A 72,089-nucleotide genomic window follows, 5' to 3' on the forward strand; every position below is an offset into this window, starting at 1 on the left:
GAGAGGATTGTAGCTGTGAGTGCAGGGTGATGCTTTGCTTACGTGAGTGCAATGGTGTGTCTGTATGAGTGCTGGATGAGGTGTCTACCCATATGAGAGCACCGGGAGAGGTGTGTCTGTGAGGGCATGGTGAGAGGATTGTAGCTGTGAGTGCAGGGTGATGCTTTGCTTACGTGAGTGCAAGGGTGTGTTGGTAAGAGTGTTGGAGGAGGGATCTGCCTATGTGTGAGCATGGTGAGAGGTGTGTCTGTGAGGGCAGGGTGAGAGGATTGTAGCTGTGAGTGCAGGGTGATGCTTTGCTTACGTGAGTGCAATGGTGTGTCTGTATGAGTGCTGGATGAGGTGTCTACCCATATGAGAGCACGGGGAGAGGTGTGTCTATGTGAGTGCACGGGGAGAGATGTGTCTGTGAGGGCAGGGTGAGAGGATTGTAGCTGTGAGTGCAGGGTGATGCTTTGCTTACCTGAGAGCAAGGGTGTGTTAGTAAGAGTGTTGGAGGAGGGGTCTGCCTATGTGTGAGCACGGTGAGAGGTGTGTCTGTAAGGGCAGGGTGAGAGGATTGTAGCTGTGAGTGCAAGGGTGTGTTGGTAAGAGTGTTGGAGGAGGGGTCTGCCTATGTGTGAGCACGGTGAGAGGTGTGTCTGTGAGGGCAGGGTGAGAGGATTGTAGCTGTGAGTGCAGGGTGATGCTTTGCTTACGTGAGTGCAAGGGTGTGTTGGTAAGAGTGTTGGAGGAGGGGTCTGCCTATGTGTGAGCACGGTGAGAGGTGTGTCTGTGAGGGCAGGGTGAGAGGATTGTAGCTGTGAGTGCAGGGTGATGCTTTGCTTACGTGAGTGCAAGGGTGTGTTGGTAAGAGTGTTGGAGGAGGGGTCTGCCTATCTGTGAGCACGGTGAGAGGTGTGTCTGTGAGGGCAGGGTGAGAGGATTGTAGCTGTGAGTGCAGGATGATGCTTTGCTTACGTGAGTGCAAGGGTGTGTTGGTATGAGTGTTGGAGGAGGGGTCTGCCTATGTGTGAGCACGGTGAGAGGTGTGTCTGTGAGGGCAGGGTGAGAGGATTGTAGCTGTGAGTGCAGGGTGATGCTTTGCTTACGTGAGTGCAAGGGTGTGTTGGTAAGAGTGTTGGAGGAGGGGTCTGCCTATCTGTGAGCACGGTGAGAGGTGTGTCTGTGAGGGCAGGGTGAGAGGATTGTAGCTGTGAGTGCAGGATGATGCTTTGCTTACGTGAGTGCAAGGGTGTGTTGGTATGAGTGTTGGAGGAGGAGTCTGCCTATGTGTGAGCACGGTGAGAGGTGTGTGTGTGAGGGCAGGCTGAGAGGCTTGCTTACGTGAGTGCAAGGGTGTGTGTCCATGAGTGCTGGATGAGGAGCCTGCTTGTTTGAGCACAGGGCGCTACGTCTAGTGCAGTGGTTGTGGCCAGTATTTAAATTATGTTTAATATGTGCACATTAACCCCACACAATAAATTAAAGGTGCAACTCATTGGAGACCGGATGCTCAGTGCGGTGGTGTCTTTGCAATTGAGGTATGTATGGGGGGCTAGGTAGCATGGATGCCATGGGCCCTGGTGCAAGCAAGGAAAAAGGCCCCATACACAACTGTTGGGGGTAGGATAATACAGCATTGTCAAGCTTCAATGGGCCCTCAGGGCTCCAGGCCCTGGTGCAACTGCACCTGCTTCACCAGTAGCAGGTGCGCCCCGGTGTGAAAGAGGAAGTATATGTGACAGGCCTGCATAGTATGTTATGCAAATTTGTAGAACGCACCATCACCCGGAGGTTAGCCTGGTGCTGAGCAGGGGTGAGTGTAGCTAAACCTGGGGCCTCGTGGGACTCGTCTTCAGCTTCTTGATGAACTCAAGAAGTGAGACTGAGGTTCTTGTGTGTAGAGGTAGGTCATTCCCCGCCTTAGAATTGGTGTAGAAGGCTCGACCACCAGATCTGGTTTTCGATATGCGTGGGACGTGTACAAGTATGAGTCTGGCTGAGTGTGGGTGCCTAGAAGGCTTGTACTTTCTGTTTCATAGCTGGGGTGTGCTGGGGGGGCGGGGGTGTCGAGCTGAAAATATACTGAGGCTTCAACCGAGACCACTTCGGGAGGGGTGGGGGCTCCTGCGAACAACACCTCGTGTGTAAGTGTAATTAAGAGTTGCTTATGGCTGCACCCTGCGGTCTTATTTCTCAGCGCATTTTTGTGTTATTTTTAAATTTTGAGGTCCGAGGCGGCCCTTTTAGGGCGCTGTTCCTTCTTGCTGAAGCCCGCAGAGTGCGTTTATTTTCTAAATACACACCGTTGTCCACTGTAAATATACCATGTCCTTCCCAGGCTATGCTCTGTGTTTTTAGCACAAAACAGCGAGCGTCATGGAAAATGTTCTATTATAAGCTTGCTTAGTGCGCCGCCCCTGATATTATCAAAGCACTTTAAAGGTCTGGACTTGGGCGGATATGACGTGCTCGAACACGGAATTTAGATTACCTGCAGTACAAGGAGAGAGGTTGGAAGAAGGCGGCTCGCGCTGATGCCAGTTAGGCAAACACCATTACAGTGTGCAGAATTAGTGGCCAGTATTAGATGCAATAGTTATGTCACCCAGCAATTTCTGACGCCCCCTGGTGTAGACTTTACCTGGTAACGTGAATCCACTCATTAGAAGTTTTCCTCTTAAAACTATGGGGAAGAGTTACAAGCCCCTTGCGCCTTCCTGCGTCGCCATTGCGTCACTTTTTTTGACGCAACGGCGGTGCAAAAAATGCGGCCTATTTACAACGCGACGCATCTAGGGAGATGCGTCACGTTGTAAAGCCCTGCGTCACATTATACCTGCGTCAGGTATAATGTATGCAGTGTGGGCGTTCCCACGCAGGAAGGCCTCGTAAAAGTGCTTCAAGCTGCCGTAAGTAGTGCCGCAGTGTAGTGGGAATAGGCCTCAACACGCATTGCTGGAGTTGTGTCGTGCTTGCGACACGACTCCAGCAATGCGTGACTTTTCTGCCAACAGATGCGTCAGAATTTCTGACGCATCTGTCAAACCTTGCGCCATAGTGCGCCGTATTGTAAATACGGCGCATCTATGGTGGCGCAAGGGTTTCTAAGGGTGGCGCAGGGAAAGTGACACATCTGTACAGATGCGTCATTTTCTTGTAAATCTGACCCTATGTTTTCACAGCCATAATCCACATCCTGAATTTACTGGGCATTTTTCCTCTTGTACATTTCTTCAGGTTTAACCTGACAGAGTTTCCTGCGTAAAAATGTGGGGTCGCAGTAATTACAACAAACATTGCAATTCCAAACTCCACGTTTGCACAGGGATCGGTGTTTTCCGGGCCCTTCATTATCATGGCCTTGGTTCGCTAGCCCATTGGAGGGCTGGGGTTAGAGGGATTCGGCCTACAGCTGGAAGAGGGTTCCAGATCCAGGGATGTTTTACACATTTGTCCTGATTCATTGACCCAACAATGGGATACACAGCAACAACCTCACACGTTCAGGGCAGGCTCACGAAGATCTGATACAACGCAGCTCATCTGATACAACGCAGCGCAGAGACTATGGCTACTCAGTGCATCAAAGGGAGAGCGCAGAGCAGCGCCATATCTACTAAGATATGTTTCTGTGCATTGTACGCTGCCATGCGCTGCTGCACACAACCTTGCCTGATACTGCAAGGGTATGTGCGTGATGTCTAACATAGGTTTTACCGAGGAAGGCTACATTTCCAGTCACAATCCTGTGCTTAGACAAAGTTTAAATAAATAAATACTTGGATCTGTGGAGCGCAGCTTATCACCCGTGAGGGCATCCAGGTGCTGTCCATAACCATGGGGAGATTAAGTGATTTGCCCAGAATCACAGGATGTTGAGCTGAGACTCGAACCTGGATCACTAGCTCCAAAGTCGGCAGCTCTGGCCGTTACACCACATTCTCTCTCCAATACAATCTCTCTAATACCGTTCCAAGTTTATATCTGTGCTGTAAACACATGGTGCCCATACAAAGTTGAAAAAGTTTGTGGAAAATAAAATCTTTGTCCAACGTTACTCTTGCCTCGAGGAGGCATAATTTTTTTGGAGGGTTACATTTTTGTCGCAAATACTGGTCTACCAATGTTAGAAGTGATTTATGTCAAAACACCTGGGTGGTTGCATGAGAACGCCCCTGTACCATCCATCAAATGCCACTTTGATGTAAATTTGTGCATAGATGTCACTTTGCGTGACTTTAGGGCTACTGTTCATAGCAAAACTTGAGCAAGAATGTAAATTCCAAAACAAAATCTTTGCTCAGTCGAGTGCTGGGGTCACCCGAAAAGCCAGGTCTTGAGGTCCTTCCTGAACTGAGGCAATGTGGGAGATGCTGGAGGGGGAGGGTGTTTCAAGCTTTGACTGCGATGTAGGAGAGGGATTTTCCTCCTGTTCTTGTCTTGCTGATATGTGGGACGGTGGCTGGTGAGATCTGGTCTGATCGGAGGTGTCTTTTGGGTGTGTGGAAGGAGAGGCCGCAGTTCAGGTATGCATGTCCGGTGTTGTGGAGGGCCTTGTATGCATTGGTGAGGAGTTTGAAGGTTATTCTTCTTTTGACTGGAAGCCAGTGGAGATCACAGAGGTGTTGGGTGATGTGACTGTGATGGGGGATGTCGAGAATCAGTCTGGCTTCGGAGTTCTGGACAGTCTGGAGATTGCAAAGGAGTTTCTTGTTGATTACGGTGTAAAGATTATTGCCGTAGTCCAGTCTGTTGCTGATGAGTGCGTGCGTGACAGTTTTTCTGGATTTGGTTGGGATCCATCAGAAGGTCTTTCAAACCATGCAGAGGGTGTTGAAGCAGGTCGAGAAGACGGCATTGATCTGTTGGTTCATTGTGAGAGATGAGACTAGTATGATGCTGACGTTTTGTGCCTTGACCATCGGGGAGGGTGGCTTTCCGAGGGCCACCAGGATTTGTTTCATGTGGATGGGGTGGAGCCAAGGATGAGGACTTTTGTCTTTTCTAAGTTGAGTTTCAGGCAGTTGTTCTTCATCCAGGGGGGCTATGTAGACATTTGTATTTTTTAATTGTTTTTATTGAGTTTTATATAGCGCGAACTTGACCCTAATTGGGTATCAGAGCACTTTACATAGCACCAGTTGCATTACATGAGGACACATTCATTTTTGTTAGGCACTGGGAGATTAGGTGATTTGCCCAGAATCACAGGATGTTCAGCGTCATTGCTGAGACTCAAACCCAGTTCCCCAGATTCGAGGTCGGATGCCCTAGCCATTAGGTTAACTCCTCTCCTTACCCTCTCCACGTTGAAGAGGGTGGGGCTGAGGGAGGAGGCCTGGGGCACTCCACAGTTGGTCTCTGTCAGATCTGAGAGGTAGGGAGGGAGTCTGACCTTTTGAGTTCTGCCAGTGAGGAAGGAGCGGATCCGGTCGAGGGCCTTGCCATGGATGCCGGTGTCGTGGAGTCTGGTGGCCAGGTGCGATGGGAGACAGTGTCGAATGCAGCAGAGAGTTTCAGGAGGATAAGGGTTGCCGTTTCACCCTGGTCAAGGAGGGAGCGGATGTCATCGGTTGCAGCGAATAGGGCGGTCTCGGTGCTGTGATTGCTCTGAAATCCGGATTGGAAGATGTCCAGGATGATGTTAGCTTCGATGAAGTTTGCTAGCTGGATGTTGATGGCCTTTCCGATGACCTTGGCTGCGAAGGGAAGCAGAGAGATGGTCCTGAACTTCTTGAGGTCTGTCGGGTCTGTGGAGGATTTTTTCAGGAGGGGGTTGACTTTGGCGTGTTTCCAGTCATCGGGGAAGGTGGCGGTTTTGTAGGAGCAGTTGATCGTCAGACGTAGTTCGGATGGGAAGGTCGTAGCGGCTCTGTGGAAGACGTGGTGTGGGAAGGGTTCTGAGGGTACTCTGGAGTGGATGGTGTTCATGGTCTTCAAGGTGTTTTCTGTTGTGAGTGGGGTCCATTTGAGCAGGGTCTGTTGGGGGGCGGAGGGAGAGTAGTCACACTGACCAGGTCAGTGGCCTTGCTCTTCTTGCCATGCAGCGGGCGTGATTAAGTAGGGATAGGGGGAAGGGCGGGTCAGCTGGGAGGCAGGAGTGGGAGGACACACTGGAGGGGGAAGGGGCTGCGGGGCTGCAGTGGTGGGGGGAAATGAAGGAAAGAGTGAGAAGAGTGAGAAGTGAAAAAGTGTAAAGTGACTGAAGGGGAAAACGAAGGAAAGAGAAAAAGAGGGCACAAAAGGAAAGAGAGGCAGAAGCAGAACAGCAAAGGGCTCTCCCACTGGACCACCAGGGATGAGGCGCAGGCAGTAGCCTGCGGGCGGTGGAGAGCCTTGAACACCCTGCAAACCGAGAGCTTAGGGCTCAGCACTTAGTGGTGGAGCTGCGCGGGTGGGAGAGTAGTCACGCTGATCAGGCCAGTAGTCCTGCTTCATGCAACACTTCTACTGTTTCTACTCACTATATGAAAACATGTGCAGCTATAACCCGTGTCATTGGTGCCAGAGGAACAATGATAAACAGCTGAAATTACTACACGACATGGGGCACACCTTGAAAAAGATAGCAGAGGAAAAGAACTGTCTAATTATGCAAAATATCACACAGTGCAAACTGAATCAATTTGTGGCATTTAACAATAGGTATTAATTACTGCCCAACTCAGTGATAAGCATTTTATCAACCTTAGAAGAAGAAAGAAATGTAATTAAATGCTGCAGGGATTCAAACGTATGCAGGTAATGTGCAGATGTTTTCAATGGATGAATAACCAACAGAACGCTTTTGCCAGGATTAGAACTTGTGACCACCAAACTACACTAGGATCTCTGCAACATATACATTAACCCATCAAGCTATCTTATTATGGTACAGCCCAGGAACCTGCAGGTTACCAGCTTTGTTCTAAGGCATGTGCATTATATCTCGCAGATACCTTATGATGATTCAAACCTGTGACCACCTGTTTTAATGCTGATCCATGTGAAAAGTGCTTTATCCATCTGCACTATCCTACCAGTGTTTATGGTCAGAGTTATTCACTGAGACTTGCAGGAGACACATAGATCCCTGCAGCGGAACAACAAATACAGTCTGTGGCTGACTAATAAATGGGCCAGCACTGCTTTAACCCCTTGAGTGCCCATGACGAGATGGTCTCGTCATGGGCCGCGGTTGCGCTGTGCCCATGACGAGACTATCTCGTCATGAGCCCTGCCCGCTAATGAAACGCCCGGCACAGGGCGTGGAAAGGGCGGGGCACTCAAGGGGTTAATGTCACATTTCTCCTTGTTGTCAATTTGTTTTGCAGCGCTTAAAAAAGCACTGGTACTGGCAAACCACAGGGCTCCTTGCTAACTTATGACTCTGCCCTTACCTGCGGGCCTCTAATGACTCCATCGCTCAGGGCTTTGGCTCTCACTACCCTATCTCCTTTCTCCCAACCGCTCTATTCCCTTGTTTTGAGGGCCACAGAGTTTTTGACCATTTTCATCATTAATCTATCCCAGCCCAAACTTTGTTACATTTATATAGAGCTTGCTACCCCTGACGAGGCTTTGAAGTGCTTTATGGTAAGTTGTACGCTACCCAGGAGCCCAGAGTTAATGGTCAGTCGATTAGTTATTTGGGTAGTTTTGCACGCTCCTACTACGCAATAACTCCAGTTTATTTGTGGTACATTATTGACATAGATGTTATCATAAGAGGCGCCTATATGAGAAGTAATTGCTTGCTGGAATTAATATATATTGTTATGGTTTCCAAAAAGAGCTTAATACAGATAGGTATGAGATTGAGACTAATTTATATACAGAAGAGGCAGACAGAATGTAGCAGGGAAGAAGAGGAGGATTTAAAAAAATAAGGGATGGAAGTAAGTAAAAGTTTCATTGAAGGTCAATTTTTCATGTAGAATTTTAAGAAACATAGCAGGCGGAGAATTGTTCTTTTTCTTCAAGCAGTGCGAACCATAAGCGCATTCTGTTACCCGTAATTACAATATGAGAATACCCCAGAGAGACCGCTTTTATATACCTACTGCAGCAGTATATTCAATACTATAAAATATTGTTACTGTTTATGCAAATCAGATGCACCATACATAATCTATACAAATAAAATATTTACCTACCTAACAACGTAAAAATATAACAAGACAATTGATAAACAAATTGCAGCAATCATTAGTATATTCAGTGCAGGATTGGGACCCATTCAATGCCTGGTTTCGGAAGGTTCTGTGCCCTGCGTCCACCTAAAGAGCCCCAACCCCCACCCGTCCCCCCCAGAACAGACACCAGGTCCAGCAGAATTGATGTTTCTTGGGTCCCCACCTTCCAGCACCCACTTTGCCCCCTAGTGGCTTTAGCTGGTCATGCTTCTCAGACCCCAGGCTTAAACGATTTCAGCAGACAGGGATCCAGAGATCCGACAGGGGCAAATTCTGCAGACCCACAAATCTAAAGAGAGGCCCACGGTGCATTATATTCCCCTCAGCTCTCACCAGGGCTCTGGCATGTACTCTCTGAAAGGGGGTACATCAGACCTCTAGATGGTTCAGTGATTGCCTCATAAACTCGGCTTTGGACATGGAAATCTCTCTTTCTAGTTGGTGTAGTTTTCTAACCGTATAATTGTTTAATTTGGGACACTTCCTATCAGTCACACCCACTGTTTAGTTAGCAAGGGGCTTAGTGTAACCTGTGTATATGTGCCTTTATAATAACTGGAATTCCTTGCATGCAGCTCCTGGATCAGGAGTGATCTGAACGATATGCTCGTTCGGCCAGTGTTGGTCCTAGAATCAGACCAAGAGAGTTGGGACAAACTGGGCTAGTTAATGGCTCACCAGCTCTGTGTCTATACTGTGGAGTGGACATGCCTGTCAATCATTTGGGTGGGACTCCAAGAGAGGGCAGAACTTGCAAGTAGCCGCTATCACACTTCCTCCAGACACAGCAGGACACACACATTAATAAAAACAATAACCATTGGCAAAGTCAATAGGTCTCACCTATGAGAGCTATTGATTATGGTAATGTTTTGTAGCCCTGCTGTACAGTAGCATGAGTGCTTTGCAATGTGGCTAAAACTAATTTAAGAAAGCACTATTTGCAATAAGGATTGATGTGCTTTATTTTTAAAGTGTATTACTGCTGAATGCATCATGGTAGTTCTTTATAACTATTTTTAGTGATATTGCACACCAGCCATGCTGCTATATGGCATGACTACAAATCATTGCCAAGGTCATCAATGCCCATGCTGTATAGCATGAACAACAGGCAAATGCAAGGCCAATAGTCTCAAAGGCGAGACCTATTGGCTTTGCCAATGCTTGTTAGGTCTCTGCACAACACCCCTGTCACTCTGAGCTAATCAGCGAATCTCCCCATGCGTAAACAGAAAGATATATGACATTTGGCCAAAAATCCTATCACAAAGAAGGCAATTGCACTCATCTCCATGTCTTAGTGAAAATATTTTTAGAAGCAGAGAGCATCTGTTGTCACAATAAAATCAGATAGCATCTGTTTTTAGAGTAAAATAATTTTCAAATTAGAAAAGGGCTTCTCTGAAGTGAGTGTGGCAGTAAAACAGCTATAACTAGTAAGAAGTTGAACAAGGACTTCAGGGAAGAAGAAAAAAGAAAAGTAGTACCTCAATCACAGAGTGATCAGCGGAAGGACAGCAATCAAGCTGATCAATCAGTACTTGGTCCTTGCTCCAGTGGAAGGAAGAGAAAGCGAAACCAGCAGGTGCTGACCAATTAGAAGTCAGCAAATAAGAGGGACAATGAAGCTAAATACTGTTAAGCAAAAGGACGGCTGCAAGCTCTTTGTTGCTTACAATATCCCTTGCAAGTGAGAGTGCATGCAGCACATGCGCTGTAGCAGGCGAGACCTAAAAACTTGTGCTTCCACCAGTCACTACAAGGTACTAAAAAGACAGAGACGTTCTTTATCAAGCTCTCCAACAAAACAAAACAAAAAGTGAATAATGTAAGAGTTGCTTTCCTCTGGTATAGCAGTACTTATAAATGCAATAACTTGTCAGAAAGAAAAAAAAAAGGAAGCAGTGTTCACCACGTATCATGGATGTGCATTTACACAGCTATTTGTGCTGAATAAGCAGCCTAGGATATTAATATCGCTCACCTCCAAGTTATAGAGTAGAAATTCCACCAATGCTGGGTACGAGATGAGTGGAGAAGGGGATCTTGATTTACAAAAGTTGGGGTCGGTGCTGGGAATCCTCCACAGCAGGTGCTGAACCCAATGGCCAGTGTCTGCCACTCTACTCCTGCCTCCTCCCCTGCCTCTGAACATCATAATCATCATCACCATCATATCTCTCTCTCTCTCTTTCCTTCTTATCCTACTCTCACAACCTTCTGCAGTACGGAGACGCCAAATTTAGCATATATGCATGAATTAACCTTGCCAGGTTGAAATGATTGATGTAGCTCTTTATCGCTGGTTTTGGAAAAAACATATCTGGGTGCCAATAACGAGCCAAAATACACACATCATCCTGAGCTGTGATATTCTTCCTCCTGGGGTTCCATTCTGCCTGCCCTGCTCCCTGTCCTCCTAAGTAGACTCTGATCTGCATACCTTTCCAGTAACCACTCACACCCTGGGCCGGGAGAAAAGGTAAAAAAAAAAACATGCAATAAACTTTGGGGCAGATTTACAAGAAACGAACGTATCTCTGCATTATAGCAGAAATGTATCTGTTTACTTGTGTTACGCAAACAAAAACCATGCGCCAATATGGATGCGCCGCATTTACAATGTGGTGCACCATGGCACAAGGATTGACAGATGTGTCACGCATCTGTTGGTGCAAAGGTCACACATGGCGCAACTCCAGTAATGCTCATGAAGGCCTATACCTATTGAGCGGCATCACTCCTTATGCCTGCTTCAAGTAGGTGTAAGGTTTTGACGCAGTGGCATCGTAGAAGTGGCGCAGCGAAATCTTGTAGATTTCAATGTGTCACTTTTACGCAGCTTTCTTGTGTCGAAACACCCACCCTGCATACAATTACACCTGACGCAGTTATAATGTGGTGCAGGGCTTTACAACATGACGCATCTCCCTAGATGTGTCACGATGTAAATGTGTTGCAACTTGGAGCATGGTTTACGCCACCGCTGCGACACAAAAGTGATGCAACGGCGGTGTAAAAGTGTCGCAAGGGGCTTGTAAATCTGCCCCTTTGAGTGTCCTCTGCTAGCAACAGGGAGCCAGAACACTGGAAGGAGTTACATGTTCTTGCACCGGTCTGAAATGATCTGGGTCGCTAATCGGGTCACACCTGTTTCCGCTCTGGGTCAACCTTCCTCTGTAAACTCACATGTGAAAGGAGGCTGTGAACCAGGGCAGCCAAGAACACAAAACCCTATTATGAAGAAGTGAAAATGAGACCAAATATGAATCACCACCCTTGAATGAAAAATTAACTTTATAAAAATGTCAAACTTAAATTGGTTTTGCTTTTAGTCGCCTCTAAGTGCCAGTTCTGACACGGATCTGGTACTTATGTAACTTATCTTCACATGGCTTCACTGCACCCAAGCACTCTTCAATTGCGTGGCCCATTCATTGTAGGTTTTCAGAGCCGGAGTCCAGTTTCTGCACTCCTAAGAGCAGCTAACCATTTACTAGGGATTGCCAGGTGTATTAAAAACCACATGGCCCAGGTAAGTATACACACCAAGGCCATAAACTAAGATGAAATATAAGTATAAAGAGGAGAACTGTCCTGGGGTTCATTAGAGGCAGAGGTTCCCCTGCACCACCACAATAATGTTCCATGCGGCAGTAATAGGGCCAGGCTGGGTCTGCATGTAACATGCTCCCTGTATCACTTCAGGGACTGTAGATTAAGGCAGTATTTCCCTTTTTCCTCATGGTCATAGATGGTGGGCCATTCTCCGCGGTACATGTAAAATGCAATACATCAGCCATTTGGCCTCCAGAATACTTGCACTTCGCAGGACAGCAACACTCTTATCACTGGTTCTGATCACCACTTTCTTTGGAGAAGATGTCCTCCCAACATTGGAAAGGACTGAGTATTACTGCTCAGAATCGTCAATGGTGTGCGCAGTCCCATTACCTCTGCTTCTGTTGTATTGCACATCTCATGATTTCATAGATTTTTTGCATTTCCCACTGTTGGGTAGATTCTGAAATAGACCCCTGTTCTATTATTCTAATGTCAGCCTATTTGCCTTACACCACCTTCTGTGCCAGCTAGTTCATCTGAGTGCCTGAGACATATTCGTTTTGACAATGTTTCTTAGCAATGGCGTACAGCATCACCAATGTTTTGCAGCATGGTTGAAGAAGAAAAGAAAGCAAAAAGGTGTGAGGACACAGCCGCTACATTATTACATATGGGAGCGCATGTGTGTGCGTACAAAATAACATGGGCTATTCTTTTTATTTGCCAATCTGAGATTGATTGGTAAATTAAAAAAAAATAGAACAAAAGCATTAAAAACAAGCATTTACAATGCAATGGTCTCGGCATTGGTAAAGTTAGAGCTATTGGCATTGCTCATGACATTATTTTTGTTTATGTTTTTGTTTTTAAAACATTTAAAGAAACGGCATTGTTATTTACAATGCCGTTGTATACCTCTGCTCTGCTGTAATAATGGAGGCAACAATAGGAAAAATTTAAAATAAAGATATTATTGAACAAAAAAGCTTATTTTGTGTATTTTGGGGAGGGAGGAGAGTGATTGGTTGGAAGCCCTACCTCCTCAAATGCCTCCTCTCTCACACGGTCAAAAAATGATCGAGGTTGGCAGGTCAGACATGCAAACATTTTTGAACCGCCAAGTGGAAAATCAGCGAACGAAAATTGTCTCAATGTAATATCCTCGTTAGCTTGCTCTGCATGTGGGGTGCTTTTAAGCTGAACAAAACAACAAAAACGTTAGTGGGATTAAATCACCGGGAGTGTCCTGATCAAATCGGGAGTGTTGACGGGTGAATTATGGATGTTGCAGTCTTGACGTGCAGACACTTACAGGTGGAAAGTTCAGAGCTGGGGACAGGGTCCATGGTGACATGGAGTGAGCAAACATCCATTCTGAACTTCAGTGACCCCTGGGGGTCTGACGCAGCAGGACGCGTCCCTGATGTCTGTGCACGCGCAGACACCTCGGTACAAAGACAAAACACAGCAGAGAAGACATACTCCGCAAGACGTGCATTGGTCTGCAATGCAAAAGAATGCGTCACGGCTGGATTTGATGTGTGATTCTGTCTCAGAACCCAAGTTAATACCTCTTTCGTTGGCTTTGAAGATGTGCAACTGGGCTTCCAAAAATGGAGCTAAACAAGCTATACGTTTAACAAATCATGAAATCAAACCAGATGCCCTCAGCCTTGAAAGCATGGTGGTGTTTACAACTATGAAAAATACACAAATATATCCTCCATACAAAGCGCTGATGTTGAATTAAACAAACAGTACTAACTCTGAAACGCTGCTAAGAGATGCAGCTACATACACACAGCAGTTTTGTGTGAAACCTATTCCCCGAGTTCGTTGCATGTAAGAGGTTCCGGCTCACAGAGAACGCTTGTTTTCTGACCGAAAATGTTAAAGAAAAGAAAATGGCCAAGTCTGGCTCTGGCCCAGAATCTTAGAGGGTGGGGGCGGGGTATGCTCCTTCCAGGGCTGGAGTGGATGGCGAGGAGGGGCGTCTAGGCGCTCCCTGCACCTCCGTGGTCTGGGGTAGAGGAGGATGGGGGACATGTAGGCGGGCCCTACACCTCCCAGAGCTGGTGCAGAATGGAGCCAGTCACAGCTGAGTGCACACCTCACCGGGCCAGTAGAGAGGGAGGGGACAGCCACCCGAGGAAGGGCAGAAGAGACAGCCAGTGCTAGGCACCCACCTCAGAAGGCCGGCGGAGAGGTAGAGCTGACATGGTTCCAAGTTGGCTCCATGCCATGTGTGGCAATTTCAGTCGGTCTTGGATTTGTTCGAGCAGCACTCTGCGTTCTGTTTTTGACGCCTTTTTTACTATAGTTAAAGCAAATCTCCCCATCCCAAGTTGCAAAAATAATTAGCGTTCTGTTTTTGACGCCTTATTTACTATATTTAAAGCAAATCTCCCCCTCACAAGATGCAATATTAAGTTGCATAAAAAGCCAAGGCTGATTGAAGGTGGCATCGAGGCACTTGCCAGCTATTCGGGGCAGTGGAGGCTGGGTCTGCACTTCAAAGGACTGGTGGAGAGAGAGGGGGAGGGGTGAGATAGAATATGCACCTCTAGGGTTGTTGGCGAGGGGGACGGACGGCACCTAGGACAGGCCCTGCAGATCACATGTCTTGAGGTGGGCCAAGTCCCGGAGTGTCGTGCAGACATGGCGGGCGGCACCTCGGGGGCTGGGCGTGATGTGTAGGGGGATGGAGGGAGGTTGGGGCGGAGGCATGCCACGGAGCCAGGATCTTAGTCAGGGTGGGGTCTCCTCTCCCACTTAGACTGCGGTGAGAGACATTCTTTTCCAATGAGAAAAAAAATAAACATTGAGCGGTTGAGTGAAAAGGAGGGAGTGACCCTATTTAGAAGGGAAGGGAGTGTTCGCCGTGTGCTCAGTCCGGTGCATGGCGATCATTCCTCAACTTGGAGACTCCGAATTCAAGCGAAGAATAGATTACAATTACCTACAAACCACGAGTTTGCACTACAAAGCACAAACACCGACACACACAACCACGGGGTGGATCGATGCCGCCGCTGAGGAGGGGCAGAGGGGTGGGGCAGGCAGGGAGGGCGCCAGAGCGGGACTGAGCTGAGGTTGCCAGGGAGAGGGGGAGGGAATCTGAAGAGCGGATGCAGTGTCGAAGTAGGAAGGAAGGAAGTAGGAAGGCACTACTGTGGTGTAGACTCCTGCTAGGACTACAAACCGCATGCTCCTCCCTGCCCCCGATACCGCAGGAAGCCCTGTGCTCCACTAATATCGCACTGATGCTAGTCCCACAGCCTGCAAGTGTCAAGTAGCATTTTGTCCTCAGGTACAATCCTATAGTGGCAGAGGTCACGTGATCTACCACAGCACAAAGGGAAAGCAAAGATCACTGGCAGTGGCCAGCGACAGAATATCCATCCACTCCCTCACCTCACCAAGACTTTCCAGGCAAAACATCTGCCAACAGCAGCACCGGGCATAAGGACTTTGACCAAGCAAGATGCCGTGCAGAAGAAAGAAACAGCCCGGAACTGACCGCCAAGCCGAGGGCACCGGAAGACACCACCGCCTTTCTCCGAGGCACAGCAGAAAATGCCTCGGAGAAAGGGAGTGTCCTTTTCGGATTGGGGGGCGTGTTTTGCTGTTGTCTCCTCCCTGAGACTTCTCGCAAAAAACACGCCCCCCGATCCGAAAAAGACGGGGCAGGATCAGAGTGACGGGACCTCTTCTCCAATGGCTGGCCAGCATTTACTAGGCCAGCCAATGGAGAACAGGGAAGAAGAGGGGCGGGTTCAAGTCCCTCTTCACCCAAGTCATTATGTCTCGTGAGCGAGACTGCGCAAGCGCAGCCATCGCTAGCCGAGACCTAAAAAACTTTTCAGCAGAGGAGTTGTTCGGGGAGTGGGTGTGGTGAAGCAACACGGGGGTGTGGGGGGGGGGGAGAAGCATATGGAATGCATGTAAAATGCAATACATCTGCCACTTGGCCTGCAGAGCACTCGCCATTCGCTGGACAGCAACACTTATCAGTGTTTCTGAGTTTTAACATGTTTTAGAAAACGTGATTTTGTGTGCAATAGCACGTAACCCGCGGATCACTGGGTACTGAATTCTGTAGTGTTAAAGCACTTTCCCTTCTTGGGGTCAGTGTCATCCTTTTATTTGTGTGCTGTATTACCGTTTGGTTTGTCATATGTTGACTAGGCCTGGGAGGTGAACTCGGCTCCGTTCGCAGAGTTTGCAGAATTTCCACACTCCGCGGAGCACACAGAGTTCCGAAAAACTCTGCCCTGCGTAGCAGAGCAGAGTTTTTTCCTCCATTAGTGACCGTGAGCAAGGAAAATCCACCTCCCGGTGAGATTTCTCAATGCGGGCGGTCAGATTTCTCAACGTGGGCTATCGCAGTTAGTCGTAACCGCTCGCATTAGGAAACCATCCACTTGTGTTGAGAAAGCTGCCGCTCAGGTAGAAAATCTACTTGAGCTGTACGAAAAAAAGCAGCGCCATCTTGCACTGCGCATGGTGCCATTCACGCTGATTTTACAGCGCGGGACAAACACCTTGCGCTGAAAATCAATGTGAACAGCATGACCAAACGCACTCCGCTGCTTTCGGAACTGCGGGTAGCATGGCAGAGTTTTTTGGTCACTACGCAGAGTTCCGCATAGCAGAACTCCGTGAACTCCGCCCAGGCTTAGTGTTGACATACTGTGCCGTTTCTTTAAAACACAATTTCCAACAAGTTAATCTGATTTTTAGATATCTTTGATTAGTTTAATGGTTGAATTAAAAAGTACTTTTTTTCATGATAGCAATTCACCACTAATGAAATCTGTATAAGGTATAACCCTTCAATTCCTGATGCGTTTCGAGCTAATACCCAAACCCCTTCTTCAAGGCATTAATTTAATTTAATTTCTGTGAACCAAAAAATAACACTAATTAAATCTATGATAGCCTGGTTGTACTATTACAATACACTTCTGTTTCAACTTTTGATAAATATATGTAATATAATATAAACCATATATATTTATACATATATCTATATCTATATACATATATGGCCTACAGCTAACTCTGCCAAAGAAACTTACCGCATCGTGCGCCTCCTTACTAAAACCCCAGACCCTTTACCCACACCAGACCAATCGGGCACGAGATGTAACCAGCTAGTTGAGTTCTTTGCAACAAAAATCAATAATATCCTTAAAACCCTTCCTCCTCCCATCACCACCCAACTTTCCTCTACCCCCCACCCTCACGCAGATGCTCCACGCCTCCAAACATTCGCTCAGATCACCACAGAACTTTTCCTGACCACCTTACAATCCGTGAAGAGCGGGGCTCCTTCAGATCCAGCCCCTATGAGTAAATTAAAACTGGTCGCTTCCACTGTGGCCCCTCCACTCACCGACCTGATTAACGCTTCCCTAGCACAGGGCATTGTTCCAGCAAACTGGAAGAAAGCAACAGTCAGGGCACTTCTTAAAAAATCCCACCTCGACCCAACGGACCTTTGCAATTATAGACCCATTTCTCTCCTCCCGGCCATTAGCAAAGTGGCTGAGCGAATTGTTAATCACCAACTATCACTCTTCTTGGAAACCAATAATCTACTTCGTCAATCTCAGACAGGGTTTAGACCTGGACAAGGAACAGACACCGCACTACTAGCTGTGGTCGAGGAGGCAAGAACCATCATAGACGCAGGAGGATCAGTGGCAGTGATCCTCCTCGATCTGAGTGCCGCGTTCGACACGGTGGATCATACCACCCTCATCCACCGGCTCAGCCTGGTTGGAGTCTCAGGCACCGCCCTGTCCTGGATCAAATCGTTCATCGAAGGCAGAACCTTTCAGGTATCCGATGGCACAGTCACATCCAGAGCTCTCCCACTACAGTGTGGAATCCCCCAGGGCTCCTCCCTGAGCCCCACACTTTTTAATGTATACATGGCTCCCCTGGAGGACATTATAGCCCCATTCGGCATAAAAACAGTCATGTACGCCGATGACACCCAATTGGTGGTGTCTCTTAACCAATCGAGCAAAAGCCTCGGTAACCTAGCAGCCTGTTTGGAGAACATCTTCCACTGGATGTGCGAATCACGCCTGAAATTGAACGGAGAGAAGACCGAGATCCTCCTTTTGGGAAACCCTCGCAAACTCCCTCCTTCCCTCTCCTGGCCACACTGTATGGGATCACCTCCTATCCCTAAATCAGAAGTCAAGAGCCTTGGGATCTGGTTGGACCAAGAGCTCAATTTTAAAACCCAGGCTATAAAAACCTCAGGCATATGTTTCGGTCTCATCCAAACAGCACGGAAGATCCTCCATTTAATCCCCTTCCAGTCCAGGAAATTGCTTATACAGGGGCTGGTGAATTCCAGACTTGACTACGGTAACGTCCTTTACCTAGGGGCCCCGGCATCGGTTATTAACAGACTTCAACACGCCCAAAACGCAGCTGCCAGAATCCTAACCGGAACCACAGCCAGATGCTCCGCCAAACCGGCTCTCAAAAACCTACACTGGCTCCCTATTAAGGAAAGGATTACCTTTAAGACCCTATGCATTTCTCATAGAATTATGCAAGGGAGAGGCCCGCCGATCCTGAGATCCCTCATCAAACCTCATCAGTCTAACAGAAAACTCAGGTCAGACTCCCTCTCCCTGGCCAGCGTCCCAAGAATAAAAAAGGCCCGCTCCGGGGGGCGACTGTTCTCCTACAATGCTCCAAAACTGTGGAATTCCCTCCCACTCCCCATCCGAGAAGAAAACAACCTACTTGCCTTTCGGAGGTTACTAAAAACTTGGCTCTTCCCATAAACTCTTCATTACTCCTCCCCTCCCGCCGGATCAATAGGTTGACTAAACAGCGCTGGGACGCCCGAGGGTAGCTACGCGCTTTATAAATCCGCATCCAAATCCAAATATATCATCTACAATATTTTGGCTTAAGGCTGCACTGCAAGCCTTCTTGCTGCACTGCCCTGAAGCAAAAGAAAAGGGCAGGATCTATCAGATACAGCACACTCCTGTCCTCTTTCCCTGCGCTGGCGCTCAATAGGCAGCCAGGTGCCAATGCAGGCACCCTTGTACCATGGTGCAATGTCTGCATTGTGGGAATAATGGTTTTTGTGCAGGAAAGGACACCTTCCAGCACACAAACAATCAATGGAGGCGATTTCCTCTTGTTATGTGCGCTACTGAATGCAGCACACACAGAAAGAGGAAAAAAGGAAGATAAATAATGTTATTTCTTCTAGTTGTGTCTCCCCCTGGCTTCCGATGCATTCCCAGTTTACAGCTTGGTGTAAATCTGAGAATGTGTCAAATGCCATGGTTGTTACATAGGAACACCCACCCTAACGCCCATGCCACGTCTCCCTATCACAGTGTGAGGCAACAAAGCGACTTGCTCCACTCTGTTTCTACAAGGCCATGAAAAGCCTGCAGGGTGGATTTACGTGGCCTTGTAGATCTGGCTAAGCACTGTACGACACAGGAACGTCACAAAAAGTGGCATTCCGGTGGCGCACAGGGCTTTTTAAATGAACTCTGTGAGTGCACTAGTATCATCTCCTGAGTATTATAGCCCCGTGGCCATTGTAAACAAACTTTACAATACGAGGGTGAAATCACCTATGTGTGTAAAAGGATATTTGAGTCCTGCAGAAGCACTACTGCCCTGGTCTAGGTTCGCGCTGCAGAGAGAGTGTGTTGCATGAGTAGTTTATTCCTATTTTTATGTTTATGAAGGTTCCATTCATTCTCATGTGATATACTGCATAAGTATTGCTAGAAAGATCTTAACGAATTCTCCAGACAAGAAGAGATTATAATAGGAGTGGGACTATTGAGAGAGTGATTTTTAATTTATTTCAAAATGGCTTTTATTGAAGATTTAGAACAAGAAAGCAGATACACATAAAACCAGAATAAAGGTGTAAGATCGAAAGTGTGAACATTAATCCGTATCACACGAAAAATAACCAATCATCTAACACAGTACGAAACATATATCTTTCATGTCATGTACATCAGCTGACTTAAATGTGGTATAGTATTTGTGTGAGTTATATGGAATATTGAGAAGATATATGTTAGAGTAAAACACATTACCAAGACGGGCAGAAGCCAGAAAATACTGCCCTAATCTAAATACAGTCCACAATAAGACGCAACACCCTCATGACCACAGGCCAGAACTTACCTGCTCAACAAAGATAACACAAGGCCCAGTGTCTGGCCCTGCGCAAAGCCTCTCCCCGCTATGGAACACTTGCATGCCTAGTAACAAACGCTATTCACTCCAGAGAGAACGAAACAAAACAGCACACCTATATCCAGTGGTGGCTCGCAGAGGGAGTGCTGCGGGGTGGTGGGGCAGGGTAGGGGGGTAGAGGACTCGGATATACGGCGGAACGGAGTAAGGTAAGTAAATAAAACAATTTACCTTGCGCACGCTGCATTGCCGAGTTGGCGACGCAGTGCGTGCAAGGTAAATAGTTTTATTTATTTATTTACTTACTTTACTCCGTTCCGCCGTATGTCAGAGTTCACTACCTCCCCCACCCTGCCTCACCGCCCCGCAGCACTCCCTCTGCGAGCCGCCACTGCCTACATCAACATCCATCACTGCTCCTAGGGGCTAATGTCTCCAACCCACTGAACAACATGAAACAAGCTTACTGCATGCACCAAGATATCCCCTACCTGCTCATTCATGAAACCACCAATGCTCATGTTGTTTACTTCATTTAGGCTGCAAGAAACTGTCATCACTGAATAATAGCAAAAAAACACAAGTTGATGGATGGAATGCCTGAATTACTCTCAGCCACTGAAAATCACTCGGGCCGAATCACAATCCATCCTTTTTCGCCCACCATGCAGCCTCGGTTTGGACTCAGCCATATGCAAATCAGTCTTGACCCTGTTCCTCATGGGAACAGTCCAGCCCAGGTTCTCCCTGGACTGGAAGCAAGCATCATGGGACCGGTTTTGGAATAATTGGCTCAGATATTAACTCAATCCTCTCTGGCATGTAGGAATGGTATGAAGTAATCAGCATTTCTCACTCACAGCCGATGCACAGAAAGACCATGTATCATGATTGTATAGAGTAGATGCCTTATGAACTGCGTCTGTTTCTATTGTAATACAAAGAAAGCCACTAAAGCATTTAGTTTTAAAAATGAAGATATATGTTAGAGTAAGCTCATAAGGTTGCATTGGTAAGTAGAGCACATATTCAGAGCAATACTCAACACAAAGTGACCATTTGAGGTAAATTTGAACCAGTGCATGTGGCAGATTTCTGCAGAAAATGGAGCTGAATTACCAAATTTTAGATCATGATTTTACTAACAGTTTGACTCTTAGATCATCAAGAAAACATATTAAAATATTTTAAGTAGACACGGAATCTTGCCATTCTAAGAACGTTTATAAATTACCTGTAGCATTTTGAATCTGCCCATCTCCTGTACAAGCTTGCCAGGGTTAAGATAAACACGTAAACAGGCTCTGCAGATTTTAGCATGGGGATATCTATGGCCTGATTCATAGAGATAGGTTTACGTAGGTGTCAATCTATCCTTTTTTGCTGGTCACCATTTCCAAGTGTAGATTTACACCTAGGTGTGATTCTCTACATGAGACCTTGCCTCAAACATACCTCTCGAATCAAGGGGTGGAGCCGCCTGCCACAGGATTTATGAGTTTAAAGTCATTCATGGTAATTTTGCACATATAGTTAGAGATCTCCTATAGGAATGTTTAGAGACACTAAAAAAGTATTATTCCTTAATAAAAAAAGTATTTAAAAGAATTTATTATATAATACAAATGTCGATTGTTTAAAAAAAGATTTATAATATTGACTTAGAACTCATAACATGTTACAGCATATTAACACACTAAATTGAACATGTTAAATAATGAATTATTTAAATATATTATTTAACTATTTTAATCAATATATAAGAAGTCCTACACTAACTAGCATTTTTAATACTTAGCAGGTTTTGTTACAGATTATGTGTGATAATTTGTGCAAATTCCAAAAACTGTAATAAAATTTTGAAAATTTCATTAATTTAAAATACATTTATGTCAGTATTTATATATTCATATCCATGTGTGTGTGTGTATATATATATATATATATATATATCTATATATATATATATTTATTTTTTACCTACTGGCGGTCGCCAGTAGGTAGTTATAGTTAGGACCTATTTTCCATAGGAAATCCGCAACATTCTATTCCCAATAAGTCTGGCGCCGGTTGACGAATCTTTGCGAAATTTTCCAAACTTTTGGCCAGCTCCAGCCCGCTCCTATCCTGAAAGTTTTGTGGTGATTAATCAAGCGGGGGCCGAGAAAAAAGGGGGGTCCCAAAACGCATTTTCCCCATGCAATTTCCCATAGGACCTGTTGACGCAGCTACAGCCCGAACTGCTGAACGGAATTACACCAAATTTGGCAAAGAGGTAGTCCTCAGTTCAGACTCGTGCCTTTTGCATAAATGGTGTAAATCTGTTCAGCAGTTCCTGAGAAAATTAGACAAAAAAAGATAGATATACCTATGGCCTCGGAGGATCCGCGCACCCTCAGCGCACACTCCCCAAACCGAGCGCGCACCCTCCCGATCACGCGCTGAATGCTAATTGGCTGTCAAGTGTCTGTCTACATTCGAAACCAGGAACTGTTGGCAGCCATTTTGTGCCTCGGTAGAAGCGAGGCTGAAGTAGTAAAGGGAATAAGTGTTTAAAACATATAAAGGGGGAAGGGTAGAAATACTCTGACCCTCTAGTGTTGCTTAGGGGGTCCCAGAAGGACCCCCTGGGGCCCCCTCTTTTTTTTTTCTTAAACGGAGAAATGCGTGCATGGTGCGCGGATCCAAGGGAAAAAAACTTAAATTTTTGGGAGATAAAGATCAAGCTTATGTGTTTTGATCTTGAGTGGCTCTAAAAAGAGCTGCTGTGTTCATTGAGAGTTTTTGGTACTTATAAGTAAGTACCTATACAGAGTCTAAAGTTGTTGAAGAAGACTCTGTTTCCTTCATCAGTAAAGTGTACTACATCTCTCCTATACATCTCTTGCATATGAAAGCGCAGATTGTTATTGAAAATGGACCCCATTCTATAGTCTCGGAGAAAAGCAGAAACAGATTTATTCAAATGTTTCCTAGCTTTCTCAATTTGTGGACAAAAATTATTGGACCAGTTCCATTTCTGCCTTTGGCATATGTTTGAATACACAAAGGCAGTTTTGGGAAAAAGTGAAATCAATAAGCATTTCCAGACCTACCCCAGTCAAAGTGCCTAGGTCATTGCCACCACAGTGCACTATTATGAGGTCAGGGTGTTGGATATGCATAAAGGATTTTACCAATGGCATCAATTGGTGCCACTTTAACCCTCTCTGTCCAATCCATTTAATGTCTACATTTCGCAAACCTAGGTCTTTGTGAATGCCTTTGTTTTCTGCATACCTTTGGCTCCAGAAAATATAACTGTGTCCCACAATCCACACTCTAAGCATCTTGAAGGGAGGTCTGGATGCACTCAGATGGTCTCTGTAAATGAAATGGCAGTTTGAAAAGTAAGATTTTTCTAAAATGGTGGCTAAGATGCAGTTTTGAAAAAAGACAAGAAATCATTGGTTGTTTGACAACCTTCTACACTGAAAGGTAGGGTGCATGTTTCTGTTTTTCAAACGCATGATTCTTATTGGTTAACAAAAAGTGATTGAAAGGAACATTATATATGATAAGCTGATATGTTGAAAACTCAAGCACACTTGCTGTTTTGATTAGCAACATTGGGTGCTGAACTTGTGACCTGTGTGCTCAGTTCAGTGTTCCATGACCTGTTTCTATGGTAACAGGCAGAAGGCAGATTGGGGATAGGATTCAAATGTATGTCATTTGGAAAGGGTTGAAATGTTTAACCAATAGAAATGTGTGTTTGCTTTTGAATTTATGTGGGAAGGAACGTGATTTGATGTGTACATGTATATGTGTGGAAAATGAGAGGAAAGCTTTGCCATTCTTTGGTTTTGCTGACAGGTGCACAGTTCAGAGATTCTGTATAAGAAAATCTGGTGTGTGACTGATATACTTCTTAATCTACAAAACAACTTGAAATGTGAGTTATTTAATTATGAGGGGATGTATGTGGTGTATTTTGATTTTAATCTGAGTAATGTATTTCTCCTGGTAAAGTGCAGGGAGTACTTTATTTTGTCTACAATCTTGTAGACAGTGTGTGTGTATGTAGAAATCATTCTGTGATAAGCATTTGTGTTTTTCATGTGTTTGCAGACAGATAACTGTGCTGTTTTTATATTTTGGTACAATTAGAAATCAGACCTTCCATAGTAGTGGATGAGTTTTGGTATACTCCTAGTGATAGTGTTGCTTGTCTAGAATCACACTGTGAGTCTGTGTGCATTTGGGAACCACTGTGAGAGAAGCATTTGGTAACATCATGTATTTGCTGACAGATAACTGTTTTAAAACCTGTCATGTTGTCAAGTTTTAGTAGCATTAGAAGCCAGTCTTTGCTTATGCATTGATAAAATGAGTCAGGCTTTGACACTAAAGTGCAGTACTTAAATATGTAGATTGTGTGCAGTACCCGTACCCCTTCCAGACTAGTGAATGAGTTTTGGTAAACTCCTAGGATAGTGTTGCTTGCCTAAAATCCCACTGTGAGTCTGTGTGCATTTGGGTAAGGATTGTGAGAGAAGCATTTGGTAACATCATGTATTTGCTGACAGACAACTGTTTTAAAACCTGTCATGTTGTCAAGTTTTAGTAGCATTAGAAGCCAGTCTTTGCTTATGCATTGATAAAATGAGTTAGACTTTGACACTAAAGTGCAGTACTTAAATATGTAGATTGTGTGCAGTACCCTTACCCCTTCCAGACTAGTGAATGAGTTTTGGTAATAGTGTTGCTTGCCTAAAATCACACTGAGTCTGTGTGCATTTGGGTAAGGATTGTGAGAGGAGCATTTGGTAACATCATGTATTTGCTGACAGACAACTGTTTTAAAACCTGTCATGTTGTCAAGTTTTAGTAGCATTGAATGAGTTTTGGTAAACTCCTAGGGATAGTGTTGCTCGTCTAGAATCACACTGTGTGCATTTGTGAAAGAAGCATTTGGGTACTTCATATCTTTGAATACGCATAACTGCTTAAAAACCTTCCTGTTCTCAAGTTTTGGTAGAATTAGAAGGCAGTCATTGCTTATGTATTCACCCAGGAACTGTCCTTGCAATCCTGTAAACATTCAATTAATATTCAAGTAGTAACGGAATGAGGCAGGCCTTAGCACATGCATTGATTCAAATGCTTATCCACTATGCATGCAGTTCCCTAACCATCTACACAGTAGTCTTTCACACCTTCAATTCCACAGTCAGTATCCATACACTTCAAGCAAACACCCTGTCACTCCCCATGTACTCCTCTAGTGACCCATTCAGCAGCATATACTAAACCATTCACTGCGCCAAAACCCAAACACTTATAAATTCACTCAGGCACTCTCTTTGCAGTACTCTAATCATTCAGTCAGTATCCAAGTACTCATGCAGCGAGCCAGGCCTTAAAACATGGACTGCTTCAAACCCCTAACCAGTATGCATACAGGCCTCTAGTCACCTACACACTTGTCTTTCACTTCTTTAATTAACTAGTCAGTATCTATATACTTCAAAAACATCCTGGCACTCATCCTGTGACTGATCCAGTACCATGTACTAATCTTTTCACTGCGCCAAAACTGAAAAACGTAAAAGTTTTACCCAGGCACTCTCCTAGCAGTAGTCTAAAGATTCAGCCAGTTTCCAGGTACTCATGTAGTGAACCATGCATTACCACAGAGCGCTTCAAATGTCTATGCAGTATGCATGCAGTCTTCTAACATACTATACACTTGTCTTTAACAGCTTCAATTCCCCAGTCAGTATCCATGTACTTTCAGCAAACATCCTGTCACTCCCCTTGCAGTGTTCCAGTGACTTATTCAGCACCATGTAGTAATGCATTCACTGCGCCAAAACTGAAACACTTGTAAATGCACCCAAGTACGCTTCTTGCAATAATCTAATCATTCAGTCAGTACCTAAGTACTAATGGAGTTAGGCAGGCCTTAGCACATGGATTGATTCAAATGTGTTTCCACTATGCATGGAGGCCTCTAACTACCAACACAATTGCCTTTCAGACCTTCAATTTCTCTGTCAGTATGTATAAACTCCAATAAACACTGTCACTTTAATTGCACACCTCCACTGACTCATTTGGCAGTAAGTACTAATCTATTCACTGCACTAGAATCCAAAATCTTAAAAAGATTCACCGAGTCACTCTTTTTGTAGTACTCTAATGATTCAGTTAGTACTCAGGTAGTTTTGCAGTGATCCAAGTGTTACTCTATGGACTGTTTCAAACATCTATCCACTATGCATGTAGGTCTCTATCCACCTACATACTTGTCTTTCACACCTTCAATATCCCAGACAGTATTCATAGAGTTCCCGCAAACACTCTGTCACTCCCCCTATACTTCTCCAGTGACCGATTCAGCAGCATGTACCTTATCCATTCACTGCGCCGAAAGCCAACCACTTATAAATTCACCCAGGCATTCTCCTTGCAGTACTCTAATCATTCAGTCAGTACCCAAGTACTCATGCAGTGAGCCAGGCCTTAGCACATGAATTGCTTCAAATGCCTATCCACTATGCATGCAGTCCTCTAACCACCTACACACTTGTCTTTCACACCTTCAATTCCCTAGTCAGTATTCATACACTTCTAGCAAACACCCTATCACTCCCCTTGCACTCCTCCAGTGACCCATTCAGCACCATGTACTAATCCATTCACTGCGCCGAAAGCCAACCACTTATAAATTCACCCAGGCTCTCTCCTTGCAGTACTCTAATCATTCAGTCAGTAGCCAAGTACTCATGTAGTGAGCCAGGCCTTAGCACATGAATTGCTTCAAATGCATATCCACTATGCATGCAGTCCTCTAACCACCTACACACTTGTCTTTCACACCTTCAATTCCCCAGTCAGTATCCATACACTTCCAGGTAGTTTTGCAGTGATCCAAGTGTTACTCTATGGACGGTTTCAAATGTCTATCCAGTATGCATGTAGGTCTCTACCCACCTACACACTTGTCTTTCACACCTTCAATATCCCAGACAGTATTCATACACTTCCCGCAAACACTCTGTCACTCCCCCTATACTTCTACAGTGACTTATTCAGCACCATGTACTAATGTATTTACTGCACCAAAATACAAATACTTATAAATTCATCCTGGCAGTCTCCTTGCAATACTCAAAATATTCAGTCAGTATGCAAGTACTATTGGACTGAGACAGGCCTTATCATTTTTTTTTTTTTTTTTGTTGAAACGTTTTTTATTGTTTTCCAAATCAACAACTCAACAAACATCCCCCTGCCTCCACCCCTCCAGGAAGTACCACACATTTATCAGCAAGAACAATTGTCCAGGAGAAGGAACAACCTTCCCACCCAGTCCCCTACCCCCCTCCCTCACCCCATGTCAGTGTGCCCCCGTCCCCTACCCCCCTTACGATGTGCCCCTCCTCCCTAATAAATAAGATACAGGAGCCCAACCTCTCCCGAAGCAAACAGAGCCTTCCCTCATGCCGAGCCCAAGTGCGGGCGGCCAGGGCCTACCGCCACTCCCCTTCTACTCCCCGCTCCCCACTACCTCCTGCCTGTCAGATGTGCTCTCCCCTTCCCCAGCATCAGACATCAACCCCTGAAGTTCCACCACCAACGCTTCCCATGCCCGGGCCGTCGCTAGTGCCTTCTCATCGTCCCTCCGAAGGGCCAATTGCACCCAGAGCGTACCCTCAGCCCCCGCCCATCGTGCCAACGCCGCCCTCCATCGCAGGAAGCTAGGCCACCCCCGGGATTTCCAGTGCATAGTCAGTTCCCTCTTGGCCATTATCAACCCCAGATCATAAAACTTGCTAGTAACCTTCGTACGGCGAGTGTGGGGAAACCAAAGCAACAAACAGGCCCCCATGTCCGGGGCAATGGATCGGTCCGTCACCTGGTTCAAACAATCCACAACATCACCCCAGTAGTCACCCAACTGCGTACAGGACCAAAACATGTGCCGAAAGTCCGCACCCTCTCCCCCACACCGCGGACACTGAGAGTGTACCCCCCCGAAATATCGCAAGATCTTGGCCGGCGTCAGGTACGCCCTGTGTAACGTAAAGAACTGGACTAGCTGAAACCGGGCATTCCTCGTTCCCTTCCAGGCCCTCCGCACCAACGTGGACCACGTGGACTCGGGGATCACCTTCTCAAGGTCCGCTTCCCACTTCTCCCTCAGGGCGCCCAGAGGGTGCAATCCCTCCATCGACAGCCGGCGATAGAGGCAAGTAATGGCCTTAGTCGTCCCCGCCGCCATCACTACATATTGGCAGCCCGCGGCGGTCTGCGGCTCCGAAAGCCCCATATTCCAATGTTTCTGGAGGCTCACCACAAGGGCCGCATGAAGCAGGAAGTCCCCCCGTGGGAGCCCATAAGAGTCCTGCAAGTCCTGGAAAGGCAACAGCACTCCCTCTCTAAATAAGTCCCCCACCATCTGCACGCCCAGCTCCTCCCAAACCGCTAACCCAGACCAATCTCCCCCATGCGGGAACGCCGTACACATCCCCAGGGGGATCTCCGGGGCATAGGGGTGGACTATGGCAGCCCTCCTCTGGCACCTTTTCCAGCATAACCGGAGGGTACGTTCCTCCAAGGTGAGCTGGGCCAGGTCTAACCGCTGGTGGAGGACTATAAAGGCCAGCACATGTCGCGGAATCAGCCTGCCCTGTGGGCCCTCCGGGCCTCTGTACTCCCTGGCCACCGCCTGCGTAAGCCATTGGAGCTGGGCCGCCAAGTAGTACCACTCAAAATCCGGGGCTGCCAGGCCCCCCTCCGCTCTCGGCCGCCGCAACGTGGTCAGCGCCACTCGCCGCCTTCCCGAGCCCCAAATGAAGCCCGTAGACAGTGCCCGCAGCCGTGCGAAAAACGACGCCGGGATCCATATAGGAAGGGTGCGAAAAAAGTAAAGAAGGCGTGGCAGCGCCACCATTTTCAACAGCGCCGCCCTACCGGCACACGAGAGTGGGAGCGTGCTCCAAAACCCCATGCTACCCCGCAAGCCGCGAAGGGCCCTGCCAACATTCCCCTCCAACAAATCAGTCTAGGTATGATAAATGTTAACCCCCAGATATCGCAGGCAGCTGCCTTCCCACCGGATCTGTCCCAACGCCCGCGGGGCCCGACCTCCCTGCGACAACGGGAACAAGCATGTCTTGCCCCAGTTGACCTTAAACCCGGACAGACTACCAAACTCCTCCAAGAGGGCAATCGCTCCGTCCAACGCGCTCTCCGCATCCGCCAAAAACATCAGCAGATCATCTGCATATAGGGAGATATAGTGGGTATCCTCCCGCAGGGAAACTCCAACATAGGCGCACCCTCGTCGGGCATGAGCCGCCAGCGGTTCAATGGCCAGAGCGAACAACAGGGGGGAGAGGGAGCAGCCCTGCCTCGTCCCCCTCCGCACGCGGTAGGGGACCGATATGGTAGCCCCCGTCTTCACTCGGGCCGTGGCATCGCTATAGAGCAAGGTGGTCCAGCGTACGAAGTCCTCCCCCAATCCAAACTCCCGCAGCACTCTGTATAAGTAGGGCCATTCCACACTATCAAAGGCCTTTTCTATGTCAACCGACAGCGTGCAGGCCTCCGGGAAGACGTCCCGGTCCATCTCCATCACTCGCAACAACCGTCGAACGGACGTGGCCGTGCTGCGCCAAGGAATAAAGCCCGCCTGATCCGGGTGGATTAAGGCGGTCATATGGGTCAAGAGGCGAGACGCCAGTATTTTACTCAAAATTTTATAGTCCACCGTCAGCATAGAAAGCGGACGGTACGCCGTGCGCGCGCTGGCCTCTCCTCCGGGCTTCAGTAAGGGTACCACAATCGCCTCCCGAGCAGAGGCAGGCAAGCGCCCAAGCCGCCAGGCCTCGCTGTATAGGACCTGCAGCTGCGGTGCTAACAAATCCGGGAAAGCCGCAAAGAACTCGACGGGCAACCCATCTGCCCCCGGGGTCTTCCGACGGGCCATGTGCCTAATCGCCGCACGGATCTCGCCTAGCGATATAGCGCCCCCGAGGTCTCTCCCAGTCTCCGGGTCCAGTCGAGGCAGTCGGGCCTCCAATAAGAAGCCCGCAAGGCCTTCAGGCTCCCCCTCCATAGTGCTATCATACAGCCCAGCATAATAACTGGCAAACCGCTTATTTATCCCCATCTGGGAATAAACCGGGGTTCCCCCTGCTTCAACCAGGGAAAGTATTGGTTCACCCTGGGCCGTCGGGTTCGCCAACCACGCCAGAAGGGATCCGTGCGCTCGCATAAGATAGCTTTTATGGTCAAAACAGCGGAGCCTCTCCACTCGCACCGCCACGCCCTCACGCGCCTCGACAACCGCCGCCAACTCACCGTCTCCCACCTGATGCGCCCGTTCAGCCGTCCGCAGCTGGGCCTCTGCCCCCTCAATCTCCTTCAATAAAGTCTTCCGCACTCCGGCCGTGGACGATATACAAACCCCCCGAACAACCGCCTTAAACGCATCCCATTCCATCGCCCGGCTTGCCGCCGTACCCGAGTTATGCCCGAAATATTGTATTATGCAGCCGCTAACCTCAGCCCGGAAGACTGAGTCCTCCAGCAGCAAGGGGTTAAGGCGCCACGTAGGAATTGCTTGCCGCTGCCTGGACCATTGCAGCATCCCCACGCAGGGGTTATGGTCCGAGATAGTTTTAGCTAGATATTCACTATGCCGCATCAAAGTTTGGACATCCGGGGAACACAGTATACCATCCAATCGGACATACAGCTCATGAGGGGCCGAGTAGAAGGAGTAATCCCTGTCTGTTGGATGATGAGTACGCCAAGTGTCCACCAGACCCCAAGTAGCCTGCCAGGCCCGTCTACTATTGGCCACCCGACGGACCACCGACTGCGCAAGGGGCGGGTGGGACCTGTCCAGCTCAACATCAGTCACTGAATTAAAATCCCCTCCCAACACCACCGGCCCCGTCAGATACGCCGCCAACTGACCTGACAGCCTGGAAAAGAACGCGGCCTGGTCCACATTAGGGGCATACACACTGCACAAGGTCATGTCCCTCCCGTCCAACCGCCCCTGCACTGCCACGAACCTGCCCTCTGGGTCCACTAACGTCATCAAAGGCTGGAAAGGGACTCCCGCTCTCACCCAGATCAGAGCACCCCGGGCAAACTTCGAGAAGGTAGTATAGAACAATTGACCCCGCCAGCGCCTCTGCAATGCCTTCCCCTCCTCTCTATCTAAGTGGGTTTCTTGAAGGAAGGCTACCTGAACCCCTCTCCGCACTAAGTAGGCATGGACTTTGTATCTCTTCACCATAGAGGTGAGCCCCCTCACGTTCCAATTCAAAAATCTCAATTCAGGTGGGGTCCCCATCCCATCGCCGAGCTAACCACCCTTTCCTACCCCTCCGAGGCACACTGACAATCCCCTGAAACCCCAGAACTCCCCAACTCCCCGGTCTGCCTCCCTTCCCCAGAACAGGCGCTAAACCACAGTTACCCATCCAAATACCACCCCAAACAGAAACCAAACACTCTGGTAGCCACCAGAGTCTCACTATGTCCGTGAGGTTGAGGTGATGGCTCTACGCCTGACGGGCTTGACGACAGTCCTCTTTAGAGCATCCACGCCCAGACTCCACCAATCCTCCCCCAGCGCTCCACTCCCTGTAGACCCCCCCGCTCTCACCTCCAGGACCCCTCAATAGTCCCCATCCGCAAGGCCCCATCAGGTACTGGTCCCTCCCCGAGCCCCGCAAAGCCCGGCCCGGCCTCCCTCTCCCCACGCTCCCTTTCCGCCCTGCCCATGTCCCTCGGTCCATGGCCAGAGAACTCCCCAAACCTTCAGGCGTCCAGCAACTCGTCCGCCATCCCAGGGGTAACATCAGGCAGCACCTCCGCCTCCTCGTCAGCACCCTCAGAGTGGGAGTCCTCAGTGCCCTTCCGGGAGCCCGAATCCTCGCTGGGCTGGGAGGCCGTGGCCCCCGAAATCTCAGAGACCGCCCGCAGTGCAGCTCGCCGTTCCAGTACCGTCTGGGATGCACCCGGCGATCGGGCCCCCGCTGTCCGTACCTTATCGCGTCTGCCGCGACGGGCCTTCGCTAGAGTTCCCTGCGGTCCCTCTCCATCAGCATGCGCCGCCGCACGAGTCCGGACCGATTCCAGCCAACTCCAGGCTGCTGCGGGGTCAGTGAAGAAGGATGTCGTCCCGTCCAGCACAACTCGGAGGCGGGCCGGGAACAACAAAGAGTACTGCAGCCCCTCGTCCCGTAGCGCCTTCTTCACCGCCTGGAATGAGGAGCGTCTGCGTTGGACTTCCATGGAGTAGCCCGGGTAAATAGAAACCGGAACGTTCTCCACCTGGAAGGGACCCGAAGTTCTGGCCCTCTGAAGGATGATATCGCGGTCCCTGTAGTGTAGCAGGCGGGCCACCACCGGCCGGGGCGGGCGGCCCGGATCCGGGGGACGGGCCGGGACCCTATGTGCCCTCTCCAAGGTGTAAAACCGCGTGAGCCCCTCGGGCGCCACCACCTCTTGTAGCCAGGTCTCTAGGAAGGTTAGCATATCTCCCCCTTCAATCTTTTCGGGCAGCCCCACTACGCGAATGTCATTGCGGCGGTTGCGCCCTTCGGCATCCTCGGCCCTCTTTTCCAGAATCACCACCCTCCGTAGGAGAGCTGCCTTTTGACCCTCCGATACTTTCTGCGCTGGTGCTACCAAGTCCAACCTGTCCTCCGTTTGCTTGACCCTGTCCACCAGCTTCCTGTGGTCCGCCCGGAGCAGCTCCAGGTCTGAAGACACCTGTGCGATATCAGTCTGCAGCGCAGTTCTCGTGTCCGCTATGGCCTGCAGGATTTGGTCCAGCTGCCGCTGCTGTAGGCCCACCGCAGAGTCGGCACTCGTTCCGCCAACCCGGCCACCGGCAGAGTCTCCCACTGAATCCGCTGGGTTCCCCCCCAGCTTGGGTCGCGGTTTGCCCATTCTCCCGGTCAGGAAGTACTTCAGGGAGTCCCTCCGCAATCGGCCTCCAGGCCTGCTCTCCGAAGCAGCGGCCGACACACGGGCCCGATTCACCTCTCGCCGGCCGCAGGGACCTGCTCCCCCCTGCCTCTGGACAATGAGGGCGCCGGCGTGCTCCTGCCTCTCGCTGGGCACCCCGGTGCGAAAGGCCCCCACCGCACACCAAAGGCCGTCCTCTCTGCCGTGGCAGGGATCAATGGCCGACCCCCACCGCTGTCCTCCGGGTCACTCGGGGGCTGCTTCACCAGTGCGGGCCCCGTCCAGCAGCCGGTCCTTCATGCCCGCTACCCAGGGCCAGCCAAACCTCCACCGCTGAGGCGCTCGCAGCGCCCGTCGTCCACCTCTCGGCCTCCGCCTGCCCACCAGCTGCGCCAGGCTCACTGCTTCCACTCCGACTCCGGGGCCGCCGCTCCCGCCACAGGCCCAGCGCCGTCCTCCGGGCCGCCGCCTCTCCGCAGTGCGGCCCCAGCCGCTAGTTCAGGTTGCGGAGGGGCTCCCAATACCGAGCCTCTCGTGAAAGGCGGACTCTGCCCCGCTCCGCTGTCCGCCAGGACGAGACCGCCACTTCCGGCGTCTGCAGCCGGGCTCGCCTCACTTCCGGCCGGCTCCCCGGTCACTGTGGGCCGCGGCTGCCCGTCCCCGCACAGGCCGCCCAATATGGCCGGCGGCCGCCCGCCTCCGCCGCGATGTCGGCACAGCGCCAGCCCTCTGCGCCGCGCTCCACTCCGAGACAGGCCTTATCATATGGATGGATTCAAACACGTGTCCACTATGCATGTAGGTCTCTAATCACCTACAGACTTGTCTTTCACACCATCAATATCCATGTCAGTATTCATACACTTCTAGCAAACACCCTGTCACTCACCAAGTGTGTCTCCTTATAGTACTGTAATGATTCAGTCAGTTAGCATGTAGTCTTTTAGTGAGGTAGGCTTTAGGGCATGAACTGCTTCAAAGTAGTATGCACTATGCATGTAGTGTTTTAACCATTAAACTTGTGCTTCAGGGATATAGTATCTTAGTCAGTTTTTATATAAAATGTGTTTGTACGGTAATAGAATAGTATACATTTGAAAGTTATTAATTTACTTTTATTTGTGATTCTTTTTTACAGATACTGTTTTTCAACATTAAAATAGAGAAATCATGCCAGAAAAAAAAAGAAAAAGAAAAGAACAGAGACAGGAGAATTACTTGAAGAAACATGAACCACAAGTATTGAATGTACAAGATAATGTGGCTAAAAAGAAAAAATCTTCTGGTAAGATCACAAAGCAATTTATTAAAAATGTTTGTAGGAGCAAACAGAATGTACATAATGCTGAAACCACTGAGAATGCTTCAACTAGAAAAAAAATCAAAATAAGACGAAAAGCAAAAAAGCAAATGTTCAGTCAAAGGAGACAAAGTATGCTAAAAGAAGGCAAAATCAATATAAGGAATTATGCAAAAATATATATTACAAGAGAGTAGTACATAATTTTCTGAAAGATGTGAAGAAATATAAAAAGAGAGCTCTATTTTATAAAAAGAAGAAGCATATTGAAAAAATTGTTGAAAAGGCTTTTGAAGTAAAAAGGAAACTATTCATTTTAGTATTAAACAGAATTCGATCACTAGATAAACCAATCCATTTAATGAAGGCCAAAAGTAGGAGGAAAAGAGTAATTAATAGAAAAAAAAATTGTGATGTTTTTTTGGGAGAATGGAAACACAGTTCCAGTTCAGAGCCTTTCTTTAATGAAGAGAGTTATTTACAGAGCAAAAAATTACTGTATGCAGTTGACACCAGTGGTAGAGGTTATGAGGTTAGAGATGGATGTCCAATTGAGAAAGAGAAAATGGTTGAAAGAAATGCAGAAGAAGTGACAGCTGATGAAGTTCTAGGGAGACCTCCTAAACACCCTGTGTACACTTGGGATTGCAGTAGTATTTGTGGTGTACGACAGGAATCTATTGATAAATTATGTAGTTTTTTACGAGCATATAGTAAAAAAAGTGTTAAACAAAAGATTAAGGTGTTGCAAGGCTTAGACCCTTGCAGAGTGAGAAAAAATTCTGGTTTGCAAGGTCATTCTCTGGCTTGTCTTTCTAGGAAAGTTTGTCAAAGTGTTTTTCACCATTTCAGGATGCTGGCAGCACATCATACTCAAATGCGGAAGTTAGTGAGAAGATTGTATTATGCGAAAAGTCCAGCACTAAAGTTAAATGAGTTGAACAGTGCTCTTTTGCGTGGCTCAGTATCAGATGTGAAGAAGGTTTGTGATGATATTGAGTTTTGTTACTTTGGTCCTCAGCAAGAGAGTGCAGAAACTGACACATTAGTAGAACAAAATGTTGAAGACAATGTAGAACCCGTAATTACAAAAAAAATTTGAGGATGAAATCACAAAGTTTAAGGTAATTTCAGGTGAAAGACCAAATATTTCTTGTATTTGTTGTCGGCGAACTCACTATAAAAATCAGACTAGGGGTGTCAATCTGTATTTAAAAAGTGAAATAGAAGATAATGATAAGTGGATGGAATTTGCAACTTATTTGTTGGTAGAGGATTGTTTTGAATTGGGAATCTGAGCAGCGTATTTGCAAATATTTTTATAACAAATTAGATGAGAATAAAATGCCTGCTAGAGCTGTTCATAATAATCTAGAGTTGGTTGCTATTCCTCCAGAGCTAATAGATTTAAATACGTATGAGTCTATTCTCATTCAATGTGTTCAGGCTATTGTTCGTATGGAGCCTAAAACAGGTAAATTACCTCCATCAGAGTTGCAAAGAGGATTGAAAGGAAGAGTTGTGTATTTACCCTTAGATTTAAGGAAAAATATTGAAACTATTGGTGTAGACCATGCAGAAAATGAGCCACTAGTCATTCTAGTTAATGGTGTTCCTACTAAGAATAAGAAAATCTGGCAAGAGTTAGTGGATGTTAGAAAAGTGCAAAAAGCATTGTAACTGTTAAAAAATAATGAGTACTATAGAAGTGTGTTTGTAGGAGAAAAAGAAATAGATTTAGCAGAAGATACTGAAACATTAAGTGGACAAATAGAAAAAGAGGACATGTCCAGATGTGAAGAAATCTATGAACTTTACAGTGTACATCCACTTCATTCCAAAGAGGTGATGGGGAATACGATTGAGTTGTTCCAAATGAAAAAAGCAACAGGAAGTCCCATGAGTGTATGGGAAGAGAGCTTGGAAGCTCGTTGTTTCCCGCAGTTGTTTCCAACAGGAAAAGGTGGACGATATGATGAACGTCCTTTGCAGATTCCTGCATCTGAATATCGGACAACAAAATTATATGCAGAAGATCCAAGATTTCGACAATGTATCCCTTATATGTTTCATCTTCTGTTTGAAAGTGACTTGTCTGGACTTTCATATGCAGTAAATCACATTTTAAAAACTGGAATGCATCTGCAAAATGTAACTACAAAGGATTTTATGGATAAAGTGCATCAGAGAGATGATCATTTAGAATCTCAGTTGATTAATCTGATGGCATGTCAGCGTGGGACTAATGAATATTGGTACCGTCGTCATGGAGAACTGAAATGTATGCTACGGAACTTGGGAACTCCTACATGGTTTGTTATACTAAGCTGTGCGGAGTATGCTTGGGATGATTTACTTGAATTTCTTCGAGAGGCAAATTCCAATATAAAAAATATTGAATACAAGACACCTGGAGAATTGTGCTCTTTGGATCCTGTTAATGTATGCAGATATTTCAATCATAGATTTGAAGCTATGATGTCTTTCATCTGCAATAAAAAGAATCCTCCTCTTGGAGAAGTTGTGGATTTCTTTTGGAGAAAGGAGTATCAAGCAAGAGGTGCTCCTCATATACATATGTTGTTATGGATCAAGGACGCCCCCAAATTTGGAACAGATTCAGATGAAACTGTTTTGTCTTTCATTGAAGAATATGCCACATGTGCTGTACCCAATAGCAGAGAACATAAAAACTTATAAGAACAAGTGTTACGATTCCAAAGCCATCGATGTGGAAAATACTGTCGACGAAAGTACAAGTCAAAGGATAAGTTCTATACCAAATGTCATTTTGGATTTCCACGTCCTGTATTATCCAAAGGAAGAGTGAATAGTTTTATGTCAGCTATGCGACATACCATCACAAGAAAATCTCCGAAAAATACCTACAACTTAAGAAGAAGCGAAGAATCAAAATACATAAATGACTACAATCCAGTTATTTTATCCATGTGGAGCGCTAACATGGATATTCAGTATATTGCGGACAATTCCATTGCTGTTGCTCGATATGTAACATCCTACATTACTAAATCAGAAAAGACAGAATTGAAAGAAATGTGGGAAGAGATTTCTCATGAGAAGACTCTAAGTAAGAAATTATACAGTTTCAGTTTGAAGAAAAGAACCAGAAAGTACAGATATTTTGAAAACGAATATGTTGGACACATATTACCCAAACAGAAGTCATCATCTTGAGAACATGTATCTTTATGATGTGCTTCAAAACTACACTTTTAAACGGAATACTACAGAGAACATCAATGATGGAAAATATGCAGTGATTGGTTCCGAAGGATGTCTGGTGAAACAAAGGAAAGGAAATTTAATTAATCACAGGAAACTGAGTTGCGACACTGCTGATAAAAGGGAATTTTACTATTTAGCCCTTTTGCAAATGTTCAAACCTTGGCGTTCAGAACTGGAATTACTTGGAGATTTTCAGAGCTATGAAGATTCATTTAATGCTTGTAAAGATAGCATACAATGCAGTGCTTTTGCAAATTATGTGAAAATGTTGAATGATGAAATTGATCAAGAAGCTACAATTGCAACTGAGATTGCTAGAGACAGTTCTCAAGACAGTCAAAGTTCTGCTGCACTGAGTCAAGATCCACTTGGACAACCAATTGTTGAAAATGAAGCAGCAACTGCCATGAATGAGGTGGAAACAGCAATGTATCAAGCTCAAGAAGATGTAATACAGTTAGGAAACTTGGAAGAACAACTAAATGTTGAACAGAAACAAATATATCAACAAGTGAAAGAGCAGATTGACCATGGATTACTTCATGAAAAGAAAGGGTGCTCATGTACATCATTTCAACCTATCCGAATGTATGTGAGTGGTCAAGCTGGAACAGGAAAAAGTTTCTTAAAGTAATTACAAGTTATCTGCAGAAAACAACTGAGTCGCATTTGTCTTGTGTTGTCACTGCTCCAACTGGGTTGGCAGCACATAACATTAAAGGAATTACTTTACATTGTTTACTAATGCCGCCAGTAGAGCATGAGAACAAATTGGAATACCACAAGCTATCTGGAGAAGCTTGTTGTGAAGTTTCAAGAGTGCTGAAGAAAATGAAACTTCTCATTATTGATGAGGTAAGCATGGTCTCAAACTTGATGCTTGCCTTTGTGCATTTAAGAATGCAGCAAATTCTTAAAACAGAGTATGACGTGTTATTTGGAGGAAAACACGTCATAGTTTTTGGAGATCTATTGCAACTGACTCCGGTAAAAGGACAACTGGTATTTAAAACACTTGCACATGAAGATACCAGAAAGTCTCTTGGTAGTGTTGGTAATGTGAACATTTGGACTATTTTTGAATACAAAGAACTGACAACAAATATTCAACAGGCAAATGATGCTGAATATGGAAGTATTCTTCAAGATATAAGAATTGGAATTCTTACAAAACATGGCAAACAAGCTTTGGAAAGTCGATTACTTTGCAATGTCTTTCCAAATGAAAATGTAGTTCCTGCAAAAGTGTACATGAAAATTGCTGAAAATAATTCAGTGATCTGTTTAATGCCAACACTGTGCGAGTGTTCCTTATTCAACGAAGAACTATTGAAACTGGAAAATGAAGAAATTATAAAAATGGAAGCCATCGATAAAATAGAGCATGAAGGAATCACTATTATTTTGACGGGAAAGTTGAAAACAAAACTGGATTCTTTAGAAAAAAAAAATATCGAAAACAGCTGGTTTAGAAAAGACACTATATGCGTGTGTAAACTGTCGGGTAATTTTAAGGCGTAATTTGGATGTAGAAAAAGGGTTAGTTAATGGCGCAATGGGTAAAGTGGTGGATTTTGTTAATTATCAGAAAAAAGAAGGAATTGAATTTTTAAAAATTAAATTTGATCAGATTGAAGAAGTTAAAGAAATTGGTCGTTGTTCAGTTCGTTTTTTGCTTGTTAAAGATTTATATGTCCGTAGGAAACAATTTCCATTTTCTCTGGCATATGCAGTGACTATTCATAAATCTCAAGGATTAAGTGTAGACAGTGCATTGGTGAACATTGGATCTACTGTATTTAAAGAGGGTATGGCATATGATGCTTTGTCGCGAGTCAGAACATTATCTGGTTTGTTTTTGATTGATTTTGATGAGACAAAGGTTATTGCAGATGCAAACTGTGTAAAAGAGTATAATAGGTTAAGAAGGGTGTATGCTCCAAATTTAGGTCAATATCCTGTATTTGAAAAGCGTGTGCCTGGTCGAAAAAGAAGGTTTGAGAATATCTGTTCTGAAGGTGTCGAGAAGGGACAAGAACAAGATAATGTTGTGATTGCAAGTAAAAAGAAATTGGACACTGTTGAAGAGGTTGTTGGTTATCAGTTTGAAAATAGTTCAGGTGTCAACTGCAATGCTATTGTAGTGGTCAATGTTGTTTTTTATCTTGAAGGTTTGCAAGAACAAATTATGTAGAATCGGCAAAAAAGATTTTGTTCTCTGTTGCATTCTGTTTATGAAAACTTGACAACAGATACAAGTAAAATACAATCTGTTTCAGATGTTCGTAATCTTTTGGATGTGTGTTCTGGTTCTACACAATTTACACAAAATTTCCAACAAGATGCTCAGGAATTTTTTATGTATATGCTTACCATTTTTGAAAATAAAGGTGTAGAAATAGAAAATATTTTTGGCCTTTCTTACAAATGGGAACATCATTGTGAAAATTGCATGTATACATGTACCACTAATGTAGACACTGAAAGATTTCTGTATTTAACATGACCAGACTGTAAATCAGTGTCTTTCAATAAATTAGTTAAAGGTGCAAATCAAAACATGGAGTGTAGCCAATGTAAATCAGAAATGTTATCCACATTATTTTTAACAAAATATGGACCATACATAATTTTAATGATGCAACGTTGTACAGCTGATGGTAGAAAATTGGATACTTTATTTTTATAATTTAATAGGACTACCATTGGACAATTTACATAAAAAGGAGTGCAAAAATACCATTTGGCCTCAAGGAAAGGTATATGTTTGAATTATGGACTTTTTTGTGCTCATTTACTCAGTGAATATTTTAAAGCGACAACATTTACAGTTTTTATAAGTTAAATTTACAAAATTTTGTTAGCCATAAGCATTTCATATAGGTGTGATTTGTATTTTCTGGTATTTTAATGAGAATAGCATGTTGGTTTTTTTTTAAACAATCTTTTTGATTGTTTTTTTTTGCCCATTGTTAAGTGATGAGTACGATTGAAATCACTATTTCTAGTGAAATTCAATATATCCTGAGAACAGCAAAAAAGGCAATCAAATTACTTTGTTGAAATTATGCTGTGTTGTAAAAGATGTATTATTACATGTTATAACTATTTTTTCTTTTCTTTACAGATCCTAATTCTAAAATAAGCAGTTTACATTAATTTACATTGCAAAAAAAATCTGAAAAAAAAGTATACCATTTCTAATTTCTATTACTCTGAAGGTAAGTTTAACTAAGTATTAATATGCAGAATGGGCAGATCTGCAAGAACCTACATAGATTGAACAAGTTTTTAAAAACACTGTTTATACAGATGTAGTTTTGAAATCTCTCTGTTACTGGATATTATGTGACCTCCAAAAAAACAGATTAGAGTGGTTCATAATATTTCCCATTGTACCTATTGAAGGACCGCAATCAATTCAATCATTATTGTTTGAGCATCGTTGCAGACAAAACTCTGTGCTTACCTTCTATCATTTGGAAGCAATTTTAAAACAGAGATATGTCACTTTTTGTAACATAGTTATTGCACATGACACTCTTTCATATTTACAAAGAGAGGAAAAGGCGCTCTGTGTACTTTTTCTACTCCATGTAAATACAACCTCATCATACACACCACTTTGCGTTGAAAGGTTGTTCTATAAGTGTTGTTGTGCATGATTGCACTGAATACTCATAGAACAAGACACATCTCCAGATTAATCAGAAATCATAAATCTCGAAATGTGTGTGAATGCTGCACCATTCTCTAATTGGTGTACGAAAGCACAACAAGGGGAATTGTTTTCTTTTCTCCTCATTTTTAAATCTTCAACGCATGCTAAAATGTTCAGCATACATTGAAGGAGAAAAATGCGTTTACTGATTGTTTTTGTGCAGCAAGGTGTGTCTTTCTGCACAAAAACAAACAGCACATGACACAGATATCCTTCCACTATGGTGCAAGGGTGCCTGTGTCACCACATGGCTGCAATTTAAGCAGCTGTGTAGAGAGAAGCATAGATGTGCAACATATTTATGTACATCTGTTGCATCCCTGTGCTTCGGAAGTACTACAGCACACTGCAGTTAAAGAGGTTACTGTGTGATGCTGCAGCACTTCCTCATAGTTCTGCACTTATACATTCACCATACGCTATTAATGCATTCATTCAGTCAATTACATTCTACACATACATTCATTTAAACTTTCACACACCAACAAACAAACAAATAGCTCTTTTTTTAAACCAGGAAAGTTAGTTCTTATCAGAACTTTTTTTTTTCTTCTTTTCTCTTTTATATATTTTTTGTGTTTTTTTGAACAATTTTTAAATTTTGGGGGATTTTCTTGAAAAAAAAAGGAAAAAACAGAACTGGAGGAACAAAACAATGAACTTCAGGGGAAAAAATAAAAATAAAAACTAGCAATGGTGACTAGATTAGATCAATAGACTGCTCCCGGTAGCATAAAGTAGCATTGCATTTTATGCAGAGCACTTTCAAGTTTTGGAACTGCGGACGGATGTCCAAATTTTGTGCAGAAGGATACACTCTTGAAATGCTTGGCTGCGATGAATCGGAAGGAGCAGGTACGACTCTCATTCTTCGGAATTCCTCCCGAGCAAGGTTTACCGGATGAAGGGTCTTTAGATGTTTCATCATGCTTGCAGTTCCGCATGAAGATTTTTTGTTTGGATCCCCACGGGACAGCACTCTCTTGATCATGATCTTGCAGGTCACCAAGGTGGCATTGGTCTTTGTTTGCCCCTCAGGATATGTGAAAAATTTCCACACCACAGATAAAAAAAGTGGTGTGCGTGGTGGCTCTTCCAAAAAATCATCCTCGGATGAATGAGGAGATCCAGGAGATGCCTGCTGCCCTGAAGCCATTGTTCCTTAAGAAAAAAGTTTGAGCTAAGTGAAAACCTAGTCAAAAAAGCTTTCTCTCTGCAAAGAGATGCTCCTCCAAAGAAGGTCAAAGAAGAATGAATGAAATGGGTGGGGGCTTTCAATAGTTAGAACAGGAAGTGTAATGAACCAATCAAATCTCTTTTTTTCAGGTCACATGGGATCCGCGCACCGTGCGCTTATGCAGCACGCACCCAGCGCGCATCTGCGAAATTGAATTTAAAAAGAATATAGGATTAGGTGTAAAAATATATTACTTTTATGAGTAGTTTACAGTTTGTCTTCAATTAATATTCACATAAAATACATATATGTATGTTTTTTTAAATGTTAAATATTTCGCGGGATTCGCGCACCCACCGCGTCTTGCACGCACATGACGCATCGCGGAAGCGTGCAAGCGTTGCGTAACGAGCATCGTACATGTCGCGTATAGGCTCGGAGTCGCGTACCGGTCACATTGCAATCGCACACCAAACACGTACCCAACGCTTACCGTACGCGGATGCTTACACGTAGGGGTCAGGAATGGTGCGCATAGGGTGCGCGGATCCCCAAAAAATGGAAATAAAAAATAAAAAATAACGTTTTGAAAATATAGTTTAAAAGATATTTTAAAAAAATATAAAATTATATTTTAAAACATTAACAATTTTTTTTTAAACCCAATGAAAACAAATAATATTTTTTAATTTTTAAAAGAATTAATTGAAAAAATAAGTTAACCCCTTCTGTGCCCATGACGAGCTGAACTCGTCATGGAGCACAGTCGCGCTGTGCCCATGACGAGTCCAGCTCGTCATGGCACCCACCCACGGGGGAAGCGCTGGCGCTCCCCCCGTGAGTGGTCGATCTTTTTTTTTTTTTACTGGGAAGGCAGGGGAATACCTTCCCCTGCCTCCCCCCACCCCCCGCGTCATCAATGACGTCAGCGCGCGAGCCGCGCTGACGTCATTGAAGGTTTCCCCTTTGCTCTCCGATGGCTTCCTGTGCCACAGAGAGTAAAGGTGAGTTTTGGGGCTGGGGAGGGGGGATTTTTGCATCGGTGGGTTTGGGTTAGGGTGGGGGCACTTTGGTATGCCCAGGCATGCCACGAGGCTCGGCTTCGTTCGTGTGTGCCTGTTGTTGCTTCCCTGTGAAATGGTTCCAAAAATGCCGAGAAATGCCCATCTTTTTAATTTTTCAAATCCAAAGTGCAGCAGCATGATTTTTGCATCGGTGGGTTTGGGTTAGGGTGGGGGCACTTTGGTATGCCCAGGCATGCCACGAGGCTCGGCTTCGTTCGTGTGTGCCTGTTGTTGCTTCCCTGTGAAATGGATCCAAATTTGAAAAACACTCGTCTTTCTAGTTGCTTCCCTGTGAAATGGATCCAAAAATGCCGAGCAATGCCCTTCTTTTTAATTTTTCAAATCCAAAGTGCAGCAGCATGTAGAGAAATAGAATTTCTTATATGAGAATTAAATACCTAACTAATAGCAAGACAGAGGGGTTGCAAAGTGGCCAGATTGTTTTTTTTTACATCCAAATACACCAGCATCACTTTACAGAGTTTGCCAGTGAAGTGCTACTTTCATTTTCTCGTCTTTCTTTGAAGAGCATTGTTGTTTCCAGGTTGGGAGAGTGTACCATTCCTGGAGGCAGTGCAATACCTGGTTGATGGGTGGATTGGAAAACACAATTGGGGCCGATTACGATCCTGGAAAAACCCGGTACAAACCGTGGGTTGGAGCGTTTTCTCCGTCCGACTCGTACCGGGTTGTAAAACTTTACAAACATGCAATTACGATTCGTACGGAAACACCATTTCCGTACGAATCGGAAAAAAGACCAACCGACAGAAAAATACATACAAATGTGATCCGGGACACCGCGGACGTGACGTCCGGACGGAGTTAGGCATGTTTTTACATACCAGCAATTACGATTCGCACCGACTGCAGTCCGGATGGGAATATTTTTACGGCACCCAAAAAGTGCCGGAAAAGCTAAGTACGCGGCGATGCGAGCTGATTAGGGGGCCCGGTACGTGCTGTACCCCCCCCCCCGCCCCCCGTATGTATGGAGCGTACCCCCAGCCCCCCGTATGTACGGGGCATACCCCTGTACCCCCCAGCCCCCCGTATGTACAGTGCGGACCCCCAGGGGGTACGCTCCGTACATACGGGGGGCTGGGGGGTACAGGGGTACGCCCCATACATACGGGGGGCTGGGGGGTACAGGGGCACGCTCCGTACATACGGGGGGCTGGGGGGTACGCTCCGTACATACGGGGGGCTGGGGGGTACAGGGGTACGCCCCGTACATACGGGGGGCTGGGGGGTACGCTCCGTACATACGGGGGGCTGGGGGGGGTACGGCGCGTACCGGGCACTTGTTTGGACATCTCCATGGATGCTATGGGAGTTCGCTCCGGACGGTCTTTTTTCCATGCAGTTGTACAATCGGACGGATGGGACGGATTGTAATTGCGCATTGGGACTTCAGTTTTCCCATTTGTACGTAAAAATGTCCGGGGACGTGTCGGAGACTTTTCCCGACCCGAGGACGTGTGGGGGAATTTTCCCAATGCGATTCGTATGGACTTTTTCCCATACGAATCGTACTTGGCAGTTTGTACGGCGCTTTTACCATTTGTACGGAAAAAAGTCCAGATTCAATTGGGTTGGGGACATTTTTTCCAGGATCCTAATCGGCATTAATGTGTACCATGGCTCTGTGTTTATGGATGTGGTCTTTTTATACCATACTGCTTACGTTTTGTAAGGATGTAAGCAATGGACAGTGAAACGGTTCCCTTCAGGGCCCTTTAGTCATGTCCATAACTTTTCAGGTGAAACCACTCGCTGATTTCTGAATAGTTAGTGAGAGATCGTTTAGGTAACCATGTTGTTTCTGCTTACATTTCACATGCTTTGCATTCCCTATGAGTGGTTGCTTTTTTTTTTTTAGGCAGCATATTACTCTTATCAAGTGCATAATTTGAATTGAGCCACATCCAAGTGTTTATAGCGGGCACAATTAGGTTATAGCTGAAGGCAGTGCGAGTTTCTCTCAGTGGGCAAGTATGGAGTTCAGTGGGGATGTGGCACTATGGCCAGAGCTCTGGAATTTGGAACTGGGGAACCGGGTTCCGCATTCATGACCAGTCCACCATACCACTGTACTGAGGGAGCACATTCCCATGCTAGACCGTAGAAGGCCCCACTAGACCTTAGAAGGCTTGATGTCTTAGCACAAGCAGGTGTACCCTAGTGGTGTCAATTGTTGGTTAACCTTGAAGGCCTGTCCAAAACAATCCATACTGAAGTTCATCTCCAGTCTTGCGGGCAGGCCTACGAAGCAGCACACCCTAGAGCAACAGTGATCCAGTCGCTGTGACTCTGTCACTGAGGTCACATGAACCTTGAGCAGGTTAGGGCGATGCGAACGGTGTGACCTCACTGGGTACCGATTTCGGGTGGGTGCGTAGTGTTTGCAAGTATATTGTGGTTTGAAAAAAACTTGCTGCCTCCTTCCTGGCCTCCAGCAATTTTTAGAAACAATTAAAATGTCATGATAACTTTGGTGATTAATGTTCTTCCTAGAGAGAGAGATGGAGTTTTGTGTAGTGGAATGGTTGACTCCTGGAAAGGTAGCACAGAAGGTTAATGTGCCTGCTGCAAAGAACATGTACCATGCAGATCACAAAGTGCACTGCATTAATGGGGGGACCATGATGAATGGTCATTTAATGTCAGCTGTGGATGATAGATCCCTGAACAGTGTCATGTATGTGCATGTTTGCATTGTGCTGAGGGGATTACCAGGTAATTATTCACGCAGCTCTCTGATGGATGTCACATGAGGTAAAATACTGCAATAAATGGCAGACACTCTGAAAACAAGAGCAAACGTTACGTTACATGAGGCAATGGTGGTAATTGGGCATGTATCAAAAGCAAATAAAATACAAGAGGTAGCAAACAATACGTTACAAGAGGAAAAGTGGTGTTGGAAACCGGGCAACCGGGTTAGCAGTCACCAGGTACCCAGCACAATGGTAGCTTGGCTCGAGCGGTTGGGGGTCAGGCACCGTGTTAAGCGTACGTCACACCCTCACAATAACCATGCGTTCATCCGTTCCAAAAACGACACTACACCGTAAAAATAATGCAAGTCAAGTTGAAAATATATATGTCTTTATCTTATTTTCTCTTAGTTGCAGGTTTCATTACATAAATACAAGACAATAAGATTTTCCTTCAAAAGAGCAGGTCAAATAAATAACACTACTTCGGGATTTCAATAAATAGGTTCAGGTCATATATAAGCAAGGAATAAATAGAGATACAATAAATATGGATGGCAAATAAATACAGTCAGACAATAAATACAGTGCAGGAATAAATTAGTGGATGACAATAAATAGAGCACCTTCAATAAATAAGGTAACACAATCAATGACAGTGACAATTCAAATCATTTACATGAGGTCACTTGGTCTTACTTTGCCCATACACAACTTAAGGACACTGGGATGGCATGGGGGTGTCCCACCTAGATTGATCAAGGCTGGGGCCTAAGCTGAGGCAGAACAAGAGTAACCTAAAGATCTGGCCCTCCAAACCACACAATCCTTTATGGAGGTCACTGTACCAGTCTCAGTTCACCCCTGGCACTCTCAGGCTGGTTCTAACACCCCTCTAGCCCCTAGAATGGTCTTTTAGGGCTCCACAGGGCCTTAGACGCCCCCTCTACCACTTACTGCCCTTTTCACGATGATCGGCTCCGCTCGGCACCGTGTCGACGCCGTGAGGCGGCTCCGGATCGACGCCGTGAGGAGGCTCCGGATCGATGTCGTTGGGCGGCCTCGACTCGATGACGCTGGGCGGTCTCGACTCGATGTTGCTGGGCGGTCTCGACTCGATGTTGCTGGGCGGTCTCGACTCGATGTCGCTGGGCGGTCTCGTCTCGGTGTCGCCTTCCGGCGTCGCAGGGACACGGTCTCCCCGCTTCCGGGTGTCTCCGGAGTGCGATCTCCACTCCCGACCTCCGGCGAGCTTCACCTCAGTCTCCGGCGACTCCGGAGTGCGATCTCCACTCCCGACCTCTGGCGCACTTCACCTCAGTCTCCGGCGACTCCGGTGGGCGGACTTCACTCCCCCGTCGACGCCTCACATCGACCTCAGGTGATTTCCGACTCGACCTCCGGCGCCTCTCCACGACTTCCGTCGGCGCCCTCACTCGACCTCGGGTGACTCCTTACTCGACCTCCGGTGCCTCTCCACGACCTCCGTCGGCGCCCTCACTCGACCTCTGGCGGCTCCGGGTACGACGTCTGCTTTCTGTCAGCGCCGCTTCTCCACCTCCGGCCCCAGGTCTCCAGGCTTCTCGACGTCAGGACTCCAGGAGGACACTGCTGAACAGGTCAGGAGCTTGCTGTTCTTCTTCTTTAAGGCCTGTTTCAAAGATTCAGTTCTTTAAGATGGTTCTTCTGGTCTTGATCCCACACAGGGCTTTAGGCTGGGCTTTGTCAGTAGAGACTAGCATCAAGGGTGGGTTTCTGGACCCCAATCCAAGCACTGGTTTCCACCTCTGCTGCCTTACTCCGACCTCCTTCTATATCTGTCCTCTCTCTTCTCCAGTCAGTTGCCAACTGCCACTCTGAGATGGCCTCCCAACATTCTAAACTGCCTCCCTCTGTCACAGGGTTCCAGAATGTTACGGAAGGTTCTAGAAATCTCCAGTGGGTTCTGATGATGTCACAGGTGACAATGGGTGGGTACCATTTTGTGTCTCAGGCCCTCAGACAGAAGTTCCAGGGGTAGGGAAAATGGCTCCCTGACCCTGCATCAACACTAAAAAATCTGGTGGTTCCCAAAAGGAAAAATTATAACAGGGTTTGAGGCAAAAGTGGGACAAAATAAATAATGATGAGGAGGGACCACCCAAAGGGCTGACAGGTCTAACACGCGTCCCCCCCAGCTGAAAGTGGGGAGAGCTACCCAACCCCTTGGGAGTTCTCATCACTAAGGCGGAAATACCTTGAGAGACCGTCTGCATTGGCGTGGTCCACTCCAGGCCGATGTTCCACCTGAAAGTCCATTCCCTGTAGGGAGATAGACCACCTTAGCAACTTGGGATTCTCCCCCTTCATCTGCATCAGCCAACGAAGGGGTCTGTGGTCGGTCTGAACTAGGAAGTGCGAGCCAAACAGGTATGGCAGCAACTTCTTCAGAGCCCATACCACTGCAAAGGCTTCACGCTCTATTGCACTCCACTTCTGTTCCCTGGGAAGTAGTCTCCGGGATAGGAAGACCACGGGTTGATCCAGACCCTCTTCATTGAGTTGCGATAACACTGCCCCAATGCCATGTTCCGATGCATCCGTCTGGACAATGAACTCCTTGGAAAAGTCTGGGGCCCTTAAGACCGGGGCCTCGCACATGGCTTGCTTCAGTTTCACAAAGGCCTGCTGACAAGCCTCCGTCCAGACTACGCGTCGAGGTTGCTTCTTGGACGTAAGCTCCGTGAGGGGGGCCACAATGGTCCTGTACCCCTTCACGAAGCGGCGGTAGTATCCTGTGAGGCCCAGAAAAGCTCGGACCTCAGTCTGAGTCTTGGGGGGTTCCCAGGCCATGATAGCCTCGATTTTCGCCTGGAGGGGTTGCACCGCTCCCCTACCCACCAAGTGTCCAAGGTACACTACCGACCCCTGCCCGATCTGGCATTTACTGGCCTTGATCGTTAAACCAGCGTGTTTCAGGGCCTGGACAACAGCTTGCAGGTGACGCAAGTGATCCTCCCAGCTGTTACTGAAGACGGCAATGTCGTCCAGATAAGCAGCAGAGAAACTCTCCATTCCAGTGAGGATCTGGTTCACCAGACGCTGAAACGTGGCAGGTGCGTTCTTGAGCCCAAAGGGCATCACGCAGAACTGGTAGTGGCCCTTGGGTGTGGAGAAGGCTGACCTTTCCTTAGCTCCATCAGTCAGAGAGATCTGCCAGTACCCGGATGTAAGGTCAAAGGTACTCAAATATTGGGCAGCTCCCAGCCGGTCAATCAGTTCATCCGCCCTCGGGGTCAGATGAGCATCAGTCTTGGTTACTGAATTCAGTCCTCGGTAGTCCACACAGAACCTCAGTTCCGGTTGGGCACCCGGTGGTGCAGCTTTTGGTACTAATACCACCGGACTGGACCAGGGGCTGCTGGAAGGTTCAATCACTCCTAGCTCCAGCATCTTAGTGACTTCACTGTGAATGCTGGCCTTCACCTTGTCTGTCATCCGGTAGATCTTTGACTTCACAGGTGGGCTGTCTCCTGTGTCCACGTCATGGACGCACAGGTGAGTCCTACCCGGAACAAGGGAGAACAACGAAGAGTACTGCCCCAGGACCTGGCGGCAGTCCTCCTGCTGTTCAGGAGTTAGGGACGGGAGAGAATCACTCCCTCCACCAACCCATCCTTCTCTTGAGACGCAAATAAGTTGGGGAGAGGCTCGCTTTCCACGTCCTCTGCTCCGTCAGTCACCATTAACAATATGACTTCGGGCCTCTCATGGTGGGGTTTGAGGCGGTTGGCATGCAGCACCCGTAGGGGCTGACGAGGGGTCTTCAGATCCACCAAGTAGGTAGCCTTACCCTTCTTCTCCAACTCCTCAAAGGGTCCTGACCAGCGATCCTAGAGGGCGCTAAGCTCTCCTGGTTCGATCACCCACACCTTCTGGCCAGGCTCCAACTCCACCGGGTGAGCATTGTGGTCATACCACGCCTTCATCACTGCTTGGCTGGCTTCCAAGTTGTCAGAAGTTTGCTTCCACAACTTAGCCATTTGGCTCCGGAAGGCCAGCATATAGCTCACCACGTCCTGGGGAAGCTTTCTGGGAGTTCTTTCCCATCCGTCTCTCACCAGGCTGAGAGGTCCACGCACAGGGTGCCCATACAAAAGCTCGAAGGGGCTGAAGCCCACTCCCTTCTGTGGCACTTCCCTGTAGGAAAACAATAGACAGGGTAGGAGGACGTCCCATTTCCTCCACAGGCTTTCAGGCAGACTTCTGATCATGCCTTTCAAGGTCTTATTGAACCTCTCCACCAGACCATTGGTCTGGGGGTGGTAAGGAGTGGTGAACCGGTAGGTCACTCCACACTCCTTCCACATCGCCCGCATATATGCTGACATGAAGTTGGTCCCCCTGTCGGACACAACTTCCTTGGGAAAACCCACTCGGGTAAAGATTCCCATCAGGGCCCTAGCCACAACAGGTGCAGTAATGGTCCTCAGAGGTATAGCCTCTGGGTACCGTGTGGCATGATCCACCAGAACCAGGATAAACCTGTGACCAGCTGTAGTAGGCGGATCTAACGGACCCACAATGTCGATGCCCACCCTTTCAAAGGGGGTGCTAACGACAAGAAGTGGTTCCAGGGGAGCTTTCAGCTTCACCCCTGTTTTCCCACTGGCTTGACAAGACACACACGTCCGGCAGTAGGTGTCGGACGACACTTTCATTTGAGGCCAATAAAAGTGTGGGACAAGCCGGGCAAAGGTTTTGTCTTGCCCCAGGTGTCCTGCCAAGGGGATTTCATGAGCCAATTCCAGGAGGAAGGCTCGGTAACGTTGAGGGACAACCAAGGCCCGTGACGATCCGTGCATGGGTGCCCTGGGTTCACTGTAGAGGAGGCCATCCTCCCAGTAAATGTGGTAGTTCCCCTCAACGTTCCCTGCTGCCTGGGCTTCGGCCTGTCGCCTCAGTCCCTCAAGGGTAGGACACTCCTTCTGGCCCTTGCAGAATTCCTCCCTGGTCGGCCCTCCCTCCACGTGCCACTCGGCCGGGATGGGTAGGTCCTCCAGTTCGGTAACATCCCCCTCCGCGGACTCCTGGTCCACCACCTCCGGTGGCCTATCCGTCACACGGGGCGCGGATGCCGAGGCAGGCTCCTCCTGCCTTCGGTTCTTCCCTTGGTTGGCAGCCGGCGGTGCCTTTGTTACAGGCTCCCGCCTAAACGAACTCCCCCTCCGGGTAGTCGCAGACCTGGTGCTGACACAGGCCCAGTCAGGTGTACCCAGCATCTCAGCATGAGTCCGGTATTCCACCTCCTTCCAAGCATTATGCTCCAGGTCATTCCCCAGCAGACAATCGACTGGCACGGCAAGGCTTACGGCAACTCGAAGTGACCCTGCAACCCCTTCCCATTCAAATGGAACCTCGGCCACCGGATAGTGGCCCATTCTGCCGTCAGCCATCGCGGCAGGGTGGAGTACATGGGGAATCACCTGCTCTGGAGACACCAGTTGGCTACGTACCATAGTCATACTGGCTCCTGTGTCTCTCAGAGCCTCCCCTCTTTGGCCGTTGATGGTGACCTACTGCCCATACTTTGTGGTATTTGCGGGCACCTGGATCTTAGGAACCATCTCCCGTTCTCCCAGGGACACTAAAGTGACACCCGCCCACTCCCTTCCCTTATCTAAAGGCATCTCCTCCCCGAGCACTACACTAGCTACTCCGGGGGTCTTTCCTCCAATGGGAGGGGGTGGTCTTTTCGGGCACTTCACATCTCCCTTATAGTGTCCGACACCACCGCACTCGTAGCAATGGACAACCCTTGGCTGCTGACTCTGGCCAGGATTAGAGTTTCTGGGTGGGTTAGCCCTAGGGGTGAATCCTGTTCCCTTCCCTTGGGAACTATTTTGGGGGCCTTTAGAGAACTCCGTTTTCTTTTCCCCTCCCTCTTTCTTCTGGGGGGCGCCCTGTCCGGTCTTTTGAGAGTCCCCTCCAGTCCCCCTTGTGGACACCCGGGTACTAGCCCAAATGTCCGCCTCCTCAGCAAGCTTCCGGGGATTGGTCAGCTTGCTATCCACCAGGTGTTGACGCAGTTCAGGGAAACATTTTTCGAGCAGGTGTTCCTTCAACATCAAATCAAACAACCCCTCGTAGCCCCTCACCTCACTGCCCTGTATCCAACCCTCTAGTGCCTTCTTTGCATAGTCCAGGAAATCCACCCAATTCTGTGTGCCCAGTTTGTGGCTACCCCGGAACTTCTGTCTGTACTTCTCGGGTGTTAGTCCAAACTTCCTCACGAGCGCCACTTTCATGGTGGGGTAGTGGGTCTGCTCATCCTGCTCCAGGGCCAATAATGTATCCCTGCCAGCTGGAGGCATGTATTTATACAATCCCCCTCCCCAATATTTCTCTGGAACCCCATCGACTCTTAATGAGATCTCATAGGCCGCTAGCCACTTGGCGATATCATCACCCGCACTATAACTAGCTACTATGTCTTTTGGCAAATAGGGTTTGGGTTCCCTGGTGATTTCTCTTTCTTCGCTGCCACCATTAGGAACAGGGTGTGCCCCGACCCGTAGGATCTGGAGATCTATCTCCCTGAGCCTCAACTCGTGAGCCATCCTCCGTTCCTCCTTTTCGTTCTCCAGCTTCGCCAAATCCCATGTGAGCTGTCTTTTCTCCCTCCGGTCAGTGAATTCTGCTTCTAATAAGCCGTTGCTAGAGACACTGCTGCCCTTCCTTGAAAGTGTTCTGGGCCCCGCTACTAGGTTCCCCACCTCAGGTTGGTACAAACCAGCCCCCTCGCTGTCAGGCTTTCCATCCCTGTCCTTCTTCTCAACCTTACTTTCTCGTCGTGCCTCCCCCCAAGCCCTTAAGCTGGTCTGGAGCTCACCCTTCTTTGCACCTTGGGGACAAAACACCCCCTCTCGCTCACAAAACTCTCTGAGTTGGGCCACAGTGTAAGTTTCCACATCTTCCAATACAAACTCCATTTTGCCCACTCAGGATGGAAGACAGTTGCTTACAGAAGCTATGCAGGGGGGTACCTTTTGTAATACCTCCTCCCACAACCAGAAGTAAATTTGGAAAAAACAAAACTCAAAATTAGGAAGTCCGCTTGGAGAAAACTCCCGGTGTAGGCCTATGGACTACCCACAGTTATTGTCGAGTAGACGCAAGCACAGCTCAATCCCACCACTGAACACCAATTTTATGTTGGAAACCGGGCAACCGGGTTAGCAGTCACCAGGTACCCAGCACAATGGTAGCTTGGCTCGAGCGGTTGGGGGTCAGGCACCGTGTTAAGCGTACGTCACACCCTCACAATAACCATGCGTTCATCCGTTCCAAAAACGACACTACACCGTAAAAATAATGCAAGTCAAGTTGAAAATATATATGTCTTTATCTTATTTTCTCTTAGTTGCAGGTTTCATTACATAAATACAAGACAATAAGATTTTCCTTCAAAAGAGCAGGTCAAATAAATAACACTACTTCGGGATTTCAATAAATAGGTTCAGGTCATAAATAAGCAAGGAATAAATAGAGATACAATAAATACGGATGGCAAATAAATACAGTCAGACAATAAATACAGTGCAGGAATAAATTAGTGGATGACAATAAATAGAGCACCTTCAATAAATAAGGTAACACAATCAATGACAGTGACAATTCAAATCATTTACATGAGGTCACTTGGTCTTACTTTGCCCATACACAACTTAAGGACACTGGGATGGCATGGGGGTGTCCCACCTAGATTGATCAAGGCTGGGGCCTAAGCTGAGGCAGAACAAGAGTAACCTAAAGATCTGGCCCTCCAAACCACACAACCCTTTATGGAGGTCACTGTACCAGTCTCAGTTCACCCCTGGCACTCTCAGGCTGGTTCTAACACCCCTCTAGCCCCTAGAATGGTCTTTTACGGCTCCACAGGGCCTTAGACGCCCCCTCTACCACTTACTGCCCTTTTCACGATGATCGGCTCCGCTCGGCACCGTGTCGAGGCCGTGAGGCGGCTCCGGATCGACGCCGTGAGGCGGCTCCGGATCGATGTCGTTGGGCGGCCTCGACTCGATGACGCTGGGCGGTCTCGACTCGATGTCGCTGGGCGGTCTCGACTCGATGTCGCTGGGCGGTCTCGTCTCGGTTTCGCCTTCCGGCGTCGCAGGGACACGGTCTCCCCGCTTCCGGGTGTCTCCGGAGTGCGATCTCCACTCCCGACCTCCGGCGGGCTTCACCTCAGTCTCTGGCGACTCCGGAGTGCGATCTCCACTCCTGACCTCCGGCGCGCTTCACCTCAGTCTCCGGCGACTCCGGTGGGCGGACTTCACTCCCCCGTCGACGCCTCACCTCGACCTCAGGTGATTCCCGACTCGACCTCCGGCGCCTCTCCACGACTTCCGTCGGCGCCCTCACTCGACCTCGGGTGACTCCTTACTCGACCTCCGGTGCCTCTCCACGACCTACGTCGGCGCCGTCACTCGACCTCTGGCGGCTCCGGGTACGACGTCTGCTTTCTGTCAGCGCCGCTTCTCCACCTCTGGCCCCAGGTCTCCAGGCTTCTCGACGTCAGGACTCCAGGAGGACACTGCTGAACAGGTCAGGAGCTTGCTGTTCTTCTTCTTTAAGGCCTGTTTCAAAGATTCAGTTCTTTAAGATGGTTCTTCTGGTCTTGATCCCACACAGGGCTTTAGGCTGGGCTTGGTCAGTAGAGACTAGCATCAAGGGTGGGTTTCTGGACCCCACTCCAAGCACTGGTTTCCACCTCTGCTGCCTTACTCCGACCTCCTTCTATATCTGTCCTCTCTCTTCTCCAGTCAGTTGCCAACTGCCACTCTGAGATGGCCTCCCAACATTCTAAACTGCCTCCCTCTGTCACAGGGTTCCAGAATGTTACGGAAGGTTCTAGAAATCTCCAGTGGGTTCTGATGATGTCACAGGTGACAATGGGTGGCCACCATTTTGTGTCTCAGGCCCTCAGACAGAAGTTCCAGGGGTAGGGAAAATGGCTCCCTGACCCTGCATCAACACTAAAAAATCTGGTGGTTCCCAAAAAGGAAAAATTATAACAGGGTTTGAGGCAAAAGTGGGACAAAATAAATAATGATGAGGAGGGACCACCCAAAGGGCTGACAGGTCTAACAAGTGGCATGTGTGCAAGTTACAAAAGAGTACAAAGTACAAGTAGAGGTATAAAAGTGCAATAAGTGGCAGACACTCAAAACACAGGAACACACTGGGAAGGCACTTCTACGGGCACGGAGAACAGAATTTCCTATAATGTAAAGACTTCCTTCAGACAATGGAGAGGGTGTGAATTAAGTTTGGAAGTGTCTTTGCAGGAGGAGAACTTTGAGGTCTGTTTTGAAGGACTGGGAAGAGAGAGGGGGTGGTCCGGAGCTGAGGCTGATTTCCAGATTCTCGCCGCGTTGCTTGTAAAGGATTGGGGCATTGATCTTTCCTTCTTGAAAGTGGGAGGATAAAGTAAAAAATGTTGCGCAGTACGTGATTGTCTAGAGCATTATATGCATATGTGACAATAAAGTTTTTTTCTCCTTTTTATTCTAGTCTAAAGCTTTTGATTCCTGATTCCAGTGTCGACAGTGGTTGTTCTGCAGTTTTGTGTAGTTGCATTGTTTTGGTAAGAATTTTTTTTTTGTTGGATTTACTCCAAATGAGTAATATTGTAATGTCTGAATGAATTTTTTTGTAAGTGATGTCATAATGGCGGCATATTTAGTTAGTAGTTTGAGCATGAAATTCTTTGCAATGTGTTTTGCATAGTCTTATGTGTAATTGCTTTTCTCTTTCTTTTTTAGTGGGATATTGTTGATCCATACTGTGTCTGTACAGAGTAGGTGGTGGTGTGTAGTTTAGCTGCCTCTGACAAGTGAGTGGTATTGTTTTGGAGTATATATGAGTTTTTGATAAAGGTTCTTTTTGTTTATTACTTATTTTACAAAGTGTTTGTTGTTTGTTGACTTGTTTGACAAGTTACCTTTATTAGTAAGCAATATGGCTAGCCGTAGTATGACTGCTCAACAGGTGGTTGGTATGCTTCTTGAATCTTCTTCTGAGCATGATTATGAGACTGACAGTGCGTCTGAGGGAGAGGAGGGAGGGGAAGATTCTGGCAGTGAGTTTTCTCTCAACATGGAATCATCGGATGATGAAGGTACTCTCAGTGCAGATGAAGGTACTCTCAGTGCGGATGAAGTGCCTGTCTTAGAGGAGGAAACTGCTGTGCCGATGGTGCAAGAGGCATCTGGATTGCAGTCTGAGGCTGCTAGGCTTCCTACTGGAAGTGCTGGACTTTGGGTTGATCCAAACATGGCGCAGCCGGTGTTGCCTGCCTTTAGCGGTGATGCAGGGTGTACAGTGGATTGTGAACACTTTTTGCCTATACAGTTTTTTCAGTTGTTTATGGATGATGTATTTTTGGGTGAGATTTTTGAGCAGACGAGTTTGTATGCTGAACAGTTTTTGAGGGACAACAGCGACAAACTTAGGCCCCAGTCTAGAGCTACCCGGTGGACTCCCACATATCTGGAAGAGATTAAGAAGTTTTTGGGTTTGACTTTATTGATGGGTGTGGTAAGGAAGCCAACCTTGGCTTCATATTGGTCTACTAGCCCCTTGTTGGCAACTGCCATATTTCCTGCAGTTATGACTTTTGCTACGTATGCTGCATTTTGTTGATAATTATATGGCGTTGCCACGAGATCACCCTGACTGTGACCGTCTTTTTAAGATTCGGCCCGTTCTTGATCACTTTGTAGATCGATTTTCTGAGATCTATTCTCCAGGGAAAGAAATATCTATTGATGAGTCTTTGGTCTTGTTCAAGGGCCGTTTGGTTTTTAGGCAGTACATCCCTAGCAAGAGGGCACGCTATGGAATTAAGCTGTATATGTTGTCTGAGAGTAGGACAGGATATGTTTTTAATTTTCGTGTGTACACTGGTAGAGATTCTACTATTGACCCCCCAGGTTGTCCGTCCACTTTTGGAGTTTCAGAGAAAATTGTGTGCGATCTTGCTAGAAGACTGTTTAACAGAGGCCACCATTTGTACCTTGATAACTTCTATACTGCTGTGCAATTATTTAAGGAATTGTATAAAGTGGACACTTTTGCATGTGGCACAATCAGCTCTAACCGTAAAGGTTATCCGAAAGAGCTTGTTTGCAAAAAACTTCAGAGGGGGCAGTGCAGTTCCTTGCGTAGTGATGAACTACTAGCTGTAAAATTTGTGGACAGGAGGGATGTGTACATGCTGACTACCATCCATGATGAGAGTACTTCACCTGTGGCTGTTTGGGGTCAGGTTGCTGAAGTGCGCAAACCTGTGTGCATTTTAGACTAGAATAAGCACATGGGTGGTGTTGACAGAGTAGATCAGAGGTTGGAACCTTACTCTGCTATTCGGAAGGCTTATGTTTGGTATAAGAAGTTGGCCATCCAATTCTTCGAATTAGCAAATTTCAATGCTTTTATTGTGTTCAAGGAGTGTTCTCCTGCGTCAAACTTGACATTTCTTCAGTTTTAGCACTCTGTGATAGCTAGCCTTGTTGTTGTGGAACATGCAAGTGTTCCTAGATTTGGAGTGGTGGAGGATGTGGTTCGATTGAAAGATCGCCACTTTCCTGATTTCATCCCTCCCACACCGGCAAAAGATTTTCCCACTAGGAGATGCAGAGTCTGTTGGCGAAGAGGTACGCGGAAGGAGATTCGTATCTACTGGCCCGACTGTCCTAAACCTGGGCTGTGTGTCCCTGCTTGTTTAAGAGCGTACCACACGCAAAATAATTTTTGGGAGCATTCATGAGTGGTAAAGTGAACTGCCTGGTCTGTATTCTTTGAAAAATTTGATTCTGTTTCAAGGTTGGCATTAGTGCAATGTATTTAGTTTCTGATTTTGTGTTTGTAGATTTGTATCTATTTGCGATTTGTTTGTGTTTTTAATTTTTGTCTAAAAAAAATCCTAAATGTGTTGGCGGTGTGTGTGGACTGGCACTTGGTTGGCGGTGTGCGTGGAATGGTGCTTGGCTGGCGGTGTGTGAGTAGTGACTTGCTGCTGGTCACTACACACACTGCTAGCCGAGTGCCACTCCACGCAATCCATCAGCTTGTGTAGTTGCTGTGTCAGGAATGTGGGCGTGTGTAAGTGATGGGCCCTTGAATGGCGCTGTGTGCTGGTGTGAGTTTTGTTATGTGATGGGCCCGCGGCTGGCGGTGTGAATGGTTTTGTATGTCTCACACGTATGAAAGGTGTATGAATGGCCTGTAAAGAGGTTGATGCCTTGTCGTGGCTTTACAGCTCACGAGCTGTGAGTCAATGGTTCAGTTTCTCGCCCTTTCAATTATTAACAGTGCATTTCATTTTTGTGAAATCACTTGCTAATACAATTGTATATACTGAACCATCACTCACCCTCGTGCCAAATCCAACCAGTATGTGTGTGCGTTTGAGGAATAGATGGCTTTGCAGTAATATTTGCCTTTCTGAAGCAGGGTGTACCTTGTCCCTTTTGTGAATTTTGTAATGTGTTGTTTTTGTGCCTGGTGGTGCGAATGGTCTTGTGTGTATCACGTATGAAAGGTGTGTGAATGGCCTGTAAAGCGGTTGGTGCCTTGCCGTGGCTTTACAGCTCACGAGCTGCGAGTCATTGGTTCAGTTTTTTCTCCATTTAATTATTGACAGTGCATTTCATTTTTGTGAAATCTCTTGTTAATAAAATTTAATATACTGAACCATCACTCGCCCTCGTGCCAAATCCAACCAGTATGTGTGTGCGTTTGAGGAATAGATGGCTGTGCAGGTATCATTGTCTTTTTAGTTTCTCTGCCAAGGTGTATGTTCCATGTAAGAATAACCCACCAACTGTAGATATTGTCGTAAACCCACGGGAGTTCATGGTGGTGTCTCTCTTGTGAATTCCAAAAAGTTATTTTATCCACAATGTCCTGCAAACCTCAAAATGTCTGTCACATTTTCCTTGCAATATTGTGCCGAAATTCTCACGCTGTAGAAACAAACAATGTCAAAACGATCTGGTTTTGCAAGGGGGTCAACTGTCTTTTTGGCCCGTGCTCGGCGGCCATCTAGGGAAACCTACCAAACTGCGTGCATCCCCCAACGTTTCCTTACCCAGAATCCCCTGCAAACCTCAATTTTAGCTGAAAAAATCACTTTTATCACACATTTTTGTGTGGGAAAGTTGTGGCATCATCGGACACTCAAATTTCCCACCTCCCAGCGTTCCCCTGGGTCTCCCGGTAAAAATGGTGCCTCACTTGTGTGGGAGGCCCAAGTACCCGCGACAGGCAAGGGCCCAAAACGTAGTGAGGTGACATCAAAATTGCCTATCTCAAAACTACCTGGTTTTCCAAGGGGGGTCACCTGGGTTTTTGGCCCGGTGCTCGGCGGCCATCTAGGAAAACCTACCAAACCCATACATTTCTGAAAACTAGACACCCGGGGGCTTCCAGGGAGGTATGGCTTGCGTGCATCCCCCAACGTTTCCTTACCCAGAATCCCCTGCAAACCTCAATTTTAGCTGAAAAAAACACTTTTTTCACACATTTTTGTGTGGGAAAGTTGTGGCATCACCGGGCTCACTCAAATTTCCCACCTCTCAGCGTTCCCCTGGGTCTCCCTGTAAAAATGGTGCCTCACTTGTGTGGGAGGCCCAAGTTCCCGCGACAGGCAAGGGCCCAAAACGTAGTGAGGGGACTTCAAATTTGCCTATCTCAAAACCACCTGGTTTTGCAAGGGGAGTCACCTGGGTTTTTGGCCCGGTGCTCGGCGGCCATCTAGGGAAACCTACTAAACCCATACATTTCTGAAAACTAGACACCCGGGGGCCTCCAGGGAGGTATGGCTTGCGTGGATCCCCCAACGTTTCCTTACCCAGAATCCCCTGCAAACCTCAATTTTAGCTGAAAAAAATCACTTTTTTCACACATTTTTGTGTGGGAAAGATGTGGCATCACCGGGCTCACTCAAATTTCCCACCTCCCAGCGTTCCCCTGGGTCTCCCGGTAAAAATGGGGCCTCACTTGTGTGGGAGGCCCAAGTACCCGCGACAGGCAAGGGCCCAAAACGTAGTGAGGTGACATCAAAATTGCCTATCTCAAAACCACCTGGTTTTGCAAGGGGGGTCACCTGGGTTTTTGGCCCGGTGCTCGGCGGCCATCTAGGGAAACCTACCAAACCCATACATTTCTGAAAACTAGACACCCGGTGGCTTCCAGGGAGGTATGGCTTGCGTGGATCCCCCAACGTTTCCTTACCCAGATTCCCCTGCAAACCACAATTTTAGCTGAAAAAATCACTTTTTCACACATTTTTGTGTGGGAAAGTTGTGGCATCACCGGGCTCACTCAAATTTCCCACCTCCCAGCATTCCCCTGCGTCTCCCGGTAAAAATGGTGCCTCACTTGTGTGGGAGGCCCAAGTTCCCGCGACAGGCAAGGGCCCACTGGTCTAGATAGTTCAATTATAATTTCTTCCATAGTGGACATCGCTCAACTTTCTCCTCATCTGAATATTTACACCACAATGGGTTGCTGTAAACTTTCGAGGTTGGCGCCTTGCTTCTTTGTGACACTGCAAACAGACACGCTGTCAACCTTCATCTATCAAGGACAAAAAAAAGATATAAAAATCAAAATTCCAATTATCTTCAGTTGATAAATGATTTACAAAGCAATTATCAAATTATCATCCGTAACTTAGATAAAGGAGAAAATGTAGTAATCTGGCCCAAAGAGGATTACTTGGAGGTAGCTATGAAACAGCTAAACGATTGCTATCAAAGAAGTAACATCCAAGCAACTCGGGTCTCATGGATAAATTCTATTCTAAGCTACTAGCCTGGAAAAGTGCAGTTCTCCTTAGCAAGGACTATTATAAATATCTAAAGAATGACCACCCTATCATGCCTGTAATTTACTTTATTCCTAAAATACATAAACATGCCACTAAACCACCAGGGAGACCGATTATTTCAGCACAAAAGGGTCCCCTAGAAAACGTTTCCCATTACTTTGATTTTTTTCTTACAGGAACATGTTCGATCATTGCCTTCTCACATCCAGAATACTCGTGACTTCCTTAGGCATAATAATAGATATAAATGGAACTCAGATTATCTATTAATGTCCTTGGATGTCACAACATTATATACTAGCATCCACCATAAGGATGGGATAAAAGCTGTGGATTACTATCTAAGTACCAGCCAACTATACTTGTACCAGCATAACAAGATGATGATCAACGTGATCACATTCTGTTTAGAGAACATTTTCATCATGTTCCAAAACCAGACATTTCCACAAATACGGGGTGTCGCAATAGGGCCAGCTTCTCACCCAGTTATGCCTGTCTCCATATGGGATGGTGGGAGGAGCTGGTCCTCAAAACGAAGTTTAAAGATGATTTGGATGAGCATGTGATTGTATGGCTTAGATACATTGACGATTTATTTGTGATTTGGCGTGGCTCAGAAGAAAGTGTGGCACACAGTGGAATACCATAGACTGAAGCTGCATACAGTGGAATGACAGAGTTGAATAGCATATACTGGAGTAGTTGATTGTGATATGGCATACAGTGGAGTGGCGTATACTGAAGCTGCATAGAGTGGAGTTGCATACAGTGTAATGGTGTAGAGTGGCCTGGCATAGAGTGAATTTGTGAACAGTGTAATAGCATAAAGTGGAGTAGCGTAGGGCTGAGTGTTGTACAGTGGAGTGCCGTAGCGTGTAATAGTGTATAGTGGAAAAGCGTCCAGTGGAGTGGTGTATAATGGAGTGCTGTAGACTGGAGCTGGTGTATAATGGCGTGGGGTAGAGTGTAATAGCATAGAGTAGAGTGGTGTACATTAGAGTGGGGTCCAATCGAACACTGTAGAATGAAGTGGCATAGAGTGGAGTGTCATACACTGGAGTGGGGTAGAGTTGAGTAGCGTACAGTGGAGTGGCATACAGTGGAATAGCGTACAGTGGAGTGTTGCAGAGTGGATGGGCATACAGTGGTATAGAGTAGAGTGGAGTGGCATACAGTAGAATGGCATAGAGTGGAATAGTATATATTGGAATAGCGTCCAGTGGAGTGGCATACAGTGGAAAAGTGCAGAATGGAGTGGTGTAGAGTGGAGTCTCATACTGTGGAGAGGGATAGAGTGGGGTGGTGTAGAGTAGAAAAGCATATAGTGGAGTGGCTACAGTGGCATGGTATAGGGATTTATGTGAAATTTAGCAACAATGTAGATTATGGTGTGCAGATTAATGCAAAAGAGCGAACTGCGCTGCCTTAAATTTCTCCAGATTTACCAATCAATGCAGGGCCACACATGGCAGCCTTGCGTTCCTTTGTAAATCTGACTTAAGTATTGCATTGCCAATGTGACACCATGAGAGATACAAGGATGCCGCAATCCAATAATAAAGCTCAACCTTAGTTACATTTGGGGCCATGGCATACCTGGATAACTTTCAAGTAATTGGGTAATGGCTGTTTCTTGAGAATAAAAAAGCAGCCATATTGTTTTTACTATACTTTGGCTGTGTTCAGTGTTAGGGCCATAGATTTAGGTAAGTAGCAGGTCCCTACCTATTACCACTTTACTAAAGTAGTAATAGGTAGAAACGTATTTTGTTTTTTATATAGAGAGCATGTAAAGCAAACATATGTAGATTAAGATGTGTTCTATTTGTTATGTATTTGTTTGTAGGTTTCAATTTGCATGTCGCCATAAATGGGTATTTCAGTTGTTCATGTAATAAATCTGAAACTTTAGATATCCAGTCTAGTTCATTCTTTGGGCTTCCTTGCTACTTTTAGTAGTATTGTGCTACAAGATATTACTACGGTAAAAAACCTTATAACTTGACATTTACTTACTCTACTTACATACAGTACCGCACAGATTCATCTGCACCCCCTAATATGCAATACTGCTAAATTTCATGAATATCCAGAAGACGAGTTTTGCGCCATGCAAAATACAAAAGTCTACAGAAAATGCATTAGATTTGAAATCTATTTTGGGACCCACTTTTTTCTTTGCAACTCCTTGACCAAACGATGCGAAACTTTCAGCCCTCCCAAAATTAAATGGGGGGAGAAGATCTGCATATTCGTCAAACGGGTGCAAAGTTATAAAGGGACAAACATCTGAAAAATCCTATCTCTGGTCGCTATAACTACAGGGTGGCTATTGCCACTCTGTAATACATCGGTGTGTGTGTATATATATATATATATATATATATATATATATATTGCAAGGGAGCTTTTTAAGAAATTGCAAAAGATTATGCGAGCTAAGCAGTCTAAATGGTGGGAACCTAAATCCCTAACACGCTATTTGGATGTGGGCAGAATTCCCAGGAGGCTAGTATCATGTTAACCCCAAGTTATAAGCACCCAGATCCAATTATGCTTGCGAAATGGGCCAACTGCAATTTAGAATCTTAACGTAAACTGGTTGAGATACTTGGTAAATACACAGAGAGTGATTGGGCTGCACTGCAATTAAAGATTGATGAAGTGAATAATGAGATAAGCATAATGGAAAGTACGGACAATTAAATAAAAAAAATCGCAATGACATGCTGGCACGCCTGCAAAAGGATGAGGAGGTGATTAAAAAGCATAAGGCGTACACATTTCAAAGTGACAAGTTATATTATCAAAACGGCTAAGTCTTGACTTTTGCACGTAAATATGACGCAGTCAAAGTGAAGAACAAACAAGGCAATCCACTTACGAATAAAGCAAATATGAGCAGAATGACACCGGCTTCCACGTCAGCCTCAGAATTAAGCTTGGCACCGGAAAGTGACTCTGACAATGAGCAAGCAAGAACCAGCTTGCATTTGGTGTTTACCAAACTTTCCCTTGCCCAGGAAGTGGATTACCTATGCCAAGACAGGCGGCAGACACTGCAACCCCACACCCAAAAGTTGCACAATGCCAAAGAAACAACCAGAAGCGCCAAGCAGGGCAGCAACCAGCGGAAAACAATCAAATAACAAGCATTGGCATAGCCAATAGGTCACGCTTTTGGGACCTTAGAAGTATTTAGTTATGTAACTGTTGCATGGCTAAACACTTATAAGGTCCCTAAAGCGAGACCTATTGGCTATGCCAATGCTTGTCTGACTAGCCTATAAGCCCTCCACGCTGCCTCAACATTTCAAAGGCTTTGGCCTACAGGTTGCACACACATCTCTGCAGCAGACTCTTGACCTTCTGAGCTGCTTCAGTGGGATTTAACACATAGCCTCAAGGTGCCTACAGATAGTGTTACATTAAGGGGGATGCGGCGGGCCACGCAAACAATACTGTTTCAGACAGTATCCTTTTATTTGTAAAAAAAAATGGCTTTTGATATAAAAGCAAAAAGGTTGGAGTTAAGCGTCAACTAATTGGCCTCAGAGAGGAAACAGCAATTACGGAGGATGTCTCTGTGTGGCTTCTGCTCTCCTGGCGCCTCGGGTCTGTTTACTGTCCACACATGGAATTTCTAAACCATTCATCAAGGAGGAGGTCTCTGTCTGCCATGTGGCACAGTGGCGCCTGTTGTCTGTTCCCAGCAGAGAGGAAGGAGCTGTAGAAGCAGGATTCACGCGCTTGTGGAGGAGGTTTAATTGTTCACAAAAGTTAGCCTTGTCTCCAGGTTACCCAGAGATTCGTTCTGACTAAAACCTTCCATGCTTGTTCTTTGTAAATATATAGAGCGCGTGCATTTATCTATTTACTTTGCACCTTCAGAGCATAATTACAAAATGCATGCGCTGTGTATATTTTAAAAGAACAAGCCCGTAATGTTTGACTAAGATGGGAGAAGGGAGGGGGGAGTAGGAGCCGAGGAGCCATTAGAAGCAAAGGGTAGCCCCGGCACTTCATCTTTTACAAATTAAGCACTGGAGAGGTGGGTCCTAGCAAGAGCAAGCTGTTCAGTCAACCTTTGTAAATGCGACACGTTGCTGTCTTTGGAGTAACTTGTAATCCGTTTGTGTTACATTTTTGTTTTGGGTTGATTTCAATCTGCAGATTATGCAGCAAGTGATAGATTATGTGGCAAATGGGGCAATTCCTAATTATGGGCAAAACGCAGAGGCTGGAGAAAAGCATAAGGGAGGGTAGCCCCGGCACTTTATCTTTTACAAATTAAGCACTGGAGAGGTGGGTCCTAGCAAGAGCAAGCTGTTCAATCAACCTTTGTAAATGCGACATGTTGCTGTCTTTGGAGTAATTTGTAATCCGTTTGTGTTACATTTTTGTTTTGGGTTGATTTCAATCTGCAGATTATGCAGCAAGTGATAGATTATGTGGCAAATGGGGCAATTCCTAATTATGTGCAAAACGCAGAGGCTGCAGAAAAGCATAAGGGAGGGTAGCCCCGGCACTTCATCGTTTACAAATTAAGCACTGGAGAGGTGGGTCCTACATAGCATGGGCACTGAGAGCTTGAAAGATGTGTAGATGTGGACACCCAGAGGTCTGCACGTTGGTTGATGTAGACATTGTAAAATGTGGTCAAAGGGAGACGTGGAACTAAAAGATGAGGACACTGGCACTGGAACACGTTGGCCTTTGGAAGATCCTGACTATAAGGCTACAAGGTGTAATGTAAGTCCACCTCTGTGAAAGCTTTAAATAAGCGCACGCAGAGGCTGCACAAACGCATAAGGGAGGGTGGCCCCGGCACTGCATCTTTTAGATGAACCCTGACACAGTCTCACCAAAGCCAAGCAATGCGTTGATACAACTAAATATGATACGAAACGAAATGGATGGGAGACACATGCAGTTGTATGTACCCAGGAAGCTCTTGCAGAAAGAAGCGGCGGGAGCATTGGTTGAAGGTTGCACATGTGAGGCGGCCCCTGTGTTGTCCTTCTCGTCACCCTTGCATAGTTCACATGCTTGCTGCACGCTTCTGACAACATCTCACTATTCGCGGCTAAAGTTTCTTTGCAGGGCCTGCATGGCGGCCTTGCTCCAAAGCGATCTCTTATCAGCAGAGGGGTCCGTCAGCTGTGGCCAGTGAGCCCTGCAGCACTCACGGCTTTCCCCCCTGGCAAGAGCATCACTCCAATTACCCGCCAGAAGATGGGTACATTCAGGCGTGTCCAGATTATGGGGCATTGCTTTTTGGAATGTATAAGGAAGTGAATGCTGAGACGGGTACATGAGGCACGGAGGCATTATTAATTTGCAATAGAAGAGCTCCAAAGGAAAACAAAACGCGCAGTGTAAAGGTCTCTATTTTGAAAGACATTCCAAAAATATGTGAAATGCTCCTGCTGAATAATGATATCTCGGGCGCCGCTGATTGATGCCTGACCAAATAAAGGTAGACGTGAATGAAATAAATGGTGCCTGCGGGCCCTGCATGGCAGGCCATTGTAAGGGTAAAAGTTCACCTTCACTAGAAGGAAATGGCCCTATTGATTGTGATAAATATAACACGCCGGAAATAACTCCACGGCTGCAAAATAATGGTTTTAAACTGTGAATGAGGGGTTCATTAAAACCTTGCACATCTAAAAGAATGCGTGTGTGTGTCCTTGTGAATGTGTTTGTGTGCGTGTGTGTGTGTGCGAGCACTCATGTATGCCTGTGTATATTTTTCAAACAATTATTGAGTGAAGTTTGCATAAAAATCGGAAAACTGAAGTGTTAATGGTACGCATTTGTTGTATTCCTACTACACCCTTTTAGAGAGAAATCAAGTTTGCCAAGAGAAATTAAGCTTGCATAGAAATCGGAAAACTGAAGTGTTAATGGTACGCATTTGTTGTATTCTTACTACACCCTTTTAGGGGGAAATCAAGTTTGCCAAGAGAAATTAAGCACTGGAGAGGTGGGTCGTACATAGCCTGCAAAAGCATTAACCATGCAGGATGGTTCTGTCTTCCTTTTCTGTCGGCTTCCTCCGTCTCTGCGATGAGGCGGGGGGAGAAAGGAGGGGGAAGTGCAATCCGAGGAGCGTCAAGGAAACTGACTAGAAGGGAGGGGGGAGTGCGAAAAGAGCGAGGAGATAAGGAAGGGTGTAATGCCAAAGCTATAGAGAAGGGAGGGGGGAGGGGGGAGTGGGAGCCGAGCCATTAGATGCCAGCTGTGCACGTGCATGTGTTCGTGCACTCAAGCTTTAGACCAGCCAATAGACTGTGGGTAGCACGTTGAAAATCCCACTTACAAAATGTCTCGTACAGAGCAGCGCAAGCGCTAGCTCAGGCGAGACCTAAAAAAACAGCGAATGTCAGATGGAAACGAAATTAAATCAACTTGGTAAATCCATAGACTCCAATACAGTGATTAACCTGTCTGACATAAATATAAGCATGGCGGAAAAACAAATATTGGCACTTGGTATGTCATATAGTCCTGAAAGTAATTTTAACTACGCAGAAAGGTTTTTAGATTTAAACACAAATTTAAATTACGCAAATATCACCTATTACAGGCAAAACAAAATAAGGAGCTGCCTGTACAAGCAACTGAAATCACTCAAAGTCTATCCACGTTGGTTGCAGGCGATGTGGATTTACTATTGCACCAGCTGCAAAGTGAGCACAATAATGGTGAACATGAAATAAGTCCAGTGAACGTCAGTGACACAATACAGACACCTTTCAAACCCAAGTCCACTTTCCACACTGCAATGCTGCATGACAATTTGGAGATTTTTCATGATCAAGTGACAGCTAAATTGAAAAAATTGTATAGATCAACTGCACATGCCCAACACAGCATTAACCGTAGGAAAAACAAGTGTTCTCTATACTTAATGAATAAATTGCATGACTATGACAACGTCATCATACGTCAATCTTATAATGGGGGCAATGTTGTATTGTGGCCATGAGAGCTATACATGGAGGAAGCCCTTGCTTATTGAATAACAAAGACTGCTACAAGAAGAGTAACATGCAAAGTGTTAAGCAAGCACAAAATAACTACCATGCCAAACTCTTAGCATAGAAAAGTGCAGGTCTTTTGAGCACGGGTGAGTTTAAATTCCTTAAGAACTAATATACTACAATTCCTGCAATTTACTTCATCCCGAAGATACATAAAAATGCAGTGAAACCTCCTGGTAGACAGAGCATTTTTGCATGCAACAGTCTCATGGAGAATACCTCAAAATATGTGGACTACTTTTTACAAAGTCATGTGAGAAATTTACCGTTGTATTTGCAAGATACTGTGACTTTTTGAAAAAGATAAGTGACATTTTATGGGACCCAGAATGCATCCTGATCACTTTGGACGTCACGTCACTTTATACAAGTATACAACATCAAGATGGAATCAAGGTCATTGAACACTACTTAAATGAGAGACCCCATGTTTTTATATCTGCATAACAAGATGTTGGTCACAATGATAATGACATGCCTGGAAAATAACTATTTCCTTTTCCAAAACCAGGTTTATCAGCAAACTATGGGTGTGGTGATGGGGGCTTGCTTCTCCCCTAGTTATGCCTGTTTGCATATGGGCCTATGGGAGGAGCAAGTCCTCAAAATAAAACATGCAGACATCGTGGGTCAATACGTGTGTCATTGGTACAGATATATCGATGATCTATTCTTAATTTGGAGGGGCCCTGAAGATCGGGCACTCCAATTCATAGAACAAATCAATTGTAACAACCTTAATTTGCAACTTACTGCACATATGACTAGAGAATGTGTTGGTTTCCTTGATGTTGAAGTATACATACGTGATGGAAAAATTGAAACTAGGATGCATAGAAAACCCACGGCTGGGAACACAGTATTACACGCTACCAGTCAGCACCCCAGACACCTTATCCAAAGCATACCATATGGGGAAATTCTGCGCATTAAGCGTATCTGCAGCACTCCTCAAGACTCAAGTTTGGCTTAACTAGAAAGTAGAGAAAGGTTCTCGGCTAGGGGCTACTCTACTAAGATTTTAGACAATGCTATTGCTAAAATGTCAGCCATTGAGAGAGCAGTTACTTTGTCCGATAAGCCTAGATTACAACAAACAAGTCCTAATCCAACCATTCAAACTACGAGAATGATTCTTACATATAACAGACAACACCAGCTCCTACGTAAAATATTTAGTAGAAACTGGGGGTTGGTGCGTAATGATACGATCCTGGGGGATTCAATACCTAAAACCCCAGACCTAACATTTAGAAAAGCACACTCTATGAGCAACATGTTAGTGAAAAGCAGCCCAGAAATCACAAGTGTTAAGAATTGGTTGTCCTTTTGCAAGGGTTTTGTGAAATATTCCTTGTGCAAAGCATGTAGATTTGCTAGCAGTAAAACATCTTAGACCAGCCCATTAGATCAGAACCAGTACCCATCACTAGGATGCTTACATGCAAGATGGAGTACGCAATGTATGTGCTGGAGTGTCCTTGTGCAGTTGCAGGTCCACAAGAGGATACTCCAGCACATTAGGGCCATCAATAATTGCAATCCAACGTACCCGGTCGCAAGACATTTCAAGGACAGCCATGGTAAAAATCCTGAATTTCTTAAATACTATGTGGTAGATTCAATCCCGCCATTAAGAAGAGGAGGCAACCGCGAGGCTCGCTTACGCCAACTGGAAAACAGGTATATCCTGGAGTTAGACACGAAGACGCCTCTAGGTCTTAACCCCAGTGAGTACTTTTACACCGGCCTTTAAAACTTCAGCTTCCTACTTGCTCAATTGCACAGATATTTGATTAATTGCTCATAACAATTTTTTTAATTTGCTCAAATGCTTCCTTACTTTTAAGTCTTCAAATATTAGCACTTAGTACTTTATGAACCGTGATCGGTTCAATCAGGTGGCATTTTCAGCATTTGCACTTTATCATGGCGACAGAAGATTTGAATCAATGCCCACTGTGGGCTCTATTGTTATTCACCAGCACTTTACATCAACAAACATTATTTGGATAAGTTGGGGTACAATAGTGTCTTTTAGATAGTAATAACAGATTTGATTCTGTTCTGTTTACAATTGATAAAATGCATTAATATGTAATAAATTACTTATTTTCAGTAGTGACACTACTTGTAAATCTTTTACCTCGCTTAAAAAGCGCAAAATAAGGTTTTTAATGTTAATGCAATGGCTTGCTTTTTTAACATATTTACAGGTTTTTAAGGCTTTTGAAACTTTTCTTGCCAGCATTTTCTTATCTGATGTATATTCTGTCAAGCTGGATGTGTTACATCATGTATATCCTGAACTAATTCTTCTAGGTCTATGACTATACCATGTGATTGGTCACTAGTTATTGCACTAGCACTTTATAAACAAGGAGGCACTCCGCATGTGCGTTATGTGAACAAGACTTCTTGTAGGTCGAAACGTGTCGTGGCGGAGGTGCAGGGCAATCAATAAAATCCCTTGCACTGAATCTTGGGTCCGTTTTCGTGATTTTCCTACTATCTGGGTGATGTGTGGCGAATCCCTGTGAGATATACATATATATTTATGCAACATTATTTCCGAGGAGGTTTCATTGGTTATGTGTGGTGCTGGAGTATATTTACAGTAGTGTTGACTCCTTTAGGCCTATAGGAACTTTAGAAGTGTAGTTCATGAACAGCAATACTCTTACTGTTTAATGGGTGTGTTTATATTAGCATTTTTCTCCTGAAACCTTTTCTTAAATTTCCATAAGGCTCTTCCTTTCAGTGGTAGGTATTCGTCATTTTTTTTTCTTTCACTTCCTCAGTCCTTTCCATATTACTACTAAAATGTATACCTACATATGCAGTGATCTCCTCTTCCTTGGCACAGCTTTCTGCATATAAAAACGATTGGAAAGGTGAAGGCCTTGCCTCATAGGCCCTGCTTAGTATTTCTAGTACATGAATCGCTCTACTGTAGTTCTACGGTACATACCACAAAATGCAGTTTGTGAATAGGACCCAAAGTTAATTAGGGTGGTCACAGGTTCTAACTGGATACAGCAGAGGAAGGGAGGAGGGATTTAGTGTACAATATAAATGCTGCTTTATGACTTATGATCTTTGTTGACATCTGCAACTGGGTAACTGAAATTTTCAGCAGAGTAAAATGAGCACTAGTGAGCTGTCTGGTGGCACACTAGACATCCAAAGTGCTATTAAGCTGTACCATGTCAGTAAGTTCAATATATCACATTAATACATTGTTGCAATTCTGCTGAGATTTCTCTCTCCTGGTCACCAATACCTTACTCCAGAGACTGTGAATGCACAGAAATGATAAAAGGGCAGCATGAAACTAAAAGCAAGCGCTGATTGTGAACTGGCAGTGCACTGCTTTAACAGCACACAATGAACTGAGGGGCTGATTTACAAACCCTGTGCGCTGCCGGAATGTCACTTTTTGTGGCGTTCAGGTGGCACACAGTGCTTAGCCATATCTGCAAGGCCATGTAAACCCACCCTGCATGGCTTTTCAAGGCCTTGAAGATATGGAGTCAGGTAACGCCGCGCAAGTCCCTGCATTGCCTCACACTATAATAGGAAGACGTGCAATGGGCGTTATGGTGAGTATTCCCACGTAACACCCAAGGCATTTAATACATTTCCAGATTTATAACAAGCTGTAAACCTGGGAATGAATCACAAGCCTACGTCTCCCCAGTGGTGGCGTACGGGAGGCGCAACAAGGAGAAATAACATTGTTTCTCATTGTGTTTTCCTCTTTCTCTGTGTGCTGCATTCGGGAGCACACATAGAAAGAAAAAATCGCCTCCATTGATTGTTTTTGTGCAGGAAGGTGTCCCTTCCTACACAAAAACAATCACCCCTACAACGCAGATGCCCTTGCACCATGGCGCAAGGGTGCCTGCATTGGCCAATGGCAGCCATGAGGAAAGGACAGGAATGCACCGTATCTGATAGATATGGCACATTTCTGCCGTTTTCTTTTACTGTCGGGCAGTGCT

This window comes from Triturus cristatus, chromosome 7 (genome assembly GCF_964204655.1).
Source record: "Triturus cristatus chromosome 7, aTriCri1.1, whole genome shotgun sequence".
Lineage (NCBI taxonomy): Eukaryota > Metazoa > Chordata > Amphibia > Caudata > Salamandridae > Triturus > Triturus cristatus.